Source organism: Mercenaria mercenaria, unplaced genomic scaffold (assembly GCF_021730395.1).
Source record: "Mercenaria mercenaria strain notata unplaced genomic scaffold, MADL_Memer_1 contig_2069, whole genome shotgun sequence".
Lineage (NCBI taxonomy): Eukaryota > Metazoa > Mollusca > Bivalvia > Venerida > Veneridae > Mercenaria > Mercenaria mercenaria.
In genome coordinates, this window is record NW_026460102.1 from 1 (window position 1) to 57,692 (window position 57,692).

The window sequence follows — 57,692 nt, forward strand, 5'->3', positions numbered from 1 at the left end:
CTAGCCACTGTGACCTTGACCTTTAATGGAGTAATCCCAAAATCAATAGGGATCATTTCCTTTGCATGACCAGTCATCATATGAAGTTTCAACTTTCTGAATCAAGTGGTTCTAAAGTTATTGATCTGAAATGGTTTTCCATGTTCAGGCCCCTGTGACCTTGATCTTTGATGGAGTGATCACAAAAACAATAGGGTTTATCTACCCCGTAAGCCTTATCACTCTATGAAGTGTGAAGGTTCTAGGTCAAATAGTTCACCAGTTATTGATCGAAAATGAAGTGTGACGGACGGACGGACAGGGCATAAACAATATGTCTCCCCTAGTAGGGGGGAGACATAATTACTATTTTCACTCGACTAATCAAATAAGACAAATGAACCTTGTAATTTACACGACATTTTAGCTGACAATGTAGCACATGTTTGTAATTAACTAGATGTGTGTCCTTAGAACACAGGTGCCCCCACTCCTGCCACTGTAACATGGTTAATGACTCAGGTTAAACAATTTTTAAGATGTTTGCAACACAAACTTTTAAGAACCTTATGTGTATTTTTCACTTAGTTGGCCATAACTCTGGCCCAGCTGAGTAAAATCCTAAAGAGAACACCTAATAGGCTATAAAACAATTCTCTAATGTTTTATGATTCTAGGTCAAGTACATTTTAACATAATGTTTCACAAACTTTTTTTTTGAGTAAGTCTGGACAAGAAGTCTGGTCTTGTGTAGCGAAATAATGACTGTAGGTAAAATATTTTCGGAGCTACGCGCGACAAAACATTAAAATGACATTTTTTCTTTTAACTTAATCAGGGGCCATAACTCCTACACGACTGAATGAATCCGGACGCAAAACCCCAGGTGCACAACTGCACATGCTGACTAACATTCCTGTAAACTTTTGTGACTCTAGGTCAAATACTTTTGGAGCTACGCGCGACACAACATTAAAATGACCAATTTTTAACTTAGTCAGGGGCCATAACTCCTACATGACTGAATGAATCCGGACGCGAAACCCCAGGTGCACAACTGCACATGCTGACTAACATTCCTGTAAACTTTGGTGACTCTAGGTCAAATACTTTTGGAGCTACGCGCGACACAACCTTAAAATGACCAATTTTTAACTTAGTCAGGGGCCATAACTCCTACACGACTGAATGAATCCGGACGCGAAACCCCAGGTGCACAACTGCACATGCTGACTAACATTCCTGTAAACTTTTGTGACTCTAGGTCAAATACTTTTGGAGCTACGCGCGACACAACCTTAAAATGACCAATTTTTAACTTAGCCAGGGGCCATAACTCCTACATGACTGAATGAATCCGGACGCGAAACCCCAGGTGCACAACTGCACATGCTGACTAACATTCCTGTAAACTTTTGTGACTCTAGGTCAAATACTTTTGGAGCTAGGCGCGACACAACATTAAAATGACCAATTTTTAACTTAGTCAGGGGCCATAACTCCTACACGACTGAATGAATCCGGACGCGAAACCCCAGGTGCACAACTGCACATGCTGACTAACATTCCTGTAAACTTTTGTGACTCTAGTTCAAATACTTTTGGAGGTACGCGCGACACAACCTTAAAATGACCAATTTTTAACTTAGTCAGGGGCCATAACTCCTACACGACTGAATGAATCCGGACGCGAAACCCCAGGTGCACAACTGCACATGCTGACTAACATTCCTGTAAACTTTTGTGACTCTAGGTCAAATACTTTTGGAGCTACGCGCGACACAACATTAAAATGACCAATTTTTAACTTATTCAGGGGCCATAACTCCTACACGACTGAATGAATCCGGACGCGAAACCCCAGGTGCACAACTGCACATGCTGACTAACATTCCTGTAAACTTTTGTGACTCTAGGTCAAATACTTTTGGAGCTACGCGCGACACAACATTAAAATGACCAATTTTTAACTTAGTCAGGGGCCATAACTCTTACACGACTGAATGAATCCGGACGCGAAACCCCAGGTGCACAACTGCACACGCTGACTAACATTCCTGTAAACTTTTGTGACTCTAGGTCAAATACTTTTGGAGCTACGCGCGACACAACATTAAAATGACCAATTTTTAACTTAGTCAGGGGCCATAACTCCTACACGACTGAATGAATCCGGACGCGAAACCCCAGGTGCACAACTGCACATGCTGACTAACATTCCTGTAAACTTTTGTGACTCTAGGTCAAATACTTTTGGAGCTACGCGCGACACAACATTAAAATGACCAATTTTTAACTTAGTCAGGGGCCATAACTCCTACACGACTGAATAAATCCGGACGCGAAACCCCAGGTGCACAACTGCACATGCTGACTAACATTCCTGTAAACTTTTGTGACTCTAGGTCAAATACTTTTGGAGCTACGCGCGACACAACATTAAAATGGCCAATTTTTTACTAAGTCAGGGGCCATAACTCCTACACGACTGAACGAATCCGGACGCGAAACCCCAGGTGCACAACTACACATACTGATCAACATTCCTGTAAAGTTCTGTGACTGTACGTCAAATACTTTTGGAGCTAGGCGCGACACAACATTCTCGGAAGGACGGACGGACGGACGGACAAAAGCAAATCTATTTGCCCCCACCACTCATGGCGGTGGGGGGGGGGGGGGGGGGGGAGCGGACACAAAAACCAAGCATGAACGGCACATGAAGTCCCGTATAATACAGGACTGTGTTTGATTGTACGCTGACACACATTTCGTCTTCAAAAATATGGCACACTGCATGGTATATACTTTGTATTTGAAAAGTCAGGACAAAGACCTTATAAGAACAACCACATTCAACGAACGAACCATTTATAGCAGTGAATGTGTAGATGTGTACATCAAGAATATAGTCACAACAAGAAACTACTTTTTAAAACGTGCGTGCCCTCTATACTGCTTCATTTGTGCCAAAATATTACTATTTCTTGATGGATGGCAGAATTATGGACAGGAAATACAAACCCTATTGAACTTTTACCTCCAAGTGTGACATTGACCTCTGTGTTAGGGACCTGGTTGTTACGCATGTCATATCATTATTATGGGGAACATTTGTGTCAGGTTACATGTAAAACCATTGATAAATGACAGACTTATGGGCCGGACAGGAAAAATAACCATTTACCTTTGACTTACGTAACCTTGACAATTGGGTCAGGGATCTGGGTGTAGCATATGACATGTCGTCTCATTATTGGATACATTTGTGCCATGTAATGTAAGAATCCCTTCAAGGATGACGGAATCATAGATCGGACAGGAAGGAAACACTAGCGACGTTTGACCTCTGAATGTAACCCTGACCTTTGGGAAAGGGGTCTGGGTGTTACGCAGGACACGTCGTCTCATTATGGAATACATTTGTACCATGCAATATAAGAATCCCTTCAAGAATGACGGAATTATAGACAGGACAGGGAAAAACACTACTGACCTCAGAGTGTGATCTTGACCATTGGGAAAGGGGTCTGGTTGTTACACATGAGGCGTCGTCTCATGGGATACATTTGTGCCAAGTAATATTAAAATCCCTTCAAGGATGACAGAAAACACTATTGACTTTTGACCTCTAAGTATGACCTTGACCTTTAAACTAGGATTTTGAGTATTGCGTATTACACATTGTCTTATTACATTTGTGCCAAGTAAAATCTGAGTTATAGAATGGACAAGAAAAAGGTCTGTTGACCTTTGACCTCAGTGTGATTTTGACCTTGTGCATGACACATTGTCTTATTATGGGAAATATTTGTGCCAAGTAATTTTAAAATCCCTCGATTAATGACAAAGTTACAGACCTGAAACCAAATCGGGACGAAAGAACAAACGGACTAACGAACGAACGGATGAACGGACGGACGCCCTCACATTTTGGTATAAATTGGTCATTCCATTTAATGAAAACAATAGAATGACACATAAGGAACAAACGACTTAAGTGGCAGCGAAATGAATACAATGGATTTCTACTGTCCTAGGCCACACCTCTTACCACCTATTGTAGCTGCAATCACTACATGCCGCCCCAAAGGGATGGGTGCATTATAAAACATATAAAATCTACGAAATATACATTTCGAAGGCAAAACAAACACTTGAAAGAACACAACGAGACGTCAAAGGCGAAAGTCCCACTGCGGAATTAAGAACCAACCCGCAGTCTTACACCTTATCAAGTTCTATAGATAAACGCAAAAAAACAAAGTGACAGAATCTCTCTAAAAAGTGTAGGTATGAATGTGTACGAGGGATGTTCCCAGTCTTCGCGTGTGTTCATATTAAGATTAATGACTGAACACAGTCGTAAAAAATAACGTAGATATATTTAATACAAGTTTCCCTTGAATCAAATAATAGAAGTTAGAGACATACTTTCTACAAAGGTTAACTTTGATCTTGCGGAGTGAAATCCTTAACAAAACCCAAAGTGAAAAACTTCACATGCTGAAAAATATTCCTATATGATGTCATAACATTTGGAAAAATACTTTTTGAGATACATGCGACACAAACTTGTAATCCCTTTATGCGTATATTTTATGAAGTCAAGGGCCATAATTCTGGTCTGGCTGAGTGGAACCAGATGCAGAACGCTATCTGCTTTATAACAATCCTTCAACGTTTCATCATTCTAGGTCAAATACTTACTAAGATAGGAGCGACACAAACTTTCAGGCTATTTATGCATATTTTTAACTAAGCCAAGTGCTGACTAAATGCAATCAGATGCCTCATATTTTATCTTTGTTTGTTTGTTTGTTTGTTTTGGGTTAAACGCCGTTTTTCCAACAGTATTTCAGTAATATAACGGCGGACAGTTAACCTAACCGGTGTTCCGGGATTTTGTACCACTACAAACCTGTTCTCCGCAAATAACTGCCAACTTCCCCACATGAATCAGAGGTGGAGGACGAATGATGTCAGACACAATGTCTTTTATCAAATCATCACGGAGAACATACTTCCCACTCGGGAATCGAACGCACAACCCCGCAATCCGTAGATCTGCGCTTTCCCTATTGAGTTAAGCGGGCGGGCTCATGTTGTTAACAATCCTTTGATGTTTCATGATTCTATGTCAAACAGTTTTTCGAGATAGATGTAACAAAACCTTGTAGGCCCTTTATGTATGATTTAGCTCTGGGCTAGGTGGGTGAAATCCAAAACAAAACCTTTGGCGGACAATTTCAAATGCTATATAATAGTCAAAGGCTATAATTCTGTTCAAACAAAACCTCTGGAGATTAATTTCACGTGCTGAATAAGTAAAACAATTTCTTATGCCATTTATGCACTTTTTATTAAGTCAAGAGTCATAATTTTCGTCTAGCTGAGTGGAACCAGGTGCACAAAGTCACAGGCTATACATCAATCCTTACATGTTTCAGGACACTAGGTCAAATATTTTGAGATAGGTGCAACACAAATGTTTAGGCTCTTTATGCATATTTTGTCTAAGTCGAGCGCCGTAATTCTGGGCTGACTCAGTGAAACCAGACAAAAATCTTCAGATGCTACATGTTGTATATAACAATCCGTTAACGTTTCATGATTCTAGGTAAAACACATTTTGAGATCGGTGCGACAAAACCTTTTACGCCCTTTATTTCATATTTTGACTAACTCTGGGCTGGCAAACAAAACCTTTGGTGCACAACTTTACATGCTATATAACAATCCTTAAATGTTTCAGGACTCTGGGTCAAACACATTTTGAGATAGGCAGACATACTTTATGCATATCTTGTAATAAGTCAAGGGCCATAACTCTGGTTTGGTTTAATGAAATTCCAAACAAAACCCAGGTGTACAACTTCACATGATGATTTATTTATCAAATAAAGTTTAATGACACTATGTCATATACTTCTTGAATATGCATGACATAAATTCAGTTGAACGTACGAACAAACGTACGAAAAAGGGTTAATCTAGTGTCTCCCAACGACATTTATTGGCCCTTTTAGCATATTTTGAACTAATCAAGGTCCCAAGAACCTCTGCAGACGTTTATACACAAAACAAAATGTGTATTGCATACAAAACATGATACGAGCACTAAACGTATTGTTTACATAGGTGATGACTGCACGATTCCCGTATAATTTTTAAAGGACAAGGAATGCCTGAAAATTAATTATCCAGAAAGCCGTCCTCAAGCCCTCCATAACGCTGAGAGCTTTTAAAATCTGACTACTATTGAAAAAGATATGGCAGTTTGAAATTTAAGAAAATGGATGATTATGGAGGCAGCCATTTTAGTGTGTTTATGACGTCATTTACACACTGCTGAATTGTTTATTTAGCAAATCACCTTTTAAATAGATCAATTTCATATGTGTCTTGAGTGTAAGATGTAAAACATGGTAATTTCTTTCATTATATCTGGAAAAACTGGAGATACTATTTTACAGAAATAAGTAAATACAGTCCAAATATGTATCTAGAAATAAAATAAATTCGCCATTTTGTTTTCTGTTGCCATGGTTACAAAATGGCCGATGTTTTGATCAAATATTGAAATTCTCATAACTTTCTCATTTTTAAGCCAATCATGAAAATTATTTCACTTCCTTAAATGATTTAAGAAATCCTAGCAGACGATATAAACATAAGAATTACATTGCCTTTCCCTTTAAGTATCGTTCTGTCATTCTTGGAAACGCTCAACATGAATGAATTATCCATAACCATGGCGCACAAATTAACAACACTACCAATATAATGTATTCAAGGGATTTAAATGATTTTTTAATTTCTATTTAATACAAACATGACATTGACCATATTTCTGCTTATCACTTGACAAGTCGGTAAAAAGGAATTCAATTTTAAGAATAAGAATTTTACATACGAATTATTTAGAACGGGATGACCTGCTTTCAAGACTTGCATGACTTTTGTTGTATATGTAAGATATTAGATAAAAGCATACCAATTGTACCTCCCAAACTCGTTGATATGATTCCTAAAAATAAACAATCGCACAAGTTACATGCGATTCAATACATTCACGGTTATCGACAAACCTTTTCTTAACGCCCAGTTCGAAACAGTAAACAAGGGGGCGGGGGGGGGGGGGGGGGGGGTAAGCGAGTCGCCCAGCGCAAGAATAAATATATTCGGCCCTCACATAGCATTTCAAAAATAAAGATCAGGTATTACACGTTTTCTCCCGTTAATAATGCCCGGATCAAGTGAAAAAAGTAGTTTTAGAATGTGTTACCATGGATGCAATAAGGAAACATAAAAAACTTTGTTATGTACAAACAAACGCAGAATATTGACTTTTGTTTGGAGGAAACATTTGTTTTGTACAAGACCAATAATACAAAACATGTTGTACTGTCGTGATGGCTGCATCAAAACAGGTGACTGCTAAGGCATATTCAACTGTTTTTTGTTTTTTTAATTCTAACTACAGCATATGTATTTATTCATTTATATTTCTTTGACTGCTAAACATATCGCCTCAGAAGCCTAGTGGCAGAGCGCCCGCTTCAAGTGCGAGAGGTCCCGGCCCAGTCATACCAAAGACGTGAAAATTAGTACAAGTAGCTTCTGCGACTGGCGCTAGGCATTCAACGGATAGTTCTATGAGTGGCTAGCCCGGTGTCAGTATAATGGGTGGGGTACCATGTCACGTGTCTACGACGTGATATTACGGTGAGGCATCATTTTGAAGATAGGCATTTTGCTCTCTGCTACAAACTATACCTTCGTTTACGTGATGTTATATGACTGAAATATTGTTGAAAAAGACACTAAACCCGAACACACACATACGTTGACTGCCAAACGACGGGTCGTATATTGAATAGTTTAAACTTCTATTCCTATAATATGTTTGAATACAAATATCCAATTTGCTTACATGCAACAATTATAATAAACTCTTTTCAATATTCCTAAAATTATTGTCAGTTGTTTCGTTTTCAACTTTGTTTTTGTTCAAAGTTTATATGTTTGAGTTGTCTTGGTAGAGCAAATAGATTAGGGAAATCAAACTTTAAACATACTTCTTGTTGATACCTAACATTACTTATAATAAGTGTTTAAGAACTCGAATGAATTAAACATGTTGTATGATTTTAGGTCAGCTCATTGACGTTTGGCTGAGTGATTCAATGGTCAAGTTCACGTTGTCTTTTAAGTTCAACAAAACATAGAAACGTTTGGACATATTATAGGACAAGTGCTTATTACACGAATATTATATCCAGAAGCACAGGTCCGTCTCAAAAATTAGCATTATTTTCACATACCCCTAAGTTGGCTGAATCAAGATCCCGCTGCGGCGCGTATATTATTTTTGCAAAAGAAGCATAAATTTTACTTTAGCAATTGCTTTAGATGAGTTTAAGTGGTATAATGATTATAAAATGACAATATTTTACATGATTTATCGATCCTTGATTCCTATATCAGAAACATCAAAATTTGAACATAATATAACCCTTTTTGCATTTGACTGGTTAGACCTGATCCAAGCTAAGACCAACGATTTGTGAAAACATAATTATATCATATTAAGTAGATAGAAAATGATGTTATTGTCTAGAAATGCGTAATTAAGATATTTTGTGTTAATAAAAAACGCTCAGATGGACAGCGGTTTACCGAAACATATTATGGATCTTCTCAAGTTTTTTCAGATACAATCTTATTACGTCATGTTTTAATTCCGTTCATTGTTTTAGCTCACATATGATCGGACTGTGTCCGTCTGATCGTCCACCATTGTTCGTCCTCATCGGCTGTCTTGTTAAGACCGTAGAGGTCACATTTTCCCCCATCTCTTTAATGATACATGATCAGAATGTTTCCTTCAATAAAATCTCAGTAGTAGAGAAATCGATACTGGATCATTGGGCGTCAAAAATGAGGCCACTAAGCTGCATTGTAACAAAGAAAGCATTGGCATTTTTACCATATCTTAGACAAATAGATTGAAACTGGGTCATCTGTGTTAAATAACAAGGCCACTGCATCAGCCCAAACAAAATCAATTACAAGAAAACGATTGGGCCTACAGGCATACAAAACTACACAGAATGATTGTATTTGGTGGGCCACAACGTTTTACAGTTGGTAATTACGTTTTCATGTTAGTTTAAATATGGAAAAGGGTTTAGGCTAATGACAAGATTAGAAAATGTTAAAAAAATAGAATGTATGTCTTTGGTATGTTTTTTATTAGATCTGATGACTTTCTAGGCTGATTTGCTTTTGTCTTACAGAATGCTTTTATTTATCATTTTATGATGACGTATATACCTGTTCAAGCATTTCGGGTTCCGTTGTTAATCTAGTGAGATAATGGCTTTGGCTTCCTCTCGGAACTGTATAAGCATCTCTGGAATATCTAGCTGACTTAAGAGCCTTTTCACATGCCTGTAAAATCAGATTAAAATATATCAATAAAGTTATTTGTTTCATTTTAGAGCTCATACATATGGAACACTCTCCTGGTACAGATATACACAGGTACACTAATCTAGCTATTTTTTCAACTCTTCGGAAATAAATTCCGCTTAATATGCTGAGTCCTAAACCTATCACCTAAACAGAATTTATTATGCAGTATTATTGCTGACATATCAGAGAAGAGCTAATGATCGAAAAATAAAGATCATAACACACTTCGAATGTTGACAGTTCTGCGTTTCTCTCAGTGTTTTGCAAACGCACTTTTTATGTTTAAAATATTTGTAATATTAAATACTCATGTCTTACAGCTTTTATGAAAATAATATACTTAACTTTAACAAATAAACGTAGAAGCAGAAAATCTGATGCCTTAAATACAAATGACACATCAGCTCTCAGAGTGAGATTCAAATCAACTGGAACGCGTACAATAATCAAACAAATATCTTAATTATAGCCTTACGACACAGATTCAAACTGGAATGAATGAATGCACTAACTGTAAACGAAATGAGTGCAATTACCTGATGGCACACATAACATATCCAGTTAAAGCCTTCTACGTCGTCCGCGACAGACAGCATAGCCTGAGCAGCCTTAAAGTCTTGTTTGCATTGCCTCATCCACCTATGTGCTTCCGCGGAATCTGGACGTGTTGTCTCTGGTGCTGAATAGTGAGAATATGTACCCGTCCTCTCAGATCTGCAGTAACTGTCATAATTTTCGTAGTATGCTCGCGCATATGTCTGAGCTCTTCTATTGATATTATCATAATATTTAGATGACGGCGTAGAAAATTCAGATGGTCCTCGAGACATTTCATCATTTACATCCTCTCCTACTGTTTCCCCATTTTCTAAGGGGCTTATTACTATTTTTATGTACTGGAATACCCTACTACAGTAGTCCTCCTTTCCACGATTTTTGTCTGGATGCCATTTCAAAAGCAATCGTCTAATAACTCGTTTTCGATCCACTTCAGGTAGTTTCCATGCTTCCTTTATGTCTTTTCTAATTCGACGGCACTGTTCATCAAACGGCTTCCAGCTAATCGGTTCAGCGTCATATCTTTGTATTTCTGTTCCTGGATCCTCTTCCCGACGTACAAATCTGAATAAACGAAATATTGGTACCTCCTCCGAGAAAACATCAGGATTTCCAGTTCTTACAATATACGTTCGCAAAATATCACCCGAAAGGTCAGAGGTGCTGCTTTCTTCCAACAGTTTTACGTACACATAAATTGCAACGGCATCATCAACAGCATCATCAATATCACTTACGTCACTAGTTGTATCTTCAAGTTCCATTGCGACATGATCATACTCATAATCTTTGAATGGCTCGATCCCTTGTTCCAAAAATGGAACAAATCTTGGTTCTACATATGTTCCTGGTTTTGGAAAATAGTCCCTTTTGGTAGCACTACTTGATTCATACGGTTTTATTTGCAGACGAATAAGTATTTCGGGCAGTTTTTCTGGTGTTTCAATAGCTTGTAAAAGAGACGTCACGTGCATCACTGAATCCATGTCAAGATTATGTACACATGACCTGATCAATTTAATCAATCCACTCAATATTGAAGTTATGTCCATTTCTTCAGTTTTATTGGTATCATGGAAATAAAAAACAGTCCTGTCAGTTGTTTTTTGAATATAGTAAGTGAGGGTAACCTCTGATCCATTGACTATGTTTCCATTATATTTCAAAACAGTTTTGAGTGAAGGTAATTGCCGAACAACGATATTGTTTAGATTTCTATCAGTCTCAGACTCAATTCTTTCATCATCAAACTCTAATTCTCCTTTTTCTTTTGAGACTTGATGCTTTAAAATACTTACAAGTGCTGTAGCCAACTCAGAACAATGTAAAAAGCTCTCTAATTTTATAGATTTGTTACTACGAAATCGTTGTTGTTCAATATCGTCTCCTAAACATATAATTTCTTCAACGTTGTCTCTTAACATCATAGGCTTTAGATGTTTTGGCCATTCCGAAAATACTTCACCTAGATCTATAGCATCTTTCTTTGGTAAATCTAGGAAAGGAAGCCACGCAAAATAATTGATTTTGACGTGTTCACCTAGTCTATGTTCATACCACCAACTGTTTGATACTACAAGCTTGTCTGACTTACATAAAATCAGGTCTTGATTTGGTAGATATAAAGCACGAACTTCCTTAACGCTTTCATCTGATTCTGTCTTGTGACGAACTAGTCCTCGCAGCGCCTTTTTGGCAATACCCCTCTCTAAAGGACTCATTTCTGCATCTTGACATTTCTCCCTTATTCTTTTTAGAACATGGGCATAATGACTAAAATGAAGCTTGCTTTTGCTTCCCATTATCTCAAATAAGTCATGATATTTTCCGTAGTATTTTGGAGCTTTGTACAGATAAGGTTTGATTTCAGAATATGTGTTCAAATCAATGATAATTTCACTTGTTTCCACAATATCTTTTTCATCGGGGAGATGTACAAAGGGGGTGTACTTTAGCATTCGTCGTATATCACTTTCCGAATGTATGGATGTTAAAAAATACTCATAAAAACATGTCATCTGCTCATGTACAAATTTGACACTGACAGTATTTTGTTTGATTTTTGGTTTGAGTGCATCGCAAACATTCTGACAATGAAGGATAACTTTGCTTACAGGTGGCGTTTCATGAATTCTGAGCATAGCTCCGACATCTTTCTCTAGTTGCAAAACTATCCATTGAGGAATAAGGATTAAACTTGTCCAGCACAAGCTGCAATAAGCACTAGATATCGCATCCTGAAAGCATACTAGTTCAGCAGCAGTATGCTGTGCCCATATGTCAGTTTGTTGCCTATCGGCTATGTAGGGTGTAATAAACTTAACTGTCTTTATCCTGTGATATGTCGGTATCTGCCATTCAGTTCGCCGAAAATCAAGAAAATAGGAAAGTAAGACAGATGACCTTTTACGCAAGGCATCATTCACTTGTCGATTACCTTCAGCTTCAATTTTGCAAGCAAACTGAATCATCATTTCATCCGAGACATCAGATATTAAACCAAGCTTTTTCAGAAAATATCGCCATTCAGGTGTTTGAAATTCTTCGGGAGGAAAGTCGGAAGTGTCTTTCATATGAATAAAGACCTGGTTTCTGTTGTCAAACAACTGACTGATCCTTTTCATCACACCGTTTATGTTAATGAATGCAATTTGTTTCAGCTCTTGTATAATTTTTGCCCTGCTAGGTATGATCATCTTCTGCTGTCCAAGTATGTTTCTAAGGAAAACAACATGTTCCATCCAGTATTGCACAGGCATTTCATGTATACGTGGCAAAATATTCTCTCCATAAACTTCTTCTATATCCGCCTTCCGTAATCCTAAAATTTCATACAATGATTCCAGCGAGTCTTTTTCTTGCAACAATATCATGCTGCATTTATTAGCCCATTCCTGTATTCCTGAAAACGGCATCCCTTTTGGTATTACAAGAACTTCCTGGTTGTTATCTAGGCTTGTCCGTGTACCTTGTAATGTAATAAACAATGGTAATTCCCTGAGTTTTTGAGCGATTATATGTTCCTCTTTGTGGTCATGAAGTATTGACAGCTTCTGTCCAAAATATGCTATTATTCCTGCACATTCCCTTACGGTTAGTGATTTACACTGACGTATTTTATCCTTGTGATGTGCTAAACACTCTAGAATATCCGAAGGTGAATCAAGCGAAGCGACACACATTTTCACAGACGACCTGACCATTTCCTTTCTCTGGCATTTTGCAAACGCTTGCAGGTTAAGTGTAGGTAGGCATAACTTCTGGAGAGCTTTACCTAGGAAATCTTGCATATGCCCGTATGATAAATATATCACATGAGAGGCTTCCTGAATAGGAATGAGTGAATGTTGTGTGTTATGCCTTACACAAGGCAACAGAGACCATTCACTTAACTCAAGCAAATTAGATCGAAATGAACGAATATCAATTAATTCTGATGAGTCTTGAAAGCTGGAATGTATTTGTCGGTACAACTCACAGTTATTTGCACTTGCATTCAATAGCGACTGATCACAGACGAAATCATAAAACAAACATAACCACTCCTGTGCAACAGAAGGTGATGCAAGATCCTTCACGTCGTTTTCGTTCAAATGAACTGTAGATCCAGACGCATACAAACTACTCGGCACTGAGTATGGCAATAGTTGTAAGAAGTTTTGGTAACTAAATCTCTTAAACACTTCTGACTGAAATACATTTTTATTGACTAGAACCGTACATAACGCATCATGTACAAACCGACAAGATGATGCGGGTAGGAGACCAGAAAATTCTGAAACAAACACGGGATAATCTTTAGCAAATTTCCTCAACACACAATCACCTGTCAACAGAACAGGTAAGCCCGATATTCGTTCTGCAAAATTGTTGTCAAGAGTAATAAAACTGAAGAATGTGCGCAACTTCTCTACAGTTCTGAATTTTGATCTTGAAATGTCAACATTAACGGGACCCACGTCACATCTTGAACCTCCCATAAACAGTATCACCAAAGAAGGAGAAGATACTGGAACATCAGAAAAACCGGCCATTTTCAGTTCGTTCAAAATAGTTTGCGGAGTTTCCAACAACTTCATTCCAAAAGATTTCAAAACATTTCCAATTAAATGAGATGTTTTGTCTCTGTCTGATAGTGCGTGAGATAAATGGTTGTATATATCATTGAAAATTCCACTGTGGTCTGAATCTGGGGAGGCGTTCACATGAATCCAGATAACATTAAATCTATTAGCCCCTTGCAGGTCTTTATGTGGTACACTTGTATATTCACGATCTTGAATGCATGGAAACACATTATTGTTTTGTTTAACAACCTGACTATAGAATTGTGAGACAACGGTCTTCCAAAGCTCAGATATCGCCTTGTCGTGTAACGGAAACAACATGTGGTATTTCCTCATCAGGCATTTTACTTGAAACCATGAATTTGACTTTTCAACTTCTTTTTTCACGCTGGTTTGCATATGGGTAAGACCTGTTATCCAGGATGGAATTATGACATACTCTAATATAAACGCATTCCACTTCATTCTATATCCGTCTTTCCATAAGTCCCTCCTGGACTCATGATCTAGTGCAAAGTGATCATTGATATGAACTGGCAATCCTGTGTGTACTGGTAAAGGCAAAAAGCAAAACGCTTTTCCATCAATTTCTCTTTTTTTCTGCATAAGAGAGGTATGGTTTTCATTATTAAACGACTTTTGATAAGATACAGAGACCCACTCACCTAGCCTATTATGTATTGAGGTATGAGAGGACTTTTGTGCTGCAGCTGAGCAAGTTTCATTTTCATTTACACTACAGTTGCTCTCGAAAGGTATCGCAACACCACCGACTGGTAAAAGCCCTAAGTCCCCATCTCCCAATCTTGTTTTAATGTCTTCACTCTTCTCCGTCACGCTTTTGTTTCCAAATTGTTGTATAATTAACCACTCCTCTGAATGGCCACTACTATCGGAAACTTTCATAGGATATATCACCTCGTGTGTGCTGGCATCTAAATTTCTCTCCTTATTATCCTTGTTCGTCGAGGCAACTTTATTGACTGTATCATTGAAGCAAGTCCTTTTCTCGCGTGCCTCATCAGACAACTGTACATTCACGGAATATTCTTCTACCATATTTCCAGACCGAGTGTCTATTCTCGAAACCCTTATAGATGTAACGTTTTTTAAGAAAATAACAGAATCGTTCATTTCTTTTCTAAACGAATTAAGGATTATGTCCATTTTGTGTGTGCTAATAATTTCACCATCTATTTCAGACATTTTGCTGGGAAGAGGAAAACGGAAGACAGTGCCGACTTCACCTGTAATCAGTTTGTCTTGCGAAAATCCAAGTAAATGGTCCGGAAAATTTGTTTGCACATCTACTAGTTTACACATTTGTCCTGGTTCAATAACGTTTGCTTTTGGGAGATGCTTGCACAGAGGATCTAGAAAGATTAAATAGTTTTCATCATCATTAGATGGACCTTTAGTTATGAAAGCTGGAGTATCAGATAAATGATACACTGCATTAAATCCCACTCCGTACTGTCCTGTCTTTGTGGGGTCGTCACTTTTATTTCCCTGGCCTAAGTTATGTATACCCTCTATATCTTCCTTTGTGAAGTAGCTGTTATTGTACACACATAAGGCTGGTCCTTGAAGTGGTTCACATGACTTGCTAAAGAGCCTCTTTGTGGAATGTCTGCGGTAGTCTTTTACGAAATGAATTTCTGTAGCCCCAGCATCATCTGCATTTTGAAGTAGTTCTTTCATTATACTTGAGTCACAAGGATATGCTTTTAAAAGCCCTTTTATTCGAGTTACAAGCTTTTCACGTTGACCAAAAGACACACCGCTTGAAATGTTTTCAAAACATTTTAATTCTTTTGTCTTTACACCTAATGACTCACCGAGAGATATCGGTATGTCTCTATGCAGTATTTTCATTTCCATGTTTACTTCGAAATCTATGTTTTCTGCTGCCAATTCATGTGTAGGCCATAACTGACAATGACTATCTGGTGCAACAATCGCATCATGGCATTCGTATAGGTCTTTGTACTGAGCTTTTGATATGTCCATGATATCGTTGAGGTTAACAAGCAATGCATATATCTTTTCTACATGTCGTTTATCAGCATGCCAATTCTCTCTCAAACGGGTCATTTCTTTAAGTATGTATGACACACTAAAATGTTCTTTTACACCTAAATATTTGTATATGGTTTTCCATTTCAGCTTGTCAGCATCTGGAAGCCTGTACAAAACAGGCTCATATTCCTCTTTCACCCAAAAGGCAACGTTTTCTGTTCTGACTAGAGCTGTCCCGATCAGGACCAATGGAACATCACACAAAATACTTAGACAGTCCGATACGATTTCTGTTTCAGTCCTTGTAATATGTTCAAATCGTTTGAACAACGTATTATGAATTCTCCTAAGTTCTTCGAATTGGACTGATTTGTCTTTATATTCTCGAGCGAGTAAGCAGACTTGGTCAGTTAACATTTGTAGAGGCAAATCGTCTAAAGTCTGAACACCAAGGTCGATCAAAAGCCTCTGTACATCATTTCGTCTAGTCTTCACAGAGCTGAAAACGGATTCGTCAATTAAACATGCTACACTTCCAACATAATCAAGAAGTTTCTGTCTGAAAAGAGCATTCGACTGCCCTAGCAATAGAGGTTCACTTGATCGGCGGTGATTTTTGCAATGTTTTGTGCCTTCAAAATACAAAAAGTGATTATCAGAAAATTCTGTTCCCCAAGTGAATTTCCATGTTTTTGGCTTTAGCAAGACAGGAAACATGCAAATATTTCTTAGTCTTTGTAAAGTTTCCGTTTCGTTTTCAAGCTTTGACAAAACATCATAGTTAGATATATACTCAACTAGAGTGATACATCTTTCAAAAGCGCATCTGCTACAGTCTTCTGCCAAGTTAGAAATAGACTCGCCCCTGTCAAGCAAGAGAGTACTTGGTAACGCTTTGTCATTCATTCCAAGTTCTACAAGTTTCTTAAGCACGGCATCATTACGAAACTCCTTTGTATTTAGCGGAAATCTCTCATCGTTCGCACTAAAAAGTCCAGCAATTGATGAACTTGGATGTATCAGTTCTGCGGGTTCAGACAATGTTTGTTGCGGTTCCGTCGGTATGCATTTTTTGTTTTGCATTTCTTTCCCGACATCGTTGTCAGATGCCTTAATTGCTAAATTAATTAACTTATTTCGATCCTTCAGTCGTTTTGTCCAAAACGGTTCCTCAATAGTTTCTAGAAATATCAGTAAGAATTCTTTTTCACTAATGACTGCTGAATGAATCCGGTTTGAGTGATCAAAGTTATTTTGCTTTATGTTTTCAAAAATGCTACTTGGCATTTCAATCAAGGTTTTGCCTGATCTTGGTGTAAAATGTGTCATGACCTCGAGTGCCAAGTCTCCACATTCCCTTTGTCGAACTTTGGGATCTAAGAATATAGCATTTCGATAGCTGACCCACGAATGACTGCCATGAAATACTTTTGCATCTGTAGCAATTATATACCTGTAAAATGCAATTTTAAAGGGCAAAATTTCTTTGGAACATTTTGTTGGCCACAGAGCATAAAAATTATGATTCTGATCTACCTTCATTTCTTTTTCGGTTAATGTTTCTAATAAGTGTACGAAGGATATAACCAATGCGTCTTCTAGCACAGCATTGTTCCAAGCGTTTTTTTTGCTACCTTTGTCATCTTCAGTTATAGAAACAAGCTGACGTCTGTCAGAAGTCACTGCAAAACAGCCATTTATATGAACCTGCAATTCCGTTCCCAACGGTAGCGGAAGAAAGCAAAATACATGACCGTCAGGATAAAATCCAGATCCTGCAGTTTTCAAAGTGACCGGAGTTCCAATGACTTTGTTCGCACACGGAACCGAGACAGCAGCAAGTGGCACTGCACCCTCTGTATACAAGGACTTTGACATGTCCAGTGACTTTCCGTTCCCTTTTGCCCAGGAAGTCAACCAGGTCGTATCTGATGATTTTGCTAGTTTAGCAAGATCATGAATGAGATCTTTACATTTACTCTTTATCATCTGGTGGATGATCGTCTTATGAATTTCAAGAAAGCCGGTATTTTTCTGTAGAAACAGGGGCATTCGGGACAAAATTGATTCAGTTACCGGTTTCATAACGTTATTTTCCCATTTCATAGTATTTTTATGCATTTTAAAAAGAAGGTCTGCTTCCGAGGCATTCTTTTCGTTGTCTTTAAGATGATATATTTCAATTGAATTTACGTTTTGCGAAAACAGAAGCATATTTCCTGCAGCTGTAATAAACATGTGAAGAAGTTTGATAATTTCATCTCGTGTGTAGGACACGGAGTAGATCTTACTCTCTCTTGCTTGTTTCTCCGTGCGGAGTGGAAGTCTGAACAAAGTTCCGTCGTATTCAGAAAATTTATCGCTTCCTATATTGCAACCAAATACGCCATCGTAAGGTTTGAATTGATAAATATGTCTAGACACTAAGTTTGTTTGGTAATGTATACTTCAGCCCAGTTCCTCTTCGAAGAACACTACCAAGATGTTTCTCATGAGGGTCAAAGATTACCACGTTTGACCCAGTTATGAAACTTGGCAAATCTGTCAGATTATAAACTGAGCAAAATCCTAATCCGAATTTTCCTATTTTCTTTACATCAGTTTGTTTTGTGGCTGCGTTTAATTTTGTAATATTGTTTAAATCTTCATCTGAAAATCTTGCGTCGTTAAATACCCATAATGCAGGACCTTGAAAGTCTTTCATGCCTTTGCTAAGGACACGTTCCCTTAACTCTAAGTTTCGTCGTTCATCGTATAAGAATTTCACTGTTGATGCACCAGCATCATCTGCGTTCTGTATCAATTCTTTTGGGATCGATAGTCCGTCTGTATATCCATCCCTGAGCAAAGCGTGTATTCTCGTTGTCAAATGTTCTTTTTGTCCCCATTCCACGACACCAAGTTCTTCTGCATCTAACGCTGCTTTTCTGGTTATCGATTTAACTCCAAGAGCTTCGGCGATACCTATCGGTATCATGTCGTGCACTAGATAGACATCATCATTCTCATCGTAAAAGCAAGCAGGATCATCGTCATAAGTGCACTCCGTAATTGGACACAATGTTAGAGCATTGGGATTGCCGACGTCATGTACCATCATTAATATGCCTACATCGATAGATACATTATCATCTACAGCCTGTCTTGCTAAACTTTCTAAAATGTCATAAACGATACGTCTATCTCTCTTAACAAGTTTTTCACTTTGGGGTTTATTATGTGCAGTCCTGATGCAATGAAGTGTTTTTTGTAGTATATGAATGTCTTGGTAAAGTGGGCAACCAAGTGCGTCAAACAAAGTTTGAATATGTCCATACTCTTCAGGTAAACTGAAATAATAGGGGCTCAAGTCCAGGTCATCTGGTTGTCTCACTACGATCATTTTGTTGACTTTTACAAATTCCTCACCTGTCCAAATTACTTCTGCTTCCGAAAGTAAACTTCTCTGGCGGCGAATTTCATTTGCACGTTGACTCAGATGGTCATATATTGCTTTGATAACATGCAATATATCTGATTTATAACGGACGTTATAACAATCTCGGACCACTTTAAGTTGATCAAATACTTTTGATAACGGCGGAGGGTCTTTCCATTGAAATACTTTCATTGTGTGGTCTGAAGTGCAGGTGACTGTAGGCATTGTAGCTCCGATAAGGAGACATTAACTGACATCTTTGGCATCCGAAGGTTTACAAAGCACCCCGTTATTTGAGAACCATCTGAGGCAGGCAGGATATGACGGCAATCTGCTTTGTATTTGGATACAGGAGATAGAGTTAATGGAATCTACTAACGTAAACCCCTTTTGGCATATACCATGAAGAAGTGATGGTTTCAAAAACAGCAACTGCATAAACGCCTTTGCCTTTCGTACAAGGTCACTGTCTTGTTTTCTTTCTTTAGACCATTTATCTAAAGTCCTGGCTACTTTGTAAAGAATGTTACAATCAATATCATCCAAACCTCTCAATCCAAGGTGCTTAAGAACACGGATTGCCGCGTCATTTTGAGCATGTGTTGCGTCTGGTACTAGAGATTCTTCACACAGTAAGTCAAGTAGCAATGTATCAGAAGAGTCAAACAGCTCCGATGCCTTATATCTGCAGGAATCATGCCCTGTTGTGAGGAAACGCAAATTTCGAGCACAGTTAACAATAACAGAGTTGTTCGTAAATTGATGGAAATTTTCTAAGAAGTATTTCATAAAGTGTTTCATCTCGTCCGTTCCCCGAAATTTTCCTGCGTCAAGTCTCTTCATGGATTCGATAACAATTTCTTCAACATGAACTTTACTTCCCCCTAATGACACGATAAGAGACTCGACTGTACTAGCTATTGTGACGCATGCAAAAGGTAACGGCATGGAACTTGGGAAGTTTTCGGTACCATTTATGAATCTGGGTATTTCCGTTACGGAGGTAGCATACCATCTTCCGTTTATGAATGTCACAGCAGGCAATATCTCCATTTCTCTTAAAAGTCGTTTGGAGTCTTCCGTAAATTCAATCTGACATTTTTCTAGCAATGTCTTTATGCCAACTTTATCTTTCCAATTACAATTTTTGTTGAAAGCAGCAACTGTCTGATTAACATTACGGCTCGAACCTATCTTAGACAGGAGTGCAACCACACTTTTCGACCTCGGCCAAAAACAATATTTCATTATGCTTTCGTTTTGAATCCAGGGAGGCAAACTATCTAATACAGTCACACCCATAATTTCAAAGCATTTGCAAACATCGTCTCCAAGAGTGTCTCCGTTGCTTGATTTAACAAGCAGGAGGTTGGACAGTTTGGCCAAATCAATGATTTGTGGATTTTTCCACGTACCATCCTTTAAAACTGGGACTAGTTGAAGTGTTGTTAAGCTTGAAATAATCCCTTTACTACTGATATAATGCCAGACATCATGCAACCATTTTGTCGTTAAGATCTTTGACTCAGTAAGTCTCCTGCTTGTTGAATATCCAAATTCACGTGTCATTGTTTTCTCTAACAAACAGGCAAAGGTCGAGGTTTTCATTTCCTTTATTTGAAAGAGACCTAAAATTATAAAACTTTCCTGCTTCAAATACGTCGGAAAGTTTGCAGCGTTTTTACACAAGAGCAATCACATGAGTAGAGTCTTACTCCTTTAAGACATGGCATACTAGATACAAATATTTTTACAAGATACAATTTTTTATTTATAGTCGGGTTTTAACAACATTTCAACATTAATCATGAATAGCTTTTGGCCGACTCAACAGGAAATCAAGACTTTTTGTCAACAATCTAAGTCCCCTACCGGAAGTGGCATAATAAAATCTTGGACAATTGCATTAAAACATGTACAACTATTTTTGTTTCTGTAGTAACCACATTTTTAAATGTACCATAAAATACGTATGGGCCGTTCCATGAAAAAACCTGCGTTAATGACAAAACATCAATATTAAAAATATTTTATGTTTAGTTATTTACTTCAAATGAAGAAAATCTTCATCAAATATATTTAACTTTACTAAATATATAAGTTAATTGTGTATGTAGAGCTACATTCATAATTAAATGCCATGCAGTAACAGTAGACTGTTTAAAAAACTAGTTTTTTACTCGTAGTATATATTTATACTGTGTTCAGCCGTACATGTATACAGCGTGTACTATTTTAATATAATGCATAATACTGTAAATACACAAAACATTTTAAATTAATTATCTTCACCGTTCCAAGAGTTTAAATGCTTTTAAGTAAGTCATTAAGAACGTCATATTAACGGTACGACGTCGTCGTGCATGGCATGTAGATTTCACTAACTTGACATCATACATTTGGATATTTAGAGGCAGTTTGAAAACATTGTACTGAAAATGACTTAACCGTTTTCTCTTATTTCATCACATGTCTTCTGTCTTCTCGTGGTGCATGAAAGATTTAGAATTTCAGTTAAAATGACAACACAAATAACTTTTATTTGTAAGATATCGTAGAATTTGTTGTCTTAGATAAGTAAATTACAATATTGTAGTTTATTTTTTCTGCATGAACACAAGAAAAACAATTACTTTCAAAATTTCAAACTGTTTATTATGCATTAACTTTATCATGCCTTTAACACAGGTTTTCTCATATTGTTTTCATAATTGTCTTCTGTGTAAGTACCAAGTTTTATTAAACAATCTCTAGTAGGTTTTAAGTTCTGACAAGATCTACCTTTTGTTACACACGGACAGACAAACGAACGATAAAAGATTTATCTACAAGAGCGTCACCAACGCAGAATGATACGACATATACCTCTGTTTTGGGGTTTATCACTCAACTGGCATAGTCATCTATAACATAACTAAAGCCTCATCAATACCAGAAGGCAAACACAGAAACATTTTAATCAGTACTATCGTTCATAATGTAACTAAAATATAATATTCGGAAAACAGATAACATCACAAATAAAAGCACTGCCCAAAACAAAAAACAACATTCCAAAAATAACTGTAGTGCCAAAATATACAACGGTTGTCAGGAGACAACCAAGCTCGCCGCAAAAGATAGAATGTTTAACAAGAGCACATTCTGAAAGGTTGGGGCATATATTTGGGTTTGTAATGTTTTTTGGTGGGGGATGGTTGAATAAGTAACTAAAACTAAAAACTAGAACGTTGATGCACTAGGTACAACCATGTCGAGCCCATTATTTGTTGACACACGCCCCCAATGAATCAAACATTTCAGCCAATAGCTCCATACAATTAAAAGTTACAGCACCGACAAGATCTAACATGACCTTTGACCCCTTTGTGTGACCCTGACCTTTGAGATATGGACCTTTGTCCTGTGGCAATACTCTTTTTCATTGAGGAAAATAATTCTGCCAAATAAAAATAGATTGCTCCATGCATGTCAAAGATACGACCCGGACAAACTCTAAAATGACCTGTGAACTTGACATTGAGATAGAGACCTGGAGTTTGCCAGTTTGTCTCACTGAGGTAAACAGTCCTGCCAAATAAAAATATGATTGTTCCATCCATGTCAAAGTTATGGCCTGGAAAAGTTACAAAATGACCTTTGATCCACAAGTGTGACCTTGATCTTTGCGATAGGGACCTTGGGTTTGCATGGGACACTCCGTCTTATTGAGGTAACCATTTATGCCAAAAACATTAAGATTGCTCAATGCATGTCAAAGATATGGCCTGGACAAGCTCTAAAGTGAACTTTGGTCCCTAAGTGTGGCCTTGAACCCAAGGAAGGGGTCTGGGAGTTGCATGTGACACTCCGTCTCATTGAGGCAAACATTTATGCCGAATAAAAATAAGATTGCTCAATGTATGCCCTGACAAGCTCTAAAATGACCTTTGACCCCTTAGTGTGACCTTGACCTTTGAGGTAGGCGTCTGGGAGTTGCACGAGACTCTCCATCTCATTGTGGCAAATATTATGCCAAATAAAAATAAGATTGCTCAATGCATGTCAAAGGTATGGCCCGGATAAGCTTTTAATTGACCTTTGGCCCCTACGTGAGACCTTGGCCATTGAATTAGGGATCATTGAGGGAAATAGTTTTACTGAATAAAAATAAGATTGCTCTATACTTGTCAAGGTTACGGCCCGGACAAGCTCTAAATTAACCACTGACCCCTAGGTGTGACCTTGATCTTTGAGATAGGAGCCTAGGGTTTACGCGCGACACTCCGTTTTACTGATGTACACAGTCATGCCAAATATAAACAAGCAAATTTGATGAATTGGAATCCCCCGCCGAAAGGGTCAGAGTTGAGGAACGGCAAAAAAATATATCCAGCAAAAAGTTAAGAATGTTACCAAGAAGCAAATAATTTCATTAGTCAAAATCAAATTAAAAGAAAATGAATGGTTTGTTTGGGTGGGGGGTGGGGTGAGGATACAACAGTTTACATGTTGATTATAAATATTGATAGAAAACGAAAAATAAAAAAAAAAAAAAAAATATTGGGGGGGGGGGAGGGGGGGGAGGGTGAGGGGGGGGGACCAAGGTAAGGTGGTGACCAGGTGTAGGTACACAACATCACATGTTTATAATAAATGTTCATGGAAAAGAATGAAAGAAGTTTAATGAAATTCTTCCAATTGGTTGGTTTGTTATGTACAGATCTGTGGATTTTTAAACAATTAAAGGGCAATAACTATATGGAAAATTGACCAATCGAAAAAAACTTGAAGGGCATCGTCGCAGTATCTTGGTTCATGTCTATTTCAAGTTTGATGAAATTCTACCTGCTAGTTACTGAGAAATGGCTGCAGACGGACATTTTTCATTAAATCAAGGGCAATAACTCTGAGGGAAATTGACCTATCAAAAAAAAAACTTGACGGGCATCAGCGCAGTATCTTGGTTCATGTCTATTTCAAATTTGATGAAATTCTACCTGTTAGTTACTGAGAAATGGCTGCAGACGGACATTTTTTATTAAATCAAGGGCAATAACTCTGAGGGAAATTGACTAATAAAAAAAAAACTTGACGGGCATCATCGCAGTATGTTGGTTCATGTTTATTTCAAGTTTCATGAAATTCTACCAAGTAGTTACTGAGAAATGGCTGCGGACGGACGGACGGACTGACTGACTGACTGACGGACTGACGGACGGACGGACAACGCCATTTCAATACCCCCCTCCCGATTTCATCGGCGGGGGATAACAAGATTGCTTAAGCAAAAAAAAGTTATTAACCGGACAAAAGAAAACACTCAGGACGGACGCACTAACGCACGCGCGCCCGCACATATACCGAACAGCCATTGTCTAGCTCATCGCAAGCGGGCTCGACAAAAATATTTTTTGTTGAGGTTTAGGGGAGGGGTTGGTGACACCTTCTAACGGTCAATATTAAGAAACACAAAAAACTGAAACTTTTTTTGTGCGTTTGTGTGTGTATGGGGTGGGGGAGGCCACAGGATACTATGAGACAATATCAAGAAACATAAGAATCTATCAAAGTTTTTTTGCCGGAAGGTGGGGTTAATGTGGGTGGAAGGAGTAGGGTTGACGGGATACTAATTAACAATATCAAGAAACACAAGGAACTAACAAAAACAGTTTAGCGAGGGGGGAGGAGTAGGGTTTTTAGGTAATGCTGGGGGGTAGGGGTGACGGAATAGAGACAATATAAAAAACACAAGAAGCTGAAAAGTAACTTTGGGGTTGCGTGAGGGTAATGTGGGCGGGCGGAGAGTTGGGGCTTTGGTGACGATATACTTTGAGACAATAGCAAGAGCTAAAATGTAAATATAGAATCCCTCGAAGCATTGAGCACATCAAACGCTACCAGAAAAGCACGTCAAAAACAGAGCCACCTACAATTGTCATTTTAGTGGAAAAAAGCCCACAAAGCGTTCGTTTTATAACCGCCACCACGATAAATCTGAAACCTGGTGTGTCTAATATAAGGACCAGTTTTTTTCCAAAGTTTACTTTAGCCACAGCGGCCCCAAATACAATTCAAAGCTAGGTATCCATATAAGATTACTATACAGAAAGCGGTGCCAGAGAATGACTTGAGTTATTTGCTGGAAACTTTATTTCGTTTTTAATAGCAGTTACCCTGACGCACATATCGCAAAAACCCAGGTACATCCCTGGTCTCCATATCAGCTTGCTAAACCTGTTTGGTGACCCGTATAAGCTTGCTATTCGACATATTAATGTAAATCTCCACTTGAATTATACATTCATTTTTTACTATAAAGCAAACTATTTTTTTAAACTGCAATACTGGGACTTTTAATAACAAGAGCTGTCAGAAGAAACTGCGCGCTCGACTATTTCAATGCTGGACGGCATATCTGAGCAAAAGATTCAAAGTTAAAAAGGAAATAACTTATGAAAGATTGGTGGCAGAGTTATGTACCTTGTTATACAGGATGGATGTTGGTAATGATGTGGAAGAACTGTTTAACTTTTAATAATATCATAGATATAGTGTAAGTGCATCAAAATGAAACTGAAATTCTAAGTAAAAAGGGGCCCAGTTCATGAAATACAATTGTTAGATCTATGTACTCTGTTTTATTTGATGTGGTAAGAATGAGTTGTCCCATACATTTAATCCCGATAGAGCAGGTTTAGAAAAACGAATTTCGAAGTAAATGTCAAGAAAACACAGAAACCTATACTGAAAATTATGAATGGTACTGAAAATTATGAATGGTACTATGTAGACTCTATGTAAAAATAAACGGGTCATAACTCAATGAAAACACATTCAACCTTGAAAGTAGTAGGCTATGAGCAACTAGGCTTGCTACTGATATTTCCTATGAAGTTTAAATCAAATACCACGAACAGTAAAGCATACATAGTCTAGACAAATCGTATTCGAAATGATATTTAAGGGGCCGCAAAAATATTCTGAGCCGGAAGTGCCGACAACACGCACAACTACGTTAATAACCAGCTATATTTCTAAAGTATTATTGAAATTCGTTAAGCCGTTTTGGAGCTGAAGTGCGGAAAACCTTTACAAAGATTTTACGTATAAAAATCAAAGAAAAATGCATTCAGCCGTAACATACGAAAAATGTGTGCAACAAAATTTTTACTTATCGTTCCTATCAACTATTATTCATAGTCTGGAAACAACTTTTAAATAACCTTTCAAGGGCCATAACTGCGCCATAAAACGTTCCGAGCGAAACATGCTGACAATATGCAAAACTAGGCCCAAGTATCAAGTATTCCTGTAGTGTTATTGAAATCTAGCAAGCTGTCTACGAGATAAAATCCGGAAAAGAACCTGTACATAACCTTGCTCCGCAAAGCGTGGCAATATACGCCAGAGGTTTTAGAGCAAAGATGGTCCGGTACCACGACGAGGACGTAGCCATATATCTAAGCTAGTTTAAATCATGAGCTTAGAATTTATTTGACCAACAAGTTAAACACATAATGGGAAATAATATGATAGGTATCTATAGTGAATTTTACTGCACATCATTACCAGCCAAATCTTTTGGTCAGTATAGTATGTGCACAAGGAATGATAATTTAAATAAAACAAATGTTTGTGGGGGTGGTAATATGGCGGTGTGTGGGGTTGGGCCGTTTGGTGATTTTTGTGCGGCAGCAGTGACGGGATACTAAAGCACAAAAATCTTAAAGTGAAAACAGAATATTTGGTAGGGGTTAATGTTTCGATGGATGTGGGGGGGGGGGGGGGGGGGTAGTGTTGAGTAATGTGGGTTGTTTCACTCTGCACATTGTCTGATCACCACCTGCCTATATTCCAAGTTTCAAGTCAAGTTATGCTACGGATACGAAATATGACGGACAGATATACGGACAAACGGACGGACGTTCCTACATATGGGTATTTATGTGGCTACTCTTTCGTTCTCTCTATTGTTCCTTTAGCCACGTAAAAGAAAAAATAGCCAAATAAAAGCTTACGGAATGAATGACATCAAAGAAAAAGTACAGTTACCTATTATTCCTATAGCCACCTAAGTATGCAAATGTAAACTCGGACAGACACTCGCACCAACACATAATACATCTCGTTTTCAATTCAAAGGATCCAAACCGGGAGAAAAAGTTTTAAACGTAAAACCCGTAATATTTGCACGATTAGGCTTTCTACTGATCAAATCCCACCAACACTATCTATATAGGATAAATAGTCTGGACAAATTTTATCTAAAACTTATATTTACGTGGCCATTACTCCGCAAATACTTATTCGAGCAGGACGTACTGATTACACACATGACAAGGCTTTATATCAATCATTCTTGTGAAGTTTCATTGAATTCCGGCTAGGAGTTTTGGAGATGCAATGCGAACTCAAAAGGCCATAACTCAGAAATCATTCGACCGCTAAACCCGTAATATATGCGCAACAAAGCTTCCTACTGATCATTTCCTCTTTTTAAGTCCCATCAATAGTACAACAGAAGTAGTCAGGATATATTGTATGCGAAAATTACATTTAAGGGGTCATTACTCCGCAAAAATAACTCGCGCGGGACGTGTTGGTGATATGCACAACAAGGCTTCATAACAATTGCTGAAATCCGGACAGGGGAGAAATAAAACGCTGGCAAGCTAAATGCGGACGCACATACATGGCAAAGACAAAACAAAATGTCTCCCATGTGTTCTCTCTCTCTCTCTCTCTCTCTCTCTCTCTCTTTCTTGTGGACCACCCATTTGCTTATTTGTTCATGTAAAATTGTATAATTGCTGTTATATATGGAAATAAATCGTAAGAAATAAAATATGAATAAACAATAAAAAGGACGTTCACAAGACTTTCGTCTGAAATTCTTAGGTCAAAAAGGAGCAAAATGCATGACATAATGGTGCCAGAGGTACGGATCTTGCGGCATATGACGTGGACGACGATAAGGAACAAATACGTAAAGTTTAAATTAAATCCAAAAGGAAATAACGGAGATAGAGTGAAGTACATCAAAACATTAACCTGAAACACTAAGTAAAATGGGGGCATCATTCACGAAATTGGTGCAAGAATAAAGGCTCTTGTGTTGTATGATGTGGGTGATGATATAGAACTACTATTCTAAGTTTGGAGCAAATCCATTTAGTAATCAGAGAGAAGGAATTTGGATGCGGACGCGGTCACCAGCGCAGGGGTGAATAGTATAGCTCCACTTACTACGTATAGTCAAATTAAAATTATACCAATTAAATATTTTACACTCACCAGTTGAGCACAATTGGCTTAAGTGGTTTGCTAAATTGCTCCTCAGCGACGCAGCATCTTCCAATAGAATGTGCTCAAGGCCAGGAAGTATCTTCAAAATGTCTTCGGAACAGGTGTAGATAGGTTCCCCGTACTTGTTGAAGCTTGTCCATCCCCCAGAGTGAAGTGGCAGAAGATCAAGTCCATTCATTTTCATGTAGTTACTATCTGACAATAGATATTCTAAAATATCCAACTTATCTTGGTATGCCATCCTTCTGTAAGCGTCGTTTTGGTGTAGATATGTCGCCAGAAGTTCTGGCGTAAGATCTTCAATCCTCGGATAATGCTGTTGCAATGTGTCAAAAAGCTCTAAAGGTATTTCGACATAATTCTGCCCTGTTGTTGTTAGACAACGTTTAACAGCACTTTGAACGTGAGTATGGTCTTGTGGCAAGTTGCAAAATGTTGCAAAGCATGTATCAGTCAACAAAATCCATTTGTTGATACATGAACTATACAAGAATGGTTTTGTTATCAATCTTGCATATAATTCAGTTTCCAAAGTGTCCCATTTACTTTGTGTATCTGAGGAAAATGGTAAGCACGAATAAATATGATCTAACTTGTCTGTCGTATTTCCCAACGAATTCGACCTTTGCAACAAAGCGTTAACTAGTGTATAATATGCAAGTGGGAGCGCCTGTGCGATAAGATATTTGTTCCACAAGATTGACTTGTCATCAATTCTTCTTCCTCTCTGTTCGTCAGTTTCCCATTTTAGATGATGGCGGTTTTGACTGAGGGCAAAGAATCCATTTACATGCACGGGAAGTCCTGTCAGTCTGGAACCCTCCCTTGGCAATGGCAAAAAGCAGAAAACATGCCCTTCAAAGTTTCGTTTAGAAGACAGCAATGGTGCAGCTACTCCTACGTATGGACTGTATCCTAAACTTTTATCTTGAAGCAGTTTCCTGAAACTGGAGCCAGCACTCCTGCCAACAAAATAGTTTACAACCATCCAGTCAGAGATTTGGCGCTGATCATTGGTCGAGATGGATATGGAGATCTGTATAACATTATGTATATCTTCTCCTTTGTAGTCTGAATCGGTTCTTTTAACCTTTTCCTTGAACTCATACCTGCTCTGTCGAACCGTTCCGTGTGTATCTATAATTTCTACTTTAACAATATCTGAAATTCTTTTATTATTTCTGCGTGTGCATAACGCTATTCTTTCCAAATTCTTCAGAAAGAGTAGTATGTTTGAGGCCTCCAATTTAAAACCATCGAACAAATCCATGACCTTAGCCTCATCATACAAAGTTTCAGACAAATCAGATGGTTTCTGGCGAAGTGGAAACCAGAACAAGGTTCCAGAAAAGTAGCCCTTCTTCACGTTTTCCCTATTAATTCCAAACGTTCCATCAAATGCCGCCCAAAATGCTTCAGCATTTAGCCCATGCTTTTCAAGCGTTCCTACTTTGGACAAATTGACCATTGCATTCACTCTGTCTGCTGGCTGTTGTGGATCTATCATCAGGAGTTTGTCGCCACTGATAACACATGGATAATCTGAAATTGCATCCACAGAAAAGCTTTTTTCAAGAAATATTCATGCAACTTACTTTAGAGTGATTCAAAACAAAGGAATTTCGTTATAATACAGGAAATAATGACAAACGCAAAATGACTTCTTTATCCTTCATGTCTAAGAAGAAAATATGCGGCTTTAAATTTCATCATATGTCAGAAATAATTTAATAAATACCACTCAAAATTCTTGCAAATGATGTTTGAACGTTTACTTTAAAGGCACAACCTCATGTACATTATTGTGACTTAAAAATGGGTAGCTGTCGTGAAACTGAATTAATCGATGTTATTGCATAATTCCAATCTGACTAAAGTTGTCATCTTCCTAAAAGTTAGATCTGATGACAGATCCTTCTGTATAATCGGATTTCCAATATTGCTATTCTTATTTCCACCAATCTAGTTTTATTTGAACCAATCAGAGACTCGTTTCAACAAGCGTTTGGCTAAAAGGGACTGGACTCAGATTTTGGCTAAAATAATTTTTCTTTAGAATAAAATATTATATTATGAACATAAGAACATGATATTTTGTTTCTAATCTATCTTTAAACAAGAGGCCCAAATGGGCCTTAATCGCTCACTTGAGGCAGACCTTGACCTAATTAGATCTTGCTTGTCAAAAAGGAATAAAAACATTTTTATTTAAAATTAAAAAAAATGATAAAAAATGAAGAAATAAAAATAAAAATAAAAATAAAAAAAAAAATTAAAAAAAAAAAAATATTTTTTTTTTAATTTAAAATTAAAATAATAATAATAATCTTTTTTCTTTTCTTTTTTAAATTAAACATTAAAAAAAAAAAAAAAAAAAAAAAATAAAAAAAAAAAAAACAATATGCATTATCACAGTTTAGCTATGTTTTTTCTATTTTTAGCTCTAGCCGCTCCTAAAAGAGGCCAAGTGTCGCCATTTGAACAAATATGGGAGAGGACCATATAATTATGATACAAACAAAGTTTAATGCAGATCCATCTAGCGGAACATGAGAAAAATACTTTTAAAGGTATTTCTATTTTTAGCGCTAGCGGCCCCTAATAGGAGCAAAGTGCCCCCGTTTGAACAAACTAAGAAGAGGATATTATAATGATGGTACAGACCAAGTTTGATGGAGATCCATCAAGTGGTTCATTATAACAGCTGTTTAAAAGGTATTTCTATTTTTAGCTCTAGCGGCCACTAATAGGGGCCAAGTGCCCTCATTTGAAAAAACTTGGGAGAAGACACTATAATGATGCTACAGACCAAGTTTGATGAAGATCCATCAAGCGGTTCATGATAAGAAGTCGTTTAAAGGCATTTCTATTTTTAGCTCTAGCGGCCCCTAAAAGGGGCCAAGTGCTCCTATTTGAAAAATACTTGGGAGAGGACCATATATTGATTCTACAGACCTTGTTTAATTAAGATCCGTCAAGATTTGAACAAAGTTGGGAGAGGACCATATAATGATGCTACAGACCAAGTCTGATGAAGATCCATCAAGCGGTTTATGAGAAGAAGTCGTTTAAAGGTATTTCTATTTTTAGCTAAAAGGGGCCATATGCCCCAATTTGAACAAACTTGATAGAGGACCTGACGGTGGCCAGTTCTACGCTGCTTTACCGAAAACGGTTTTATAGTTCAGCTTATGAAATCGCTTGCTACAGAATTAACATAGGCTCGACCGTCAAAATGGCGCTGCACATTTGAGTTTTGAGTGCTATCCAATCTGATTAAAATCTTGTTCTTCTCGTACACAATAATCCGTCAATATTTGTCTTCAAAATCGCCGTTCATAATATTGTACCGAGGCGTGAAGTTGCCAACCTGGATCTCTTCAAGAGATCTAACCTGCATATATATTTTACCGATTAAACTTCAAACACCTCGTCATAATAATTATAAACGCGTGTTAATCACACTTATAAAATTAGGATCCCAGGCTCATGAGACTAAATATATATTTTTTTGGACTTCTACTGTTGATTGGTTAGTGGAAAGATCGCGAAAAGGTGACCTCCGACGGGTCGCTGTCAGATCCTCATGCGTAGCGTTATTGAGGAGGTGATTTTAATCAGATTGCGTGAAAAGGGAAATCCATACTTTGTTGTACTACTGCTGTCATGTATTATTGATGTATGACCTGTTCCTTGCATTCTCTTTTTTTTTACTCATATCACAATCATGCCATGTAAAGTAATTCCCTTGTATTAATATCTATAGACGTATAGTGCATTTAAAGCTGTTTCGGAGCATTGATTATACACGTAACTAAATAATTCATCACAGTTGTTTACATTTGCTTGTTAAACAGATTAATAAACTACCAGTAGAAAGTAAACTATTGCATAAATGGATATGAATATAATAACATTTACTCTCCCGTTTCTAATTTATTTTGTATGTTTAATTCCGCAGCTGCTAACGTTTTGTTAATAATCTGTACTTCTTAATTAAACTATGTATATAATATGAACTATTTACGAATTTTGTATATACTTAATTGATAATTCCGTGTTTAATGTCATTACTTTGTTAGACAAGAGGACCATGATGGCCCTAGGTCGCTCACATGAGATACACTGCTTGCTTCAACAGTATTGGAAGATAATTATGCAAGGACAATGTCTGTGAAATTATTATTAAACACTATATTTGTACAATCTTTGTAAAGGGCCAGCAGTTTCTGACAATGAATTTAAAATTGGGCCTGCTGTTTCCGACAAAACATTTCTAAAGTTTGCAATATACAAAGAAAGGGAAGACATGACCACACCCTCTGGCAACCATGTTTTTGACGAATCGAAATAATTTGAACAATCTTGGTAGAGGGTCACAAAAGGACCATTTATGAGAAATTATTTTAAAATCGGGCCAGCAGTTTCCTACAAGAAGATTTTTAAAGTTTCCACCATATGCATATAGGGAAAAGTGACAACGCCCCCCCCCCCTCCCCTGGTGGCCATGTTTTTGACGAATCAAAATAATTTGAACATTCTTGGTAGAGGGTCATACAAGACCATTTGTGTGGAATTATTTTAAAATCGGGTCAGCAGTTTCATACAAGAAGATTTTTAAATTTCCCAACAAGATTTTCCTTTGGACTGACCTAGTGAACTAGTTTTTGACCCCAAATGACCCAGTTTTAAACTTGGTCTAGAGATCATTAAGATAAACATTCTGACCAAGTTTCATGAAGATAGGGTCATAAATGTGGCCTCTAGAGTGTAAACAAACGTTTCCTTTGCTTTGATCAGGTGACCTAGTTTTTGAACCCACATAATCAAGATACAAACTTGACCTAAAAGTCAACAAAACAAACATTCTGACCAAGTCCCATGAAGATAGGGTCATAAATGTGGCCTTTAGAGTGTTAACAATCTGTTCCTTTGATTTGATCGAATGACCTAGTTTTTGACCCCACATGACGCAGATTCTAACTTGACCGACCCTCCGTAAGCCAAGGCGCGGGTGGTAATGGTGTACGCTTAGGGGTGACGGAATACTAAGGCACTATCAAGAAACACAAGAAAATAAAAGTAACAAAACCAACATTTTTGAAGTGTTTGTAATTATGCGGGCAGACCTGGGGTGCTATCTAGAGACAATACCAAGTAAAACAAGAATCTTATGAAAATTGGAGGAGGGTATAATGTGGTTGTGGTGGAGGTCACAGAAAATTACGAAACACTATTATCAAGAAACATGTAACAACTGTATGTTTTTTTCTGTTTTGTGTGTGTGTTGTGGGTGGGGGGGGGGGGGGGGGGATTTAGACGCGGGGAACAGAATGCTAAGAGACAATATCAAGAATTACAAGAAGGAAACAAATAGCAATTGATTTTTTTTTAGTATGGGACTGATTGGGAGAGAGTGACAAGATATTAAATGCCAAAATCAAGACATCAAGAACCTAAAAGTAAAAAACAATAATTTTGCTTGTCGTAGGTTGTTGGGTTGATTAGACGTGTGCGGGTGACGGGATTTCGTGAGAAAATATCAAGAAACACAGGAAACTAAGAAGAAATGCTTTTTGTGGGGAAGAGACAATATCAAACTAAAAGAAAAAAATGTATGTTTTGTTTTTGTTTTTGGAGGGTGTGGTGATGGGGTAGGGGTTGATGTGTGTGGGGGACGAGGGTGACAGGATACTATGAGACAATATTAAGAAACGCAAGAATTAAAGAAGGAACATTTTTGGTGGCGGATGTGGGGCTGATGTTAGTGGTTGGTGGAATGGTGGCTGGATATTTAAAGACAATATCAAGACACACAAGAACCTAAAAGTAAAGAAAATATTTGTAATGGTTGTCAGGAGTAGTGGTGATTTTGGCGCGTGGGTGTTACGGGATACTAAGAGGCAATACCAAGAAACACATGACACTTAAAGTAGTACAAGAAATATCGGTAAAACCGATTGGTGCTCCCCGAAGTATGATTATTGAATTTTGAAAGCACACAATTTGAATTCGTCGACTGGGCACATCCCTAGTACTAGAAGTGTAGCTTTGAAAGAAGTGTCTTAGAACTCTAGTAAGTAGATGTTGAGAAAACGCATGCACAAGAAATGTGGTTCTCCTCTTGGGAGTGAAGCCTCCTATGAAGCTTCACTGCATATTGGCCAGGGATTGCTGATTAATACTATGGACAATGATGGCGCTTTAGTTTACTAATGTAGAATAATCAAAGGCCAATATCTCTGTGCACATTAGTGAACAAAGCAATCGGTAACACCGATGAATGCTCCCTCCTCGAAGCAAATATTGAAAAAATGGGGGAAAATCAAAAACAAAAGGGTCATCTAGAGTTATGATTGTTAGTTACTGTACTTTCTCTCAAATACCTTAATAAATGTGTAAAGTATGAAGTCAATCCGTTATATAGTTTTCAAGTTATTCTCAGGACAATCTTTTATACATAAGGAAGATAATATAACAAGAGCTCGTAGAACACGAAATGCCCCCCTTGATGCATTCAGTAATTGCACGAGGAACAGAAATTATTTGGTCACTGTGCACAAAACTTCTACTGTTCTTGGTCAAAGTGACCTTGACCTTTGACCTTTTGACCTCAAAATCAATAGGGGTCATCTGCTGGTCATGATAAACCTCCCTATTAAGTTTCGTGATCCTAGGCCCTAGCATTCTCAAGTTATCATCCGGACACATTTTAACTGTTCCAGGTCACTGTGACCTTGACCTTTGACCTACTGACCTAAAAATCAATAAGGATCATCTACTGGTCATGATTAATTTACCTATCAAGTTTCTTGATTGTAGGTATAAGTGTTCTCAAGTTATTGTCCGGAAACGATTTTACTGTTCCAGGTCCCTGTGTCCTTGACCTTTGGCCTACCGACCTCAAAATCACTAGGGGTCATCTGCTGGTCATGATCCTAGGCCCAAGCGTTCTTGAGTTATTATCCGGAAACCGTTAAATTGTTCTAGGTCACTATGACCTTGACCTTTGACCTACTGACCTCAAAATCAACAGGGGTCATCTGCTAGTCATTGTCAACCTCCCTATCAACTTTCATGACCATAGGCTTAAGCGTTCTTGAGTTATCCTCCGGAAACCGTTTAAATGTTCTAGGTCACTGTGACCTTGACCTTAACCTACTGATCTCAAAATCTATAGGGGTCATCTGCTGGTCATGACCAACCATCCTATCAACTTTCATGATACTAGGCCTAAGCGTTCTTGAGTTATCATCTGGAAACCGTTTAACTGTTCTGGGTCACTGTGACCTTGACCTTTAACCTACTTATCTTAAAATCAATAGGGGTCATTTGCTGGTTATGACCAACCACCCTATCAACTTTCATGATCCTAAGCCCAAGCGTTCTTGCGTTATCATCCGGAAACGGATTGGTCTACATACCGACCGACCGACAGACATCTGCAAAACAATATACCCCTGGAGGGTGTGTGTGTGTGTGGGGGGGGGGGGGGCATAAAAATTGGGTAATTTTAAGTTACTGTTCATATTTACTACACTTCCCCTTAATGTGTGCTGTAAGAATTTAAAGTTTGAAGAAAGTATCTCTTACAGTAAAAGAGAGGCGCCCTGGATAAAGTTTTAACAAAAAGGGAGGTAATTAAACTGATGCAGCTAGAGTTATGGTTCTTAGTTACTGCTTTTCCTCTCACTGATCTCTGTGTCAAGTATTGAGTCGGTCATTAATATACATTTTAAGTAAAACACTGTAAAAGTTTTCATACTTAATGGGAGATAAAATAGGGTAAGTTAGCATTATGGTTCTTTGACGCTGCACATCCTTTAACTGAGCTCTATCTATACGTAAAGTATCAAGTCAATCCCTTTCATAGTTTTAGACTTAGGCTCCGGACAAGCTTTTTTACATAAAGGGAGATGATTCAAAAATTCGGTAGCTAGAGTTATGGTCTTTGACACTGCACTTTATCTTACTGACCTCTATCAATATGTAAAGTATCAAGTCAATACCTTCCATTGTTTTGTACTGAGGCTCTGGACAAGCCTTTTACAAAAAGGGAGATAATTCAAAAATGGGACCACCTAGAGTGATGTTTCCTTATCACTGCACTTCCTCTCAATCAAACTCCTATGCAATGACCTCCCTTGCCGCTACGCTCTCATTGATGAGAGCATAGCTGCAAGGGAGGTCACTGCGTCGGAATTTGCCTCTCAATGAGCTCTGCCATTGTGTGAAGTTACAACTTAGTACCTTCAATACTTTTTAAGTTATGCTCCTGACAAGAAGTGTGACGGACGGACAGACGGACAAGGTGGTGACTATATGCCCCCCACTTCGGGAAGCATAAATATCATCGGACAGGAACATGAACGTACTGGCTGGAAATCAGTAGCCGAACAAATTTTCATATTTCAGCTCCATTATTTTCTCAAAAAGTATTTGACATAATTGAAGCACAAACTGCGCAAACTTCAGCTCCTTCTGCACCCAATATTGCAATCAGCATCACGTTGTGACGTAAAGTATGGGTTTCAGGGGGCCTCAAATGGGGTCACAAAAAGAAATTATTTTCCCCATGAGGTAAACCAGTAGCCGGACAAATATTTTGACGATGGCCTGCTGTTATTTCGATATCTAAATAAGTAACGAAACTAGTTTTTCACATTTCTATATCATCAATCTGTCCAACAACGCACATGAAAGATAACCTGCCTTTCAATAGCAGGTATGAAAGCAAAGAGAGGCTAACTCTCAAAAACTCGAATTTCGTTTAACTCGAATTTTTGATAATTCAAAATATATAGAATAAAAGTAGTGCAAGATTCGACAGCCCTCCATTTTATAAAACTATTTCCAAGAAATTTAAAGTAGCACATGTTATCAGCAGAAAATCAATAAGCAGTTTATTTTTTAACCACTTGATTCCTCGACAAGTCAAAACTACTGCGCATGCGCAATGCTATCTTCATGCCTCGTTATGACTGAAAGTTGTTTTTAAACACAGGTGAGGTACCATCTTTATACAGATTTGTGAAACAGTGGATTGTTGTCGTCTTGAGGAACAAACATCCGTATGATCCAGATGAAACAATTGCGTGAATAACGCCCAAATAAAGCGGTTATTACATGTGGAAAATTGCCCTGTCCAGATACTGGTTCACAACCAGTAATATGCATATCTCCTGTTGAGGCTAAAGCTTCCAGTGAATTTTCAAACAAGAGCTGTCTCCATAGGATGACACATGCCCCCGATGGCACTTTAAATGAATAGTTATGGCCGATGTTAGAGTTTAGGACCTTTGACCTACGGACCTGAGTCTTGCGCGCGACACGTCGTCTTACTGTGCCACACATTCATGCGTAGTTATTTTAAAATCCATGCATGAATGACAAAGATACGGACCGGACACGCCCATTAATGCACTATCATGAAATATGACCTTTAACGTCTAAGTGTGACCTTGACCTTTGAGCTACGGACCTGGGTCTTGCGCGCGGCACGTCGTCTTACTGTGGTACACATCCATGCCCAATAATTTTAAAATCCATGCATGAATGACAAAGATATGGACCGGACACGCCCATCAATGCACTATCATGAAATATGACCTTTAACATCTAAGTGTGACCTTGACCTTTGAGCTACAGACCTGGGTCTTGCGCGCGACACGTCGTCTTACAGTGCCACACATTTATGCGTAGTTACTTGAAAATCCATCCATGGATGACAAAGATATGGACCGGACACGCCCATCAATGCACTATCATGAAAAATGACATTTAACGTCTAAGTGTGACCTTGACCTTTGAGCTACGGACCTGGGTCTTGCGCGCGACACGTCGTCTTACTGTGGTACACATTCATGCCCAATAATTTTAAAATCCATGCATGAATGACAAAGATATGGACCGGACACGCCCATCAATGCACTATCATGAAATATGACCTTTAACATCTAAGTGTGACCTTGACCTTTGAGCTACATACCTGGGTCCTGCGCGCGACACGTCGTCTTACTGTGCCACACATTTATGCGTAGTTACTTGAAAATCCATCCATGGATGACAAAGATATGGACCGGACACGCCCATCAATGCACTATCATGAAAAATGACATTTAACGTCTAAGTGTGACCTTGACCTTTGAGCTACTGATCTGAGTCTTGCGCGCGACACGTCGTCTTACTGTGGTACACATTCATGCCAAGTTATTTGAAAATCCATCCATGGATGACAAAGATATGGACCGGACACGCCCATCAATGCACTATCATGAAAAATGACCTTTAACGTCTAAGTGTGACCTTGACCTTTGAGCTACGGACCTGGGTCTTGCGCGCGACACGTCGTCTTACTGTGGTACACATTCATGCCAAGTTATTTGAAAATCCATCCATGGATGACAAAGATATGGACCGGACACGAAAATTGCGGACAGACTGACAGACCGACAGACGGACAGACGGTTCAAAAACTATATGCCTTCCTTTGGGGGCATAAAATCCAGTCAGTGGTTGCTAAGAAATACTCCGGACAAGAATAGTGGTAAAGCTTTCAAATGTTGAGTATAAAAATAACTCTGAAAAATCAAGATAATATGTGTATATTCTCTTGAGAATGAAACTTTCTATGAAGTTTCGATGAATTCGAGCCAGTGGCTGCTGAGGAATTATCCGGACAAGAAATGACCCTAAAGTATTTTAATGTTGAATAATCAAAGGGCAATAACTGAGTGAAAAATCAACAGACCTGAACGTGAAGACAATATGCCTAGCTCCTCATCGTGGTGAGGTTTCACTCAATTCAAGCAAGCGGTTGCTGCGGACTGCTCTGGACAGGAAATAATGCTATAGTATATTTTAATGTGCTTGTGTCTGTTAAAACACGCTTACGCTTAAATGACGTCACGTTAACGTGCGATGACGTCAATGTTTTTTTTGACCAAGAAAGAGCTCTACTATATTTTTTCTACAGTTTTATGTTTTATGATAAAGGGCATATTAGAATTGTAATAATGTATAGAAATATCGTGTTTTACTCAAATTAATATACTCAAAAGTCGGTTATTCGTCGGCAGAAAAATTCACTCGGGCTATGCCCTCGTAAAATTATTCCGCGGACGTATAACGGTTTTCCCTCTTTTTTTGTATTAATAACGTTAAAACACAGTTTTTCTATACATTATTTCTTAAATAATGATGTATAAAGTGAAAAGTTATTCGACCGGAATATGAAGACTACATGCGAATCTCTCTTGAGAGCAAATCTTTCTATGAACTTTGACTGAATTCCATCCAAAGGTTGCAAAGATATAATCCGGACAAAGATGATATTATAGTTTACTAATGTTCAATAATCAAAGGGCAATAACTGAATTGAAAACTCGTCTGACCTAAACATGAAGATAATATGCGCATCTGCTTTAGTAAGTGAAGCTTCTTTTGAAGTTTTTTTCTGAACGCCAGCCAGTGGTTGCTCATGGATACTCAGGACAATAAACTATGGTATACGTATGCTGAATAATCAAATGGCAATATCTCAGTGAAAAATCACTGACCGGAAATGAAGATAATATGACCATCTCATTTTTGCAGAGAAGCTTCCGAATTCCAGCTTGTGGTTGCTGTCCTGAGAAATACTCCGACCAAGAAATGGTTCTAGAGTATAACCAAACCTCTTGTTGAATTATCAAAGATTCAGATTATATGCGCATCACCTCCTATGATTGAAGAAGTTTCACTCAATTCCAGCATGTGGTTGCTGAGAAATAATCCGGACAAGAATTGCGAGACGGAGGGATGACGAAGCGGCGACATATATGCTTAGCATAAAACATATTTCTTTTAGTAGGGGTTAGGTGGGTGATGTTGATGGGGGCAGTTGTGGTTGATGGGTAGTGTGATAAACAAGTGGGCCAAGATGGCCTTAGGTCGCTCACCTGAGAAACACACCATAACAGTGTAAACATGTTTGACATAGTGATTTCATGGAAACAAATATTCTGACCAATTTTCATTAAGATTGCATCAAAAATGTGGTATCTTAAGTGTAAACAAGCATTTTCTTCAATTTGACCTAGTGACCTAGTTTTTGAGCTAAGATGACCTACATTCGAATTTGACCTAGATTTGATCAAGGCAATCATTCTGACTAAATTTCATCAACCTCAATTGAAAAATACAGCCTCTATCGCATACAAAACGTTTTTTTTTGATATATCCTAGCGACCTAGTTTTTGACCCCAGATGACCCATATTCAAACTTGACCTTAACTTCATCAAGGCTAGCATTCTGACCATATTTCATGAACATCAATTGAAAAATACAGTCGCTATTGCATACACAAGGTTTTTCTTTGATTTGACCTACTGACCTAGTTTTTGACCATAGATGACCCATATTCTAATTTGACCTAGATTTCGTCAAGACAATCATTCTGACTAAATTTTGTAAATATCCAGTGTAAAATGCAGCCCCTATTGCGTACACACTGTTTTTATTTGATTTGACCTAGTGACCTAGTTTTTGACCCCAGATGATCCATTTTCGAATTTGGCCTAGATTTCATCAAGGTGATCATTCTAACAAAATTTCATGAAGATCAGTTGCAAACTGCAGCCTCTATCGCATACACAAGGTTTTTCTTTGATTTGACCTAGTGACCTACTTTTTAACCACAGATAACCCATTTTCGAACTCGGCCTAGATTTCATCAAGGTAATCACTCTGGCCAAAATTCATAAGATAAGTTGAAAAATACAGCCTCTATCGCATACACAAGTTTTTCCCCTGATTTGACCTAGTGACCTAGTTTTTGATCACAGGTGACCCATTTTCGAACTTAACCTAGATTTTATCAAGGTAATCCTTCTGACAAAATTTTATGAAGATCAATTGAAAAATACAACCTCTATCGCATACACAAGGGTTTTCTTTGATTTGACCTAGTGACCTAGTTTTTGACCCCATATGACCCATTTTCAAACTCGGCCTAGATTTCATCAAGGTAATCATTCTGACCAAAATGCATGAAGATCAGTTGAAAAATACAGCCTCTATCGCATACACAAGCTAAATGTTGACGGACGACAGACAGACGTCAGACGGACGACAGACAGACGACAGACGACGGACGCCGGACATCGAGCGATCAGAAAAACTCAGGTGAGCTAAAAATGACAGATTCAAGTAACACAAGAAACTGAAAAAAAGTTTTGGGGTATAGGGCGGGTGGCATATACAGCATATGAAGACACGTTATCATTTTAATTTGTTTTTGGTTTAACGTAACACCGGCACAACTGTTGGTCATATGGCGACTTTCCAGCTTTTTATGGTGGATGAAAACCCAAGGTGTCCCTCCGGGCATTATTTTATGACAGGCAGGCACCTTGGTAGAACCACCAGCCTTCCGTAAGACAGCTGAATGGCTTCCTCACATGAAGAATTCAACGCCCAGAGTGAGGCTCGAGTAAGGGGCAGGTGATTTGAAGTCAGTGACTTTAGTCACTCGGCCTCGGAGGCCCCCGACACATTTTTGAGAAACACAAGAAACTAAAAAACAGTTTTGTGTAGGGGCAGAGTGAGATATGATATGAGAGTGATGGGTGTGGATGGGTTGAGGGCGTGAGTAATGTAGGCGGGTTACAGACGACGTCTGAAACTAAAAGTAAAATTTAATTGCTTTTCGGTGGGTGTGAGTGTGACGTGGCAGAGGATAGACAAATATACAGACACACAGATGTATGAACAGCATTTTTATATTCCCCTTCCCGCTACACAGCAAGAAATACCAAAATATATTAAAGAAAGACAAAAGAAACAGAGGACTGAAATTTATCTTGTATAAAAATGGTATAGTTTCAACAAAATGATAGCAAGAGTTATGGAACTAATGTCATTTAGTTGATACTATCATGGCAAAGAACTGTATGGTGTTCCATTCAGTCATTTAGACACTAAGTAGCTGACAGTCACGAACAGAATATTGTTAAAACAAGAGCTGTCACTAATGGTGACAAATGCCCCCGCAGCACCCTGACCTTTGACCTGGTGACCTTGACCTTTGACCTGGTGACCCCAAAGTCAGTACAGGTGGTGTACTCAATAAGTACTATCAGCATGTGAAGTTTGAAGGTCCTGGGTGAAGTGGTTCGCGAGTAAAGTGCCTTCATGCAAAAAGTTAACATTGGCCCCTGTGATCTTGACCTTTGACCTGGTGACCCCAAAGTCAACAGGGTTGGTGTACTCATAAAGTACTATCAGCATGTAAAGTTTGAAGGTCCTGGGTGAAGTGGTTCGCGAGTAAAGTGCCTTCATGCAAAAAGTTAACGTTGGCCCCTGTGACCTTGACCTTTGACATGGTGACCCCAAAGTCAGTAGGGTTGGTGTACTCAATAAGTACTATCAGCACGTGAAGTTTGAAGGTCCTGGGTACAGTGGTTCGCGAGTAAAGTGCCTTCATGCAAAAAGTTAACGTTGGCCCCTGTGACCTTGACCTTTGACCTGGTGATCCCAAAGTCAGTAGAGGTGGTGTACTCAATAAGTTTTATCAGCATGTGAAGTTTGAAGGTCCTGGGTGAAGTGGTTCGCGAGTAAAGTGCCTTCATGCAAAAAGTTAACGTTGGCCCCTGTGACATTGACCTTTGACCTGGTGACCCCAAAGTCAGTAGGGTTGGTATACTTATAATGCACTATCAGCAGGTAAAGTTTGAAGGTCCTGGGTGAAGTGGTTCGCGAGTAAAGTGCCTTCATGCAAAAAGTTAACGTTGGCCCCTGTGACCTTGACCTTTGACCTGATGACCCCAAAGTCAGTAGGGTTGGTGTACTTATAAAGCACTATCAGCAGGTAAAGTTTGAAGGTCCTGGGTGCAGTGGTTCGCGAGTAAAGTGCCTTCATGCAAAAAGTTAACGTTGGCCCCTGTGACCTTGACCTTTGACCTGGTGACCCCAAAGTCAGTAGGGGTGGTGTACTCAATAAGTACTATCAGCATGTGAAGTTTGAAGGTCCTGGGTGCAGTGGTTCGCGAGTAAAGTGCCTTCATGCAAAAAGTTAACGTTGTGACGAACGAACGAACTAACGAACGAACGAACGGACGGACAGTTGAAAACTAATATGCCTCCCTTCGGGGGCATAAAAAGAGAAAAAGAGAAAAATGGGAAAATTGGACGTATGTCAGTCAATTTCCATGGCAAAGGAGTATGTGAAGTTTTATTTAGTTGTGTAACAGAATCTTGTTGAAAAAATGGCTACGTAGATTTCTACACAAAGAGGCATATTTCATTCAAAATGGTAGTCAAATAATATCACTCCAATGGTAAATCTTTTGGCATGGGGTTCGAATGTATTAAGTTTCATTTAAATGTGAGAAGTAACATCTGAGGTATGAACTTGTTGAAAATCGTTAACAATGTGTCAACCCACAACGCTGACGCCGGCGCCTTCGGCAATAGCCCTGGTGACTACGTCACGATGAGCAAAATATGAGGAAAATAACTATGCAAAGCTGAGTCGTGCATCTCATGCCTTCCAGTATTCCATTTTCAATCCAGACACGTATCAAGTTACTGTGAATTCCCTTAAGTCGATTCAAAGCTATTTTCTTGCCTATCTAGCGGAGAAAGGCTGTTAAAGTTATACAGATAGGATATCACCTTATCTTCTCCTTAGGGAAAAGATAAGCTACACGTGCACATATTGACGTCATAGAGTATGAGAGATTTTTAATTCAAAATATTTTTGAAAATATTGCAAAAGTATCAACGATAGGTAAAAATGATCTAACATGACTGCCCGAGTAAGGCAGGTGTTTTCCAAATCCTCGGGAAAGCGTTGATTAATAACCCCGCTAGCGCTCGGTTTTCCATTCACGCTGCCCCTCAGGTTTGGGGAAAACCTGTATTAACCAGGGAGGCATGCAAGATCCTTCTAATCTATGTTAAAGATATGGACAAGTGGGCCGATGGCCCTAGGTCGCTCACCTGAGCAACAAATCATAACAGTGTAAACATGTTTGACCTAGTGATTTCATGGAGGCAAATATTCTGACCAATTTTTATTAAGATTTGATCACAAATGTGGCCTCTTGAGTGTAAACAATCATTTTCTTTTATTTGACCTAGTGGTCCAGTTTTGACCCTACATGACCCATGATTAGAACTCGCCTAAGATTTCATGAAAGCAAACATTCTAACAAAGTTTTAGGAAGATTGGAGGAAAGAAATGGCCTCAAGAGTGTAAACAAGCTTTTCCTTTGATTTGACCTAGACTTTGACCCCACGTAACCCAGATTCGAAATCATCCAAGACTTTATGATAACAAACATTCTGACCAAATTTTACGATGGTAGAATAAAAAATGTGACCCCTAGAGCACGGCCTGTAAACTGTGGCTCCCTCTCCTTATGGAGGTGAGTTGAAAAAAGAGCCAGTGGGACTTCCGAGGCGGCGCTAATGACCGGAACTATACGAGAATAGTAAACAAAGAAAGAGGGTGAGTTTACTTTTTACTTTCTCTTATTTTAAAAAAAGGGGCAATGTAGTTCCACTCAAAAATGTTTATACTTTTTATGTATGCAGGTCGATCTGCAGAGCAAATGCCTTTCTTGACTTGAGAACTTTTGAAAGTTATGAAATAGGACTGATTCAAAACCGAAAGTTGACATATGTCTATATATTTCGCCTTCTTTACACAAGTCAGAGATTTCAAAGACATCGTATGGATCTTGTTGAAAAGAATGTCTTATTACTGTATAACCTACGTGATATGTTGACAGGTTTCACCCACAAGTGTGCATTTATGACCGAGAGGAGGAGCCAGCGCCGCAGAGGAGGCGCTAAGAACCAGAGTGGGAGCCAGTGCTCTTTTAAGCTCGTTTCCTTTGATGGGTGTTCTTCTTATCTTATTGTTACATGTCTAATAGCCCTCGAACATAGGGTCATTAGTTGTATAATTATGATATTTTTTATGTAAAAGGAATTTCCTATATACAACAGTTATCATAGCCAATGACTTTTGAAACTGAACTGAACAGTGTTAACTCTGCGGAAATGGTTTTGTTTACAATGGATTTGGTACGGCTTTCTGAACACAATGGCCTAAAATAATGAGTTCAAAATTCTAAAACATTAAATTAAACATTTTTATAGATAAATAACGCTACTTTTATGCTCTTCAGTGAAATACTGACATTTATCAGTGAAATAAAACTGATATTTTCACTGTTTCAAACAGTGAAAATATCATTTTTATTTTTCACTGGTAAAGCTACAGAACTACACTTTAATGCAAAATAATATGAAATATAAATGCAAAATATTCTTCAGTAAAGGTATAAATGTATAAAAATAATAACAGGATCATAAATATTTAAATTCTATTATAAATTAATGTAAAAGAAATCAGGAAACATAATAGAATTATTTACATTTTTTCTACAAATATATTCTGACGTCACGATATTACGACGACATGGTGCGATGCACGTGACGTTGCACGGACAAACTGGATATAATCTGGTTAAAACCATTAAAAATGCATAAAATAAATAGAAAATTTGTTTGTTTCAGTGTAGATTGAAATATATTTCACCGCGCCACTCGTGAAAACATTCACTATTGTGTTCACTCGGTGAAATATATTTCGATCTTGCACTAAAACAAACAAATATCCTCTATTAAATCTACAAACAAGTATCTGAACGTCATGGTGAAAATAACGTTACTAGCGTTTCTAGTTGTGGCTTCACTGATAACGTCATTTATATGTGAAATACTGTTTGTTTGTTTGTTTTGGGTTTAACGCCGCTTTTCAACAGTACTTCAGTCATGTAACGGCGGGCAGTTAACCTAACCACTGTTCCTGGATTCTGTACCAGCACAAACCTGTAGTAACTGCCAACTTCCCCAAAAGAATCAGACGCTCTACCTACTGGGCTAAGCGGTCGGGCTGTGAGATTTTGTATAAGGCTAGAAAAACCGTTGCTTTTGCTATAAAATCAAGAAATAGACAATATCCGCAATGGATAAACTTTTCATTATTTACATTTTAATGTGGAAGGAAGAGGTACCTCTGGCACCTAACAAAATTTGTAAAGTCTGCGGAGGCTGAGGATTTTTCGAAGATCTGACATGTTGTCAGCCTTGCCTTCTTAAATAAGCTTAATATCGTACTAAAATGAGTTTCTATGCATTTTATAAAACAGTCTTGTGTTCATTTAACAACAGCATTTTGAAGTATGGAGATACCAAAACTATATTGACAATTTCTTTATTGAATATGAAGAAGAAACAAGTGTTTTAGCCGATAGGCCTCGACCCTACAGATTCGTAAAATGATTAGTTCTACACGGTTCGGCGGTAAGAAGGATTTTGGAGGAGTAAAATTTAATTCAGCATTTTGAACATAACTTTTCAAAATTGAAATATGTTTTAAGTAACAATGTACTGTACTTGTCATGTGTCGCTTTCAGATCAACATTAATTAGAAAATATATGCCGATGTTCACGAAACATGTTTATGCACAGGTTTTCATGCAACTTTTAATACCAACTTTAATAAAACGTATACTCTAGAAGTTTTATAAACGACACTGCTTAAATTTACAAACTTTTAAGAATTCATCGAAGCAATCAACTTTTTATTCTATTTATCATTGATTTCAATGAAACGGCGTACATTTCAAATTCAGCATATTCTTTCAACATAATACAGATGTACATAATTTTGATAAATACCCATTTGAGTGAATTATCTGAAAGGAAAATGTCGGCAGTCTTAATACTTGAATTCTACGGACATTGGTGAAATACATAGAGGATCTTACATGAGTGTATTTTCTTACTGAATTTATTCAACCAGTTAATTAACATAATAAAACGAGCATTTTATCATTAATGTTTAATAAATTTAAGGCAAGTGTTTCTTTCTCGTTATTATAAGTGAATCTGTGTTATAGAATTTCCAGCATGTCTTACAGAACACAGCAAGGAAATAACGGCAGACTTGTTTTGATTGAGTCAATGTTCATGATTTCTGAATTGTTTTTAAGATTTGAAATTTCAACGAGTGATACTATTAGTGATTTTTTCAGCAATATGCACGAAAGGCCATTTTTCAATCTAAACCGTATCAAGCCCTTTTATCTACTCTTGGCATTACTCTTTTTATTTTGAATATTTGCTTTGTTGTGTGTAAAGTCACGTATAAGTTTTACTGAAAGTCTTATTGATGGACATGTTCATTACAGTACTCAAGTACAATCTGAGTAAAGAAATATGAAAATAGATTACTAAACGTTACCGCTGAAATTAGTATCACACATGTTCTACAAGATATCAAATTGAAATGTAATGTTTTTGTGATATTTATTCGCCGTTAGAATTGGAGGGAAATTGTTTTGATATTGTCTGTGTCCATTTCTCTGTCGTTCTACAGCTGTATATACAAACGATAACGAAGTTTATAACTCAATATGAGATTTGAATACACAGATTTGGCTTCAGAACGACAGACAAACTGACACGGACAATGACAAAAATACCCCTTCGATTTTAATAGGTGAATAAAATTTAATATCTCCAAAACATACCATTTCTAATTTGTTTGTAACCTTTCGAATATGTGGGGTAACAACCTTTAGCTGTAAAATTTAGTGATGTTATATCATATTTCCTTATTAAAACAATCATTTCTACAATTCCATCAGTAAAACTTTTAAAAAGTTTAAAAGCGTGAATAAACACACAAGAAACCAAAAACAAATGTATTGAAAATAAAGGTGTAATTTCGAGAATAAACAAATTTGTAATCATATCGATTGCCAAAAACGTTTTCACTACAGTCAATTAAATTCTAAACTTCGTTGGTCATGAAGACTGTTGTTGTATCGGAAAGTCCCATAATAAAGCCAATATCAAATATATACAACTAATGACGCTATGTTCGAGCACCATTACAGACAAGAGGAGCAAAAAAAATAAACAAATAAATCTCAATACTGTTTAAGGAAAACAGAACTTTTGCTAATAACTTGAAAGCGTTAAACGACCCGATATTAAAGGCATTCGCTCAAACACTGATTCTAAGCGCCTCCTCTGCGGCACTAGCTCCTTCTCTTTGCCAAAAAATACACCTAGATGGGTGTAACTCCTTAACAAATCACCTAGGTTATATAGTAATAAGACATTCTTTTCAAGAACTTTGAAATCTCTGACTTGTGTAAATAAGGGCGAAATATACAATGTCCACTTTCGGTTTAAACCGATCCAATTTAACAAATTTTAAAAGTTCTAACGTCAAGAAATGCAATCGCGCTGCAGATCGATCTGTATACATATAAAGTATAACCATTTCTGAGTGGAACTACATTGCTCCTTTTTTGAAATAAGGTCATACATTTGTTACAGAAAGTAAAAAGTAAACTTATCCTCTTTCTTTGTTTACTATTTTCGTATAGTTCCGGTCATAAGCGTCGCCTCGGAAGTATCACTGGCTCTTTTTTCAACTCACCTCCGTAAAGAGAGGGAGCTAATGTTTACAGGCCGTGTAGAGTGTAAACAAGCTTTTCCTTTGATTTGACGTGTTGACCTAGTGTTTTACCCCACTCATCCGAGATTTCATGGAGACAAACATTCTGACCAAGTTTCATGCACATCAAATGAAAAAAGCAGCCCCTATTGCATACAAAAGTTTTTTCTTTGATTTGACCAGATGACATAGTTTTTGACTCCACATGATCCAGATTCAAACTTCGGCTAAACATCATCAACGTAAACATTCTGACATAATTTCATAAAGATTGGGTCACAACTGTGGCCTCTAAAAGGATAAAAAGCTTTTCCTTTGATTTGACCAGTTGACATAGTTTTTTTCTCCACATGACCCAAATTCAATCTCGACCTATAAGTCATCAAGACTAACATTCTGACCAATACTCATGAGTTTCAAACTTAAACTGTGGACTCTTAGAGTGTTAACAAGATTTTCTTTTAATCTAGCCTAGTGACCTAGTTTTTGAATCCACATGACCGAGATTCAAATTTGCGCTAAATATCATCAACATAAACATTCTGACTAAGTTTCATGAAGATAGGGTCGTAAATGTGGCCTCTTGCGTGTTAACAAGCTTTCCCTTTGATTTGACCGGGTGATCTAGTTTTTGACCCCACATAACCCAGATTCAAACTTGACCTATAAGTCATCAAGACAAACATTCTGACTAATTCTCATGAGTTTCAAACATAAACTTTGGACTCTTAGAGTGTTAACAAGATTTTCCTTTGATCTGGCCTAGTGACCTAATTTTTGATTCCATATAATCCAGATTCAAACCTATGCTAAACATCATCAACATAAACATTCTGACTTAGTTTCATAAAGATTAGGTCACAACTGTGGCCTCTAGAATGTTAACAAGCTTTTCCTTTGATTTGACCAGTTGACCTAGTTTTTGACTTCACATGACCCAGATTCAATCTTGACCTATTAGTAATCAAGACAAACATTCTGACCAATTCTCATGAGTTTCGAACTTAAACTGTGGACTCTTAGGGTGTTAACAAGATTTTCCTTTAACCTAATGACCTAGTTCTTGACCCCACATGGCCCAGATTCAAACTTAGGCTAAAGACCATCAGCAAAAACATTCTGACTAAGTTTCATGAAGACAGGTTCATAAATGTGTCCTCTGGCGTGTTTACAAGGTTTTCCTTTGATTTGACCGGGTGACCAAGTTTCTGACCCCGTATGACCCAGATTCAAACTTGATCTATAAGTCACCAAGACAAACATTCTGACCATTTCTCATGAGTTTCAAACTTAAACTGTGGACTCTTAGAGTGCTGACCTAGAAAACATCAAGACAAACATTCTTAACAAGTTTTATAAAGATTGGGTCACAACTGTGGCCTCTAGAATGTTAACAAGCTTTTGGATTTTAATGGCTGACCTAGTTTTTGACCCCCATGACCCAGATTCAATTTTGACCTGTAAGTCATCAAGACAAACATTCTGACCAACTCTCATGAGTTTCAAACTTAAAATGTGGTCTCATAGAGTGTTAACAAAATTTCAAAATTTCCTTTCCTCTGGCCTTGTGACCTAGCGTTTTAAACTTATCCTAGACATAATCAAGACAAACATTCTGACTAAGTTTCATGAAGATAGGATTATAAGTGTGGCCTCTAGAGTATTAACAAGCTTTTCCTTTGATCTGAACGGGTGACCTTTTTTGTAACTTACACTATGGACTCTTAGAGTGTTAACAATATTTTCTTTTGATCTGGCCTAGTGACCTAGTTTTTGACCCCACAACACCCAGATTCAAAGTTTGGCTAAAGATCACCGACATTAACGTTCTGACCAAGTGTCATGAGTATAGGATCATAAATGTGGCCTCTGGCATGTTAACAAGCTTTTCCTTTGATTTGTCCGGATGACCTAGTTTTTGACCCCACATAACCCAGATTCAAACTTGACATATAAGTCATCAAGGCAAACATTCTGGCCAATTCTCATGAGTTTCAAACTTAAACTGTGGACCTTAGTGTGTAAACAATATTTTCCTTTGATCTGGCCTACTGACCTTGTTTTTGATTCCACATGACCCAGTTTCGAACTGACCTAGAGATTATCAAGACAAACATTCTGACCAAGTTTCATAAAGATTAGGTCACACCTGTGGCCTCTCGAATGTTAACAAGCTTTTCCTCTGATTTGACAGGTTGACCTAGTTTTTGACCCCACATGACTCAGATTCGAACTTGGTCTAGAGGTCATCAAGACAAACCTTCTGACCAACTCCCACGAGTTCCAACCTTAAACTGTGGTCTCTTGGAGAGTTAACAATATTTTCCTTTGATCTGGCGTACTGACCTAGTTTATAATCCCAAATGACCCAGTTTCAAACTTGACCTAGAGATCATCAAGACAATCATTCTGACCAAGTTTCATAAAGATTGGATCACAACTGTGGCCTCTAGAGTGTTAACAAGGCAAATGTTGACACACGACGGACGAACAATGGCCGGTCACAATAGCTCACCTTGAGCACTTCTTGCTCTGGTGAGCTAAAATAAAGGGGATATTACATGCACCTGTATTATGAAAATACTTTTAGACAAGATTGAATTTTGAAAGTTTTTCAAAGTAGAGTTATTGTTCTTATGCTCAACACTTCGTCTCATTGTCGTCTATTACTGATTTAGAGTCAGAACATTAAATTTCATTCTGTGGACTATCGTCCTAAACGTATTTTGTTCAATCATTGAATGCAGCAATTTGTCTAACTATATCAAAAGGTATGTTTCAGATAGAAAATGTAAATGGGCGACGAACGATAAGTGATCACAATAGCACACCTAGATCACGTTATGCTCTGGTGAGCTGAAAATCTGAAACTGCCCACTGATAAATACATAGATATATGAAATACGGACTTGAATCCCAGGCCAAATCGCCCAACCTTCAATGGATCGTCCTCCTTTACACTGCTGTAGATCATTGTTATTCAGTCCCAGTCTTTTTCTGTGAAGATCGCGTTATTCGAAACACAAATAGCTGGACCCTGTGAAAAACAATGAAGAAACAATGTCGAACTTGGAACGACCTGACAAAGTTCATGCTATACTGAAAACATATTTCATACTAGGTCATTTATTTTGCCATTTTATAGTAATCACAACCCTTTCTAGAGAATTTCAAATTCATTCTAAAACGTTTCGTACCTCTGCTTTCTTCCCCTAAAATAATGCTCCTTTTTTCAACACCTGAAATATTTCTACAGCTGTAACTTTTAGGCATTTTTACAGCTTAACGTTTCATTTTGTGAACACTCATTTTGTTTATAAATCGACATTCTTTCAGTGTAGTGCGAAACGAGAGCGTTTTGTAGTTTCTGGTGGGATATTACTCATAGTGTTAACAAAACCAGTCCCTGGGGTCTTAAAAATCATAAAAGGTCACTTGGAAGCACGGACCACAACCATTGAAGCAACATAACATCTGACTAGTTTTGAACGAGTCTGTTCATGTGAGGTAATGTAGCGTACCACACCCTTTTGTCCCCCTAGCTTCGGCTTAATCAGAATTCTTTTTTCATAAAGAATTTATTATTATCATTATCATCATTATTATTATTTTACAGATATGCAATGAATGCACACAATGAGCCGCCTAAAGGACCAAATAAAATAACAACACTGAGCTAAACTATGGTGAAATATTTGATGGCCCACCAAACTGCATCATAAGACTGCTGTTATGAAACACATAACTCCCGATATCATGGCGTTAAAAAGTACGTTAGTGTCGGTAAAGTTTAATTGTCATCATCCCAACAAAGAAAATATATCGTTTATTCTAACACGACTAGCAAATAACCTAAATACATGTAGAGCAAAATCTATCTCGGGTTATTCTGCAATAACCCACGCGCGTGCAATGACTTCATCCGATCCAGGTGCGTAGCACGGTCGTAAAAAGTAGTTACCATTTTTTCTAACACTGTTGGTACTAGTATGTTGTGTTAGAATCGAAAGAACAAGATCTCAAGTGTGATTTATCGTATAATAACCCGAGTTTTTCGTTCTTATGCGAAACAATAATAACTCAGGCCTGCGGCCTTCGTGATATATTCTTACGCATAAGAACTCAAAACACGGGTTATTCTACGATAAACCACACTTGGCAACTTATTATTTCTTAAATAACCTAAACTTAATATGCAACGAAATTATAAGCGAGCGAAGAATGGCCGCAAATTGTATAATTACACATTTATTTGTTTCAGAGATATTAAAACAAAACAACAGTCTTGTCACATTTTTCTACGTCCAAAAAGGGGAGTAACGTTATAAAAACAAGAGGGCCAATATGGCCCTAGGTCGCTCACCTGAGTAACACACCATAACAGTGTTAACATGCTTGACCTAGTGATTTCATTGAGACAAATATTGTGACCAATTTTCATTAAAACAAACACTCTAACAAACTTTCGGGAAGATTGGGGCGAAAAAGTGACCTCTAGAGTGTAAACAAGCTTTTGCTTTGATTTGTCGTAGTGACCTAATTTTTTACCCCACATTGCCCATATTCGAAATCATCCAAGACTTTCTAACTAAATTTTATGAAGATAGACTCAAACATATGGCCCCTTGAGTGTAAACAAGCATTTTCTTTGATTTGACCATATGACCTAGTTTTTGACCCCAGATTCAAACTTGACCTAGAATTCATCAAGAAAGTCATTCTCATTAAATTTCACAAAAATCCAGTCAAAAATGCAGCCCCTATTGCACACATACAGTTTTCCTTTGATTTGACCGGCTGACCTAGTTTTAGACCCCTGATAATCCATATTCAAACTTGATCTAGATTTCATCAAGACAAACATTCTGAACAACTCTCATGAGTTTCAAACTTAAAATGTGGTCTCTAGGGTGTTAACAAGATTTTCCTTTGCTCTGGCCTAGTGACCTATTTTTTAATTCCACATAGCCCAGATTCAAACATATCATAGGAATTATGAAGATAAACATTCTGACTAAGTTTCATGAAGATAGGTTCTTAAATGTGATATCTAAGTGTTAAAAAGCTTTCCCTTTGATTTGACCGGGTGACCTAGTTTTTGACCCCACATGACCAAGATTCAAACTTGACCTATAAGTCATCAAGACAAACACTCAGACCATTCTCATGAGTTTCAAACTTCAACTTTGGACTCAAGCTTTTCCTTTGATTTGACCAGGTGACCCCAGTTTCAAACTTAACCTAGAGATCATCAAGACAAACATTCTGACCAAGTTTCATAAAGTTTGGGTCACAACTGTGGCCTCTAGCGTGTTCACCAGTCACAATAACTCACCTTGGAGTGCTAAGTGAGCTAATAACAGGTAATGTTATTGGACTTGATAGGTACATTTGCATTATAACCTATAAGCTTTGTGTGAAGTTTCAATCAAATGGCATAATTGTGTTGCAGAAATATTTAGGGATCTATCAATTCTGGGATATTTTCCAAGTGAAATCTGTCAATATCTGTCAATTCTAGGAAAAGGGGAAATAAATTTGTCCATAAAAACTGGTATGTGAACTTGTATTATGAGCCTCAGAAGTTATAGTGAGTTTCAAACTGATATTATATGGGATCCAAACACGGGACGGACAGGCCAGGCCAAAGTGATTCCAATATAGCCCCTGCTCAACGACGTTTTGTAAGGTATAAACATTATATACATTTTGTAAGTTATGATGTAGGGTTGCGATGATATCAACTGTTTAACACTCAATTAATAAGTACTTTATTTCATTTTAAGAACAATTCATAATGGGACATCAGAGTGACGTACGAGTCAATGTTGCTGATTTCCTTTACCACCCTGTCACTGCACACGTTTCCAGTCTTATGCAGATACTGGCTATCAATGCAACGGTCTCTACTGACTAGTTTGACCGGTGACACCATAAAATAAAAATTAAAAAGGTCTTACCTTGAAGAATTTGTTATAAGTTGCAGTGGTACCGCTTCTCTGATCATTGATGTGCCTTCCGTCATAGAGAATGTTAACGTCAGTGGCCTCGGCGTCCTCCGCATTCTGTATTAGCTCCTACATAAAACAGGATGCAGACAGACTTTTGTATATGTGGTAATACATTGACCCAATCTTAATATTTTAATTTATTTCAGTCCTTAATGCGTAAAGAAATGACTTAGACCGAACCGTTATGCTGCCCGTTTAAAACGTATGGAGGACTCTACGTATTACCATGGAGTCCCGTCCCGCTGATTTAGCGATGTGTTAGACATCTTTATTGGAAAAGAACGCGAAAACCTACGCCTAAAAACTGTAGAAAAGTGACCCGTAAGAAGCTTTCAATTTGCAAAATCACTGCACACTTTTGAGATAAAGTTTAGAAAAACTTTAAGTAAGGAGTGTGTGAGACAGGCATACGTTATTGTGAATCAGACATAAGTTTTTCTAAGAATTGATTGATTCTAAGAATCAATACGAGTGCAGTCTGAGCCATACCCCCTGTCTGAAAGGGGAGATAGATAAGTAAATATTTGTTGAAGCCCATTAATCAAATATTATTTATACACAAAACTGTAGAGAAAATGTAACTTTAAACTATCAGGACAGTGTTTAGCTCTGTACTTCCTCTAGTATTTATGTAATTATTCTTATTATAACAAAGTTATTGTGCGGATAAAACAAATTAAGTACAGGAAGAAAGAAAATTGGAATAAAATATTCAAGTTTCTTTAAAGCACCGTCTGTGTTTTCAAAGAAAAAGAAGAAGAAAACTTTGTATTAAAGGGTCAAGTTTCATTAATTCCCTTCAAAAGGTCCAAACATATTATCTAGACAAAACGTGTGACGAACAGACCAACGGAGCGTTGCCTATCTCAAGCGTTTCTTTCGATGTTTGAGATCAAAGAAAAAACAAGCCATATTTCAAAAGACTTCTGTCACCGAGGTCAAGGGCCTAACACAGCAGGCGTATTCTGTTTAACTCATCCACTCGTAACACTTATATATACTTGGATGGACGTACGTACAGTCGAACAGACGGAGGAACTGTATTTCTATATCACATACACATGCCAGCCGGGGTAAATACGATACTAAGCTTTTCATACATGTTCTGCATTATGCCTTTCCTCGTCTTCCGTACATTTACGGAATTTATTTTAAGTGATCAAGTATTATTTTCTAAACTGAAATGGTCGAAACAGAAAAATGTTATTTCAAGTACAATGTTAGAACATATTTTCACTTGACAATCATTATCAGCACACGCCTATGGGGTCTTAAAAATAATCTTTCAATGGCTCTCAAGAACGGACAGTTTTAAAATATATTAGATTTTTTACCTTAAAGGTAATCAGTCTGAATTCAAATGATAGAATACTCAAAAGAAAACATTCAATAATATTCCACCTTTAAAGATAAATAAAACTATTATTACTTACAAAATGATTCAAGAATGTAATAAACGTATCATTTACTATGTCACAATGTATGTACATGGGATATACTGCTTACTAATCACCGACAGTCATTTATCTATTATTTAAATTTTTTAGAGAATATTAAGTTACCTTTAAAATTTGTCCACCATCTGGGTATTCTGAGAGAATGCCTTTCAACTGTTTGATGAGTGGTGGCTGTTTCATGGAGGAAAAACTGATCCCTGGGTCAAACATACCGTCACTTGTAGACTCTGAAATCATCCAAAAACTCTTGAAACTTGAAGTGACATGTAGAGTTTTGTTCGTGAAATTTGAATTTTAGTTCTTTTATGTCTAAGTATTTTGTAAATAAAAAAGGGAAAAATGTCCAAGACAGTATTTATTTATAAGAATACTCAAAGTCTGGAAAACATATAGCAATTCTGTATTCTGTTTAAGTCTCTCAGTGACGCTTAACCATACTAGTAAAATGTGAAATTAGATAATACTAACTAATGGTGTGTTTTTAAACAAGAATAATCGATACATAAAAATATTCTAAAAGTGTACGACGTTTCTTGTTAGGCAGACTGATGTTATGCGTAATTTTAACGCTTAGTCCGCACTAAATGCAGTATATAATAGTGCAGCAGTTAAAATACCTACGAGTTTGTCATGCATGATCATTTGTATAATTAAAAATATTTCAGCTACTCTTGACTTCACCGTCTAAAGCTACAAGAAAAAAATACAAAAAAAAACTTACCCATTTTGTTTGTTTGTAAGCGATCTTCAGATCCGCCTTCTGTATTCTCTTTCTTTCACCTTAAACAGTAAATTTGTTTTTGTTAACGTTCAACATAATACACTTGTAAGAAGTTACATAAAATTGGATAATACGATCTGAAACCCAAGGTATCCAGTTAAAGTTA

General features: G+C 37.6%; 1 protein-coding gene and 1 pseudogene across 1 annotated transcript; both read right to left on the bottom strand.

Moving 5' to 3' along the window:
* Nucleotides 1–9,318: 9,318 nt before the first annotated feature.
* Nucleotides 9,319–19,900, bottom strand: LOC128552132 (sacsin-like; annotated as a pseudogene).
* LOC128552133 (sacsin-like) lies at nt 19,768–30,351 on the bottom strand (the record flags this gene model as incomplete). The annotated part of the gene is made up of 2 exons (XM_053533151.1): nt 19,768–21,098; nt 28,798–30,351. Coding segments are annotated over 2 exons (2,885 nt in total), but the record flags the coding sequence as incomplete, so codon positions are not given.
* Nucleotides 30,352–57,692: the final 27,341 nt, after the last annotated feature.